Here is a 60,948-nt window from a genome sequence, read left to right as displayed (position 1 = left end):
TAGCGGTAGGTGCAAGAACTGAGCCCATTTCTCAGAGGGCAACACTGAGGTCAAGAGGAACTCAAGGAACGTGAGTGAAATCAGGGAATGAGTGGACGAGTGAACGAACGAACGAATGAGTGAATGAAACCGGAAACCTGCGGCCAAGGTGAGGGGCTCTGGAGGCCCCAAATGAGAAGCAGTCACTTGCAGGTGGTGGCGTCCCCCTCACGAGTCTGCTCCACTCTCTGAAATCCCACCCCCATTTCTCTTTCCTTCTTCCTTTGCTTGGAAACAGACCAGGACCCTCCTGCCTCTTTCGCTCAAAGCTCCTCGCCGCCCGGAGGAGCCCTGAGAAATGATCTCGCGCTACATTCTCGGTGGTTAATTTTTAGAGTGTTTTTAAAAATAACCTTTTCACTCAGATGAACAAAGAACTATTCATTGTGGGAAAGTTGAAAAATGATAAAAGTATGAAGCAACAGGACTCCCCTCCCCCACCCCATAGCTCCACCCCCCAGAATACATCGGGGCTGACAAGCGGGCGGATTCCCTCCCAGGCTTAGTGCCTCCTGCGTTTCTCTTCATCATACGGGATGGACAACACGCAACCACCTAGTTTAACATCGTGTCGACAAGAGGCCATGAGGACACAACACAGCAGAGGGCTATTCCCATGTGTGGGAACCTCGGATCCACTTGTCCCTGGGGTCTGAGGACCCCGCAGTTTTGTAGGGAAGGGTGGCCAAGGAGGGATGGGGCCTGTGGGGTCCCAGACCCCCACTCTGAGCCCAAACAGCTCTTGTCTAGCTCCTTAATATATATATATATTTTTTTTTTTGGGGGGGGGAGGGGGAGAGAAAGACACAGTTTTGATCAAAAAGAAGAATCTTTTGTTTCACCACCATCTAGAGAGGAAGTGAGATTTGTGCCCAAGCAAATCCGAGGCAGACCCGGGGCGGGACCCAGACCTCCTGCCTTGTGCGTTTATGGGAAGATCATTAGTGGGCGCCATCTGTATGCCAGGACGCCTGCGATTGGACTGCTGGGAGAGGTGGCTAGAGCAGAGGTGGGGAGGAGCAGAACAGCAGGGAGGGATGGTCTCTGGGAGGTGACCCCTGGGCTGGGGCGGTGAGAAGGCCCGAGGGTCCGGCAAGGGCAGAAGCCTGCAGCCCGGCTTAGAGTCAGCAGGGCAGGAGCGGGAGGAGACGGGTCAGAGCTGGCTCCTGGTGAGAGGTGAGCGGCGGTTTTCAGCAGGGGAGGGATGTGACCGGATTCACATTCTCAAAGGTCATTAACTGCCGTCACGCTGTGGCTGGAGGTCTGCCCAGGCCCTGCAGGTCCAGCCTCCCGGTCATGGCTCTGAAGGGATCCGCCCCCCGCCCCCCCCCCCCCACCCTTTGGCACCCCTCCTGGTGGAGCGCCCGGGGAGCGGGTCCATCAGGCCAACCGCACCCCACCCTGCACCTGTGGGGGTTGGGCATCGCTTGCCCCCACCGCAGGGAGCCGGGAACAGCAAATCCCTTCCCTGGCCTGGCCTGAGTCCTGCCTGTCCTACCAGGCCGTGGTGTCACCCCTTGTTCTGGGGCATCAGCCAGAGCCGGGCTGCCTTGCACTCCGCTTTGCCCAGCCTCCCAGTGCCCCTCTGACCTCACTGATGTGTCAGGATGGGGCCCGATGACCAGACCTCACTGGGCTCTCAGGTTGGGACGGAGCCTGAACCGTGTGCCTCCCCTCAGCCCGACCAGCTCACACTTGCCCCACGTGCTTGGAGTCTACAGTCACTCAGGGTCACACCGTCCATCGGGGGTGCATCTGGCCTGCAGGACAGGTCTCGGCAGAGCCCATGGGCCCCATCCCGGGCCCTGCTTCTCGGCCCCTGGGTGGAGGCCTGCCATGGGTCAGAGGAAGGGAGATGGGGAAGGCGGTTTCTCCGGTGGGAACAGCTCATGCAAAGTCCTAGATGGGACAGTGTGTACCTACACTGAGTGGCCAGATTATTATGATCTCTGAACGCATAATAATCTGGCCCAGGCGTCCTCAAACTACGGCCCGCGGGCCACAGGCGGGTGTTTTTGCCGTTTTGTTTTTTTACTTCAAAATAAGATATGTGCAGTGTGCATAGGAATTTGTTCATAGTTTTTTTTTTAAACTATAGTCCGGCCCTCCAAAGGTCTGAGGGACAGTGAACTGGCCCCCTGTTTAAAAAGTTTGAGGACCCCTGATCTGGCCACTCAGTATATATATACTGAATTCGTGCATGGGTGGGGTCCGGCCAGCCTGGCCAGGGGGAGGGGACATGGGCGGTTGGCCGGCCTGCCTGCTGGTCGAACTCCTGGTCGATGGGACAATTTGCATATTAGCCTTTTATTATATAGGATGTACACTGAGTGGCCAGGTGATTATGCGTTCAGAGATCATAATAATCTGGCCACTCAGTGTATGTGAGAGTTTTCTTGGGAACGTCTTTATTGAGATATAATTCACATACGATGCAATCTATTTGAAGTGTACAAGTCAATGCTTTGTAGTATAGCCAAGAATTCTGTAACCATCACCACAATGAATTTTAGAACAGTTTCATCACCTCCAAAAGAAACCCTGCACCCTTAACCCTCATATGCACCCTCTCCCGCCCCCCCAGCCCCCCCACACAATTCCTTCATCCTCTCAGCTTCTGGCAACCACTAATTACTTTCTGTCTCTATAGAATTGCCTATTCTGGATATTTCACGTAAATGAAACCATACACTATGTAATCTTCTGTGACTGGCTTGCTTCTTTCACTCAGCGTGGTTTCAAGGTTCATCCAAGTTACAGTGTGTGTTAGGACATCATCCTTTTTGGTGGCTGAATACTATTCCACTGTATGAATCCACCTCATTTTCTTTGCCATTCATTAGCTGATGGACATCTGGATCATTTCTACCTTTTGACTATTAGGAATAATGTTGCTATACATATTCATGTACATTATTGTATGTCCATGTGTTTTGATTTCACATGGGTATATTCCTAGGGGAGAAATTGCTGGGTCAGATGGCAACTCTAGGTTTACGTTCTGAGCAACTGCCAGATGGCTATGAAATATGTGTGGGTTTTTGTTGTTTTTTTTTTTAAATAAGGAATGTGTGTGCATGGACACTTGAATTTGCACATGCCTGTTAGGAACGTAAACGCATTTGTATACGCGGCTGAGTGTTAAACTGCCCTCTTAAATCAAAGCGATGGTGGTCGTTTTTGCCCTACTCATAGAGCGAGGTGGGTTGGGAGGTCCTGGCAGGGGGGGGCAGTGTGGGCAAAAGCTGGGTGGCAGGAGTGAGTGCTCTCTCTGGAAAGTACTGGAAAGTGGCTGGGTTCATTGCAGACCCCCACCTGTGAGCTCACGTCTTCCTTCCACCCTCCCAGCCTGGGCCACCCAACCCACAGCATCTCATGCAAATCGTATGCAAATCGACCCCCCCCTCCTCCCATCAGCCCTGCGGCACCCAGAGGAGTGGGAACTATTCTCGGTTGGGTCCTTCCCTTCATTAATTTCCGAGCCGTAGTACATTACTCATGGATAATTAAGAGTGAGCTATTAATACAACATTTAATATTCAAGTGCAGTGAAGAGGAGAGACGGTAAGTCGCAGAATCCCATTCGACACGTTGCAGTTTAGCAATGAGGTATTTTTTTTTTTCTTCCGCCTTCCAGATGCTCCAGGGCCGCTTGCGTGGAAACGTGGGCCCGAGAACTTCATTTATCCATAGAACATGAAGAAGGACCTTAAATCACCGGGAAATCCATGGGAAGGGTCCGGTGGAGACAGCCGGGCAGTAATCACACCCAGAATTGTAACGGTCTCCGGAGCGGGGCATGGCCCAGGCATCCCACAGGGGGCTGGCAGGGGGATTGATGGCCAGGAGGTTGGGCAAAGATGGAGACAAAGGACTGAATGTGCTGATGTGACTGCGCGTGTCCACACCTGGGTCAGGGGAGGGTGGAGTGTGGAACCGCTGGATTCTGACCACCCTCCCCCCCCACGGCCCTCCCCCGCTCCCATGCCGTGTTCCTTTCTGGCCAGAGGCTCAGGCAGTCTGGACTGGCCCAACGCCCTCCCCAGGTGACCTTGAAAATAAGGTCCGTCCTGTGTTGCAGCCTCACTGATCTCCAGGATTTGACACAGAAAAGGAGCCCCCCCTAAAACAGGGTGACAAGTGAGATGACTCTGAGCACCTCGAGGCCTCAGTCTCCAACGCCATGGAATGGGGGTGTCGGTGGGGGGCAATCTCTAAGACCCAGTTTTGACCATCCTCTGCCTGGAGGGGGTCGCTGAGTGTGGTATGTGAAGGGGGTTCGCTGAGTGTGGTATGTGGTATGAGACGTACATGCCAGCCGCTGTCAGTCACGTGTGGGTGGCAGACCTGGGTCCCTTCCTGGGCCTGCTGCTCCCTCGCTGGGAGTGGAGTGCTGTCGATCTCACTGGGTGGGGTTCCACCTGCTGGGAGGAGGTGGCTTTGTTATTTGGGCGGTGGCTTTGGCTGTGGGCTGACGGAGTGGCCCAGGGAGTGGGGGTTCGGGTGGCCCGTGGAGGAAGGTGGGCCTGCGGGCAGGGATGTGGAGATGGAAGGAATGCCACTCTTTGCCAGGTGTGAGCTGGGCACTTCCACTCACACCCAACCTTCCTCCACTTTCTGGGCGACGTCGAGGAGGCTCAGAGACGTTGAAGAACCGGCCCAGAGCCGCCCAGCAGAGCCCGGTCGGGGGACTCTGAGATCTCCGTCTCCAAGGCCTGTGCTGCTACATGCATGCGCTCGCCGGGGATCCAGGGGACTGCTTGGTGGGTGGCTGGGGAGGTGGTGCGAATAAGCTGGGGCCCAGAGTCAGACTAATTAAGGTTCAGTGAGGTCATAAGGGTGGGGCCCTGGTCCCAGAGGATTGGCGTCCTTATGAGAAGAGACACCAGAGAGCGCCTTTCTCTCTCCCGGAGACACAGAAGAAAGGCCCCGTGAAAACACCGTGGGAAGGCAGCCACCGCATGCCGGGAAGGAGGCCTCCCAGGAAACCGAACCAGCTGGAGGCTGGCTCTTCCACTTCCACATCCAGAACGGTGAGAAAATCAATGCCCGCCGTTCAGGCCAGGCAGGCAGCCTGTGCTACTTTGTCACGGCAGCCGCGCTGACTAGTCCACCTCGCGTTCCTCTCCCCCTTCCTTCTTGTCTTATTCCTTTCTTCCTTCCACCCACCCCTCCTTCCATCTCATCATCCATCCGTCCATCCTCCATCTATCCATTCCTCCTTTACTCCTTCCTTCTTCCCTTTCTCCTTTCCAACCTCTCGCCCTCCCTCCCTTCTTCTTTTCCTCCATTGTCTCCGTCCATTCACCCACTCGTCCTTCTGCCCCCACCTTCCTTGTCTCCACCCCTCACCCATGCCACCCTGACCTGCTGAGGAGAGTTTTTGCTGCTGTGACACCCCCACCCTGCACCCCGGCAGGCATTGCCTGGAGCACATCACAGCCTGTTCCCGGGACTCAGCCTGGGGCCAGGATGGGAACCTCTTATACTTCCCACCCATGGTCTCGTCTCGTCTCTCCTACTGAGTTGTCCCACAGGGGTATCTTGTTAAGTCAACTTAACTTACCCTCCAAATGTGATTAAATTAAAAAAAAAAAAAATCCAACCAGCCGTGAGTTGGCACCGTGAGGTACCAAATAGGAGATGAATTTTATTTACACAAATAGGGCTGATTAAGCCCCAACAGCTGCCCAGGTGTCTCAGGCTGCAGAGGCCAGAGCACGCAGGGCCGCCGTCCCTTCCCTCGGGGCGGCTGGCCTGCAGGAGCCCGGCACCTGGGGCCGGAGGACAATTCCCAGCAGCCTCTCCCACCTGCTCCACCTTGGCCCTTCCCAAGGCCTGCTCCATGCAAATCACCCAGGAGCCTCATTTGCATACACACCATCTCATTTCCATATCCCCCAGCTCCAGCGGCTCGGCTGCCACAGGGCTGGCTGACAGCAGCCCCTTTTGTCTTCAGGGGCCATCCAGGGAGTTGCTCCTTCATCGGATTCGGGGGCGGGGGCGGCGGGGGGGGGGGGGGGGGGGCGGGGGGGTGAAGAAAGCGAGGAAAAAGAAAAGGGAAGGGAGAAAACCCCTCAAGACAAAGAGACAGGCACCATCTGGGCAACAGGAAGAAAATGCCACTGTCTGGAGTTTGGACCCTGGGGGGGGGGGGGGGGGGGGGGGGGAGGCAGGCGAGGAGAGCCAGGCCCGGGGGCTGGCTGCCGCGGGTCTGAGACTTGCCAGACTTGGCTCCCGTCCCGGCCTCGTCACGTACTTGGCTCTGGCATCCCTGGGCAGGTTACCGGGAGGCTGTTGCCTCTGTTTCCCCATTTGGGAAACGGGGCCCTCACACCCGGGTGTGCTTGTCGCCTGGCAGGTGGCAGCCCCAGCTTCCGCTCCCGCGTCTGTTGCTGCTGCTGCTGCTGCTGCAGACCCTGGGCAGGGAGCGGGCGGTGGGGTCCCCGCAGACAGCGCTGCCGGCACCCCCCCTTCTGTGGGGCTGGGGGGTCCGGCTCCCCCTGCCCCGTCGTCTCTCTGCGCCTCAGTTTCACCCAGTTGGTGGGACCTCCAGGGGCTGGTTCCCTCGGGTTCTCCCCTCCTGGGATTGTTCAGAGAAAAGCAGCAGAATTCGTTGTGTGTGGTGATGACCGTAGATGGTGGTGATGAGTGGAAATCCAGTCCTGGTGTGTAAGTGGAAATCCAGTCCTGGCCAGACCCTGTGCCTGGATTTTCTGACGTCACCCTCAGGGCCACTCCTGGGCCCGGGTTTGCTGCCATCTTCACTGTACAGATGAGGGCACGGAGGCCCGCACTGAGCCTCGGCCTGCCTGGCCTGCAGGCTTCAGAGAGCCAGTGCCCTCACCTCCCAGGGGGATGGACCCACCCTCTACCCTCCACCGCCCCCCACCAGAGGGTGAGCCACATCCGAGCCCGAGGAGCAGACAGCAGACGCTCCTGTGGTTCACGTGTGGGAGGGGGTGCCACTCCGGCAGTGGGAGGGGGTGCTGGGGCCAGGCCCTGCCCTATTCTCAGTGGGTTGGGCCTGGGGCGTGGTAGGCAAGAAGATGGGGTTCCTTGGAATGGGGGGAAGGACACAAATGTCGGATCCTGTGCTTGGGCCCTGACCTTGTGACCACCCATCCCTGCCTCCACCTCGGGAGCTGTCTACCCCTACGTCTCATCAAACCCCAGCTGTGTGACTCCAAGCAGCCGCTCAATCTCTCTGAGCCTCAGCTGCCTCGTCTGTAAAATGGGGACGATAATGGTGCTTACTTTGATAAGTAATTGAGGTGAGAATTGAATGAGTAACGCGCGTGCAGCTGTGGAGAATGGTGTCTTGAGCTTGCTTTGAACATTTCGTATGAGTGTGCACTAACTTGATGAATACCTTAATTTGTGACAAGGGCTTGTAGGGAAATATAACTTGCTCCTTCTGCAGGAAGTACTAGTATTTGCTTCAAGGGCTGCTAAAGAGGGTCTCTCTCTCTCTCTCTCTCTCTCTCTCTCTCTCTCTTTTCTCCCTCCCTCTCCCTTACCCTCTCCATCCCCTTTCTCCTATGATCCTGAAATCAGGAGCAATGTCCCCCAAGGCAGGAACCAAAGCATGGCTCACATGACCAGGGCGGGGGGACAAGATCCTTTGGGGGGCTGGTAACTCTCCTGCTATCTGTGATCCTGCCTTCGGGAGCCTCTCTCTGGGCCCCCTGGGAACTCCCCCCCGCCCCCCCCCCCCCCCGCTGTACTCAGAGGGCCTGGGGAGGTGTCCTGAAGCTCTCCGTTTGGCCCCCGTCCTCCCCACCAGAGTCTTCACCCTGTCCCCAGGTTCCCGTCGCACGTTTAAATTTAGCAACGTGCAAAGCCTTGTGTAACCCTGGCTGGTTTGTCTTTTCAATCCTGGCTCCCGTGTGGGACCGAGGGATCGCTCAGAGCCTTTTGGAAGAGATAGGACTGACGTGATCAGGAGTTTGGCCAGAGACCCCCCGCCCCCCGAGTCCCCCTCGGGCTCCCCATGAACACATCCCGCTTCTTCCTCATTCCTCTTTTCCCCAGAGCATCCGGGCCACCGGAGTCCTTGCCTCTCCGTCGGTCGGAGGGAGCCGGTCAGGACAGGGGCGCGTTGCAGGGGTCGGAAGACGCGGGTTTGAGACCTGGCTGACTTCCGAGTCTCCGTGCCACCGGTTCGAGACCCTTCGGCTCTGTGGGCCTCCATTTCCCCACCTACCCAGTAGGGTGTCACCTCCTCTCCTGGCTGTCCTTGAAGGGTGGCATGAAGAGGACACGGATGGGAGGCATCTGTGGTCTCTGATGAACCATGTCTTCTCTTGAGTTTCCCAGAAGCCCTAGCGCTAGCCCTCTTTGTTGATTCATTGGTCGTTGGGAGAGGGGAGGATGGGGTGGCGGCAGGGGTCCCCGAGGGGTACAGAGGAGGCGCCATGCGAGTGGTGGTCCAGCGGATGGCACCTTCCAAGGGTGACCATTTCTGGAAGGTGGCCCGTCCAAGGTCACTCAGTGTCCAGGACCAGCTGGTCACTGTTTTCTCCGCTGTGAGCGGCATGGTCCCCGGGAGTGACACGGGCCGGCCGCCCTGTGCAAGCCCCGTGTGCGCCTGCCCGGGAGGAGGAGGCCGAGGCCGAGGCCGAGGGATTAGCACCCAGGGGCACAGGGCCACTTGAGGAGGCCGCCTGCTCCCTGGGAGCCAGCTGGTCTCCGGGGGGAGGAGGCCGGAGAACATGACACCCCGGGACACTTGGTCCTGTCACTCCCGGGGGATTTGGTGAGCTTCTGGGGAACCTGGTTGGGTACATGCTGTGCCGGGTGGCTGGGGGGGTGGGGGAGCTGGGACATTCTTTGTGAGCCCAGCACCGTGCCAGGCACATAGTCGCTACTCCATACGTGTTTTTATGTGAATTTAATAAATAGAAGAATTCTTGACCTCCCCATCTGAAACTTCACCCCGTCTGTCTCTAGTATATATGTGTCCCTACCATGTCCCCAAATGCAAAAACCTGGGGGCCCCCCTTGCCTCCTCTCTCGGCTCACTCTCCACACGCCACCTGCCTCCAAGACGGTTCTACCCCCAAGTGTATGGAAACCCACCTCCTGCCCCTCTCCCCTCCCCTCCCTCTCTCCCCTGCTCCCTCTCTTGCTCCCATCACCCTCTCCTCCACCAGGAGCAGCGAGATCCCGGCAGTGTGAGCGGCCCTGTCCGTCCTCTGTTCAAAGCTCGGGCTTTGGAAATCAAACGAAGACCTCGCCTGCGATGCCCTCCCTCTCCTCGCTCACACGGCCTCAGGCCCCTGCTCTCCGGTCTGCGCCGTACACGTGCCGAGGGCAACGCGGTTCCCTCCTTGGGCCGTCGCTTAGACGGTTCCCTCATCTTGATGCTCTCAGGCCTGGTTGCTTCTTGTCTGGCCGGGGTCCCCCGGGTTTGAAGCCGAGTCCTTCCTAATGCCCGGAGGGTTCCTCCGGGTAGTCATTATCTCGCTGTGAAGTTACGGGGACACGTCTGAGAGAGGATTGGGGTGAAGAAGGTGGAGGATGGCTGAAAGGATTTGGAAGGAGGACAGAGGCGCCCTTTACTAGAATGGGCTGTTGGCCATGTAGTCATTCATTAAACTACCCTCTCTCTCTCTATCCGCCCAACCAGTCCGTCCGGTCCGTCCATCCATCCATCCATCCATCCACCCACCCATCCACCTGTCCATCCATCCATCCATCCATCCATCCATCACCCATCCACCTATCCATCCATCCATCTATCCATCCATCCATCCATCCATCCATCCATCCATCCATCCATCCATCCATCCACTCACCCATCCATCCACCTGTCCGTCCGTCCGTCCATCCATCCATCCATCCATCCATCCATCCATCCATCCATCCATCCATCCATCCATCCATCCATCCATCCACCTGTCCATCCATCCATCCACCTGTCCATCCATCCATCCATCCATCCATCCATCCATCCATCCATCCAATCTTTATTAAGCTCTTTTCACTGACCCAGCCACGCTAGAGAGTCTTGCTGTACCTCCATTCTCTTTTCTTAAGATGCCCTTCCTTCCTCTTCTCTGAGACCTCAGGACGTCTGCGCCCCCTTTGCTGGGAAGGGGGACGGACAGGTGTTGGAGCCGCCAAAGGCGGGTAGTTGTAAGGATATAAAGAGGGTGGCAAGGAAAATATATTATTTAAACGCCCCCTCCACGTACAACTGAAGTCCTCAGGCCTGGCCTCAGCCTGCCTTCCCGGGCCCCTGGTTAGCTGTGTGACCTTGGGCACGTCGTCGAACCTCTCTGAGCGTCAGTTTGCCCATCTAGGAATAGGGGCCTGATGAGCGCACTTCCCTCCTGGGGCTGCTGTAGGGATGGGTCAGGGCGGGTGATTAAGGTGGGCTGAGGCTTAGAAGGGTCTCAGTCCTTCCTCCCAACCTCCATGTTCCAGGCTGCACGGGGGAGGCCCCCAGGCCCAGCCCCTCCCAGGCCGCCCACCTCCCTGGCGCCTCCTCCTCCTCCTCCTCCTCCTCCTCCTCCTCCTGATCAGCCTGGCCCGGATGGGAGCCATTCAGGCAGCCTCCTCTGGGCTGAGCCCCGAGGGGCAGAGGCTCAGAGGCTCGGGGGCAATTTATGGGCCTGCAGTTCCCTCTTCCTGGTTCCTCCCAGCACTCACTCTCACCCACCCCCGCTGTATTTCATGCCCATTGAGACTGAGGGTCCTCCACGTTCCTGTAGGGAAATAGGGCCGAGGAGAATGTTAATGCAGTTTTTATCAGCTGCATCACGCTCGCTTGTCGGGGGGACGGGGGGGAATCACAGGTGGGGTTGGACAAGTGCTCCGAGCAGGCGATGAACTCCCTACGTCTTTATTCCCTGCCAGAGGAGCTGGGGGCCTTGCAGACCTCGGGGAGGCGGTGGGTTCAGATGGCTTTGAGTGTCTGTGTCTAGACCTTGCAAAGGATCCTGGGACTTATCCATAGGTAACAGATGTGATTCATTCATTCATTCATTCATTCATTCATTCATTCAACCTGTCTTTAATCAGTGCTTGCCCCGGGCCTGGTCAGCTGTGGGAAGAGGGTTTGGAGGGGTCAGAATGATCACAGGGAGATGAAAAATGTCCAGTGTCCAGGAGAAAAAGGGACTCGGGTTGGAGAGAGGTGGACACCCCTGAAAAGAGTTGGGGGTGGAATCCACAGCACCTGGGCATGGGCTCGGGGGATGTGGCCTGGCAGGTATAAGGAGAGGAGAGGACCTTGACCTCAGACCCTCAGGGGAGCGTGGGGCGCTGGAGAAACTATTTTGGGGAAGAACATACTCCCTCTGGGCCACGTCTCATTGAGTTTTTATTTCTTGGGCTACCCTGATATGGAAAATCTCTTTTATACCAGACAGGCAGGCACACCGTGGCCCGCTGGGTGCCACGGCTGCCCTTGAAACACGGGCCTCCCCCCAGCTCCGGGGAGGGTGTGGGAGTGGGGGGTGGGCGTCCTCGGGCCGCGGGAAGGGGTAGGAGTGGTCGGGGAGGTGGCCTTTCTCCATTCTCCCAGGCTGCCCTCTGATTTCGTCTGGGCTCAGTGGCCTTTTATTGTGTGTCTCTCAGCAACGCCAACTCAGTCCCTCTCGTGCATTTTTTTCTCTCCCCCCTCTCTTCCCCGCTCTCTTCCCTCCTTCCTTCCATTCAATGCGTGTTTATTGAGAGCCCATGATGTCCCAGGCACCGTCCTAGGCACTGGGGATGCAGGAGAGCGAGTCAGACCCAGGTCCCTGACCTCATGGAGCTCACATTCTAGCAGAAGCAAGACCAGCGAGAAACCACAGAGGTCAACACACATCACCTGCCCGACGGTGATGGGAAGGAAGCAGGGAAGGCCGCCGGGGAGCATCGATCCCCGGAGAGAACCGCTAGCCCGACCTGGGTCCCCCACGCCCCCGCCCCGTCTCCCCTCCCACCGCGGACGTGCGCATCTACAAAGCGCCCAGGCGTGGCGCGACACGTTCTGCACTCTCTGCAGACGCAGGCATCCCGTAGGCATGTTCCGTGTTGCTTTCTTGGCTCGCCGTCCTCGTTTGAGAATGATCCTTGTTGATCCGCGACGCTCCAGTGGCCACACTGTCACCGCGATAGACCGTCCCGCGGTATGAATATGTCACTACGCGTTGCGTCCTCCTCCTGCTGATGGGCGTTTAGGCCGTTTCCAATTTTTTTTTTTTTCCTCTTACCACCCAAGCTGGAGGACCTTTCTTGGACCAGCCATACCCCCTCCCTGGGCCCCCATGTCACACCTGGCAACAGAGAGCCAATAATATCTGCCAAACTGGTTAACACCCTGCATGGTGGTAAGGATGATAAAAAAAACACACAAAAAAAACAACAAAAAAAAACCCAAAAAAGCTCCTGGTCCCAAAGCTAACTTCATCCAGGGCGCTCCCAGCTCATCCAAACCCGATTTCACACTCTACGAGGGAGATCTCAGCACGGACCACAGGTCACAGAGACCAGAGAGGCTGAGCGATTCCCCCAAGGCCACACAGCCCAATACAGATGCAGAGCCCCTGAGCTTAACCACCGCCCTGCACTGCAGGGGTCCCTTTCCCTGAACCACTCTCCTCCATCCAGGGCGGCCTCCATCATATCCCCCAAACACCCCCAGCTTGGTCCTAACTCTGAGCATTCACGCCAGCTGTTCCCTCTGCCCAGAATGCCCTTCCAGCCTCATCTCCAACGCCGCCTCTCGGGACCCTTCCCGGACCCTTGACTCTTTTTCCTGTTCCTGTATTCCCTACACGTGTGATCACCTAGTCACTTGGGTGGTGGTGTAGCATCTGCGAATTCCATCGGGGCAGGCCCTCCGTCCTGTCCATCTCTCTCTCCTTCGTGCTTAGCATGGCAACGGCATACAGTCGGTGCTCCATAAGTGTGCTTGCTCCCTACAGATGTGATCCCGGTCCATCGTCACCTTTATCGCTTGAAGTCGGAAGATGGTCCTCCTTTTACAGGCCAAGGGGAGGGCGGGCGGCTCGGGGACATTCAGGAACGTGTCCCGGGGTCAGCCATCAAAGGCGAGCAGAGAGGGAACTTGAAACCAGGTCTGCCTGCCTGTGTCCCCGCCGCCTTCACATGTCTCCCCGGACACTTGAGCCTCGCAGAATGTACACCTCGGAGTTCGGCGGTGACGCCATCTCACCAAAGGGGCATCGCGGGCCCAGCGAGGAACACTTGCCCAGTGTCACACACAGGTTGGCAGCCGGCAAGGCCAAACTCCCATCATCCCCTGGGCTCCCGGCCCCGGGCCCCTCTGCCCCAGGCTCTCCCACCCGCTCACCGTGAGGATGACACGCATCACATCTCTCTCTACACATCGGGGGCCGGTGGTGGGGGTTGGGGGGGACAGGGCCCGGAAGGCAAAGCTTGGTGGCGGAGCACGAGAGGCACGGAGGAGAGCTGTGTCTGTCCCTGGGGCTGGATGTTCGAGGCGCCTCCATTATTCAGGTCATGAGGCTGGATCCGCCAGGCTGGGGGGAGGGAGGCCCGCTGCAGCCTGGACGGTCAGCTGGCCCGGCCGCGGGGGGCCGCAGGGCCCTGGGAGCTGTCACCGCTGACTGATGGATGGGGACAGCTTCCAGTCGCCGGCCATCCCCGCCACGAGCCCCGTGGCCATCGCTGTGGCCGCCCACGCTGGCCCCCCGCCCGGCGCCTTGCTTTGAACGTCGACAAGGCCTTTTGTTCCCGCAGCAGGGGCTGGGCGGGCGGCGTGGAGGGGCCCCTCTCAGAGGAAGAAGCTGCCTGCTGGGGCTTCCCCCTGCCCCCGACCCCTACTGCGTTCCTCTAATTACCTGTGGGCGGGAGGGGCCGGCCAAGGGGTCCAGCTGGGGGAGGGGACGGAGGGGTGGCGGCTGGAGGAGCCTCAAATTCCAGCCCCCAGATTACAGATGGGAAACGAGGCCCAGAGACTGCCACAGCCTTGCTCAGGGTCACACAGCAAGTCATAGGTAGGGCCTGGGCTGAACCCAGGGAGGGTTAGACTCCCCAGGGTAGGGGTTGGGGAAAAAACCTGGTTTTGAACACCAATTATGTGCCAGGCACTGGACACCCTTGAATTGGACAGACCTGTTCCAGGCGACCCTTGCTACCCAGCTGTGTGTCTTCAGGCAGGTTAACTTCCTTCTCTGAGCCCCGTTTCCTCGTCTAGGAAATATACTTATGTATTGAGCACCTCCTATGTTCAGGACCACACAGAGACATAAATTAGTCACCATCTCTAACCTCAAGGATCTCTCTATCAAGTAGGGCAGGCGTCCTCAAAATATGGCCCGCGGGCCACATGTGGGTGTTTTTGCCGTTTTGTTTTTTTTACTTCAGAATAAGATCTGTGCCGTGTGCATAGGAATTTGTTCATAGCTTTTTTTTAAACTACAGTCCGGCCCTCCAACGGTCTGAGGGACAGGGAACTGGCCCCCTGTTTAAAAAGTTTGAGGACCCCTGAAGTAGGGGGACGGATGGGTCAGTAAAAAGCCTGGCACATGAGGTAAGTGCATTGTGGGGAGCAGAGGTAGATAGTGGGAACTCAAGGGGGACCCCCATCCAGCCTGGACTCCAAGAGGACTCCACTGGGGGGGGGGGGGGCGGTGTCCAGGAGGATTTGATCCGGAGAGCATTAGGGAGCCATGCCTGGTTCTACGCGTTTGGAGATGACCTCTCCCGGCTGGAGGAGCTGGGACAGAGCCAGGGGGTGGCAAGGGGTCTCCCAGGAGGTGGCTCGGGTGAGAGGTGCCCAGCACGGGGCCCCAGTCCCTACAGCTTCACCCAGAATGGGCTCCGAGCCGGGGGACCGTGGGCTCGGGGTGCAGCCGAAGTTTGGTGCGTCCTTCGAAAGCTAAGCACAGAGCTCCCTCGCGCCTCAGCGATTCCACTCCCAGGGGTGTGCGTACCCAAGCAATGGTCATCGGGGACTCGGCCAGATCCTATACACCCGTGTGCATCACAGCACCACTCCCGGCGGCCGCACGGTGAACACCGCCAAGTACCCGCGTCAGACGCATGGACAGAGTAGAGGGGGTACATCCATACAAGGGACTGTGACTAAGCCACGCTGCCAGAGGGAAAGCAGCAGAAAAGACAGCTGGCCCCTGGCTTCGCGTTTCTGAAACACCTACAGCCGGCGAAGTCATCGACACGGAGAGTAGAAGGGAGGCCCACAGCGGCTGGGGAGAGCGGGGAGGGGGGAGGTCCTTGCTTGAGGTGCGGACTTTCTGTTTGGGGTGACAGGAAAGTTCTGGAAGCACATGGCGGCGAGGGGTGCATGACATCGTGAGGTTATGACTGCGCTCGATGCTACTTCATTGACCCCTTAGAACGTGTAAAGGGGCGAATTTTATAGGATATATAGATCTTATCCCGATTAAAAAGTTAATCATAGAATATATCGAACCCCCCCCCCCCCCGAATTTACACTTCAAATGGGCGAATTGTGTGGTATGTGAGTTATAGGGCGATAAAGCGGTTAGAAACGAAATGCGATGGGGAGCGTGCCGGGAAGGACAAGTCACCTTTGGGGAGACAAGGGGTGGCAGTGTGCCCAGTTTGGCAAATGATGGCCAGGTGCCTCTGACCCCGCCCCCTGTCCCCCCCCCCCCCCCCCACCCCCCGTGGATGTATAATTTTCCTGGAGCCTTTGAGACATCCAGCCCTGCTCCTATGCTGACATGCTGTGTGCCCTTTGGCAAGTGACATACCTCTCTGGGCCTCGGGTGCCTCATCTCTACATGAACTCCGTTTGCTGAGGACCTACTGTGTGCTGGGCACAGGGTCAGCGTTGTCCCTCTCAGTCCTCACCGCGTTCCAGAGTAGGACCTGGAGGCCCGGGGAGGGGGAGAGCCTGGCCCCGGGCTCCCAGGGCAGCCGTGGCCGAGCCGGCCTCCGCCCCGCTCCCATCGGCCCCGGTGCTCCCTGACCCGCTCCCCTGCCTCCCCTCTGTGTCTGTTTGGAGCCGGTCACGGATTTTGTTCCTCCTGCAAATGATCTCCATGTGTCAGGGATAGAGTTTCCCCGCGTCTGGCCCTGTCCCCCTGGGAACCCGAGGCCCCCCACGGTCCGATGCTGCCGGGCGGGGCCTCCCCAGCAGCTCGGTGGCTCCTGCTGACCGGGGATGGGGCCCAGGCGGGACGGGGCCTGGGCATCTGGTTTAGCCATCAGAGCAGGGGCTTGTTTCGGCTTCAGTGACCCATGGAGCCCCCGGGAGAGGGAGAGAGAACAGACTGGCAAAGGGGAGGGGTGGGGAGGCAGCAGGGGGGTGGGGAGGGCTGGAACTGAGCAAACAAATACCAGCGCATTAATGGGGGCTCTGTGGCCGAGAAAGCGTGCGTGCACACACACACACACACACACACACACGCACGCACACACGCATGATGAAAAGCCACCTTTCACACACCTCCTTGCAGACCTTCATGCAATGCACCCTTTGCTCGAGCCATGCAGATGGCTTGCTATTTTCCACGCATGCTCTGCGCTCTCCAACCTCTTGCCTAGGCTAATTCTCCCACCCGGAATGCCCTCTGGGCCCGTGGTCGGCAAACCGCGGCTCGCGAGCCACATGCGGCTCTTTGGCCCCTTGAGGGTGGCTCTTCCACAAACTACCACGGCCTGGGCGAGTCTGTGGTGAAGAAGTGGCGTTAGAAGAAGTTGACGTTTAAAAAACGTGGCTCTCCAGAGACATTTCAATCGTTGTCCTGTTGCTGTTTGGCTCTGTGGACGAAGGAGTTTGCCGACCACTGCCTGGGCCGTTCCTGCAAAGGCCAATTTGGCGATTTCCCACGCCCCGGCTTCTGGGGACCCTCCCGTTGTTACCCATGTCATCCACCAGCGGCACCCCCTCTTCTCAGACCCTTTAGTGGGCGGGGGCAGCAGGTTGCCTCTGCTCAGCCCGATCTCTGTGATTGTGAGCCAGTGCCTGGGCTTCCTTGCGTGTCCGGTGCCTCCCCTGTAAGAAGGCAGCTCCGACCTCCTGCCTCCCCACTACGCGCGTCTGGATTTTGAGGATGAGAAGAGAGGTTGCAGAAAGGTTTAGCCACTGGCCCAGGGTCACCCAGCTGGTTAGCAGGAGCCTGGATGAAACCCTAGCACCTGCTTCTGTTGCTCAGAACGGCCCGCCCAGGAGTCAGACAGGCCTGTGTCTCCTGCCCCCCCCTCCCCTGCCCCCCGCCCCCGGCTCTGCCAGCTGGCCCCTCATGGCTCCCGGCTCCCCCTTCATTGTCACCCTGACAGTGGCCTGTGATTTCCAAGGGCCCACGTAGTCCCTGCCTAGCCCCTCTGGGTCTGAGCCTCCACATCTGCAGGCAGGGGACTGGACTCCGGCTCTCTTGAGCCTCCATGCTGGGAGGGCACAGGCGGTCCCGCTTCTCAGAAGGGGAAACCGAGGCTCACAGGTGCCGCTGGACTTTCCAAGGAGCCGCAGCCCCGCCAGAGGAGGGCTGCGGGGGGGGGGGGGGGTTCAAAGTCAGGCTTCGGCTTTGCCTGTCAAGCCCAGACTGCCTGCCCCCACTCCGCAGGTGTGACCCGGGCCGCGAGGGGGCTGTGCTTCTTGCTAGCCCCTCACCGATCCCGGGGTGCAGCAGAGCAGGCATTAGGGCTGCGAGGTGGTCTGGGGCCATCAAGGTCCACAGGGGACTCGGGGATCCATGGCCTCTCCTGCCCACATCTCAAGTGGGGTGGCAGCTCCCTCCACTTCGTCTATCCAATGGGGGACCGTTAGGACCCGCGTTGCAGGTGCTCCTGGAGATGAGAATGATGCAGCGGCAAACGCACCCCGGCTTCCACGGGTCCTTGTTCTCCCCAGGGGTTCTCGCGCTCGGGAAGCGCGGGCTATTCCTAACGATGTCAGTCATCAGCTAGGCACGGCGTGGGGTAGGCACCGAGGCTGCCTTTCTAGCCAAAGTCTAGTCCATGGTCATGAGGACTTGGGGTTGAGGCGGGCTATGATCCTGGCCTTGGCCTCGCCAAGCCTCAGTGTCTGCATCTGTGAAATGGGATGATGCCCCCAGCCTCGCCATTCTCCTGTGATCACAGAGTCTTCAGCTCTTCTGAGCTGCCAGATGCCAGGTTTTATGAAGCCCACACAGGCCCCTTAGCCCCCAGCCCAAGGCGCAGTGGGACCAGCTTGTCCAGAGTGGGCGGTGGGCGGTGGGCGGGTTTAGGTTTCAGCACCTGAGTTTGCCAGCCTGTCCCTCCGTCTGTACTGAAAATACCCGTGCAAATTCCCGGGGCCTCCCGGGGACACACCAGAGGCTAAAATAAGACCTGAGGTCAGCCGGAGCCTGTCCCTGGCTGCCGCCGATTCAGCCGGCCCCTGGGGAGCGCAACTCGCCCGGCACAGCCAGACCCCGAAGGGTCAGTCAGCCAGTGGGTGCCGGGCTGAGCCGTCGCCAAGCTCCGGGGGGTTTTAGGATACCATTCCCTGCCCTGACCCCAACAGGCAGCCGGTGGTCTGAGGTAGGGCCTGGAAGTCAGCTTTCCACAAAAACTTCCAGAAGATTCTGTCGCCCTCGCACTGGCTGTCCACCTTCCACCGCCCTTGACACAGATCTGCACTTGTGTATGGGCGCCGCTGTCTCGCTTGCTGGGTCTGAGTCACCTCTGCCTGTCTGAGCAAGGGCTTGTGTGGAACAGACGGATGCACGAACGAATGAATGAGTGAATGACTGGATATCCCGCTCGCTGGAGAATTCCGGACTTGCCTCGCCCCGGACGGAGGGAAAAACCTTGGGACCAATATTTTCCTTGGCACCTAAGCTCAGTTGAGAGGCACGAGGAGGCGTTTTCTAGATTGCCGGGGTTCCCCTCCTCCAGGCAGTCTGCCCTGATGCCCATGGTTCCCCTCCTCCAGGCAGTCTGCCCTGATGCCCATGACCCCTAGGCTGCCCTCACCCATCTCCTGTGGTTCTTTTACGTCTGTCTCCCCAGCACCCACCTCAGGCCCGGCACAGAGTGGGTGATCAGTCACTGCCGATGAACCAGAGGAATGAATGAAGGGCCCACATGACCGAATCCTCCTCTGGCTTTGCCTTACGATGGTGGGACATGGTGGAAAAGGCCGCCCCCCCCCCCCGCTCTTGCTACGCTCCCCCTCTTTTTCTTGGCTCAAGTCCTGCTGCATTTCTTTGCGTTCTCGGCCCTTTGTGCAGCCCCCAAGCCTTGGCGTGTGCTGCTGCTTCTCCCCGGAACCCCCTCCCCTCTAGCGAATTGTGCCGGTCCCTGAGTGTGCTCAGAGCCCCGAGTTCTAATGGAAGCCACCATCGTCCCACTTGAGATCCATTCCTGGCTTCTACCCCACGGGCCTCAGTTGTCCCCATCTCTGCAGTGGGTCGGAATGGTGGGGCCCTGCCCCTGCTCTGGCCGTCCTGCGCCCCGGCCCGGCCTGGCCCCTCAGGCCTGCTGACATCTTCATCGCCAACCCGGCCCCAGCGTCTTCTCCCGGCTGGTGGCTGGGGGGGGGGGGGGGGGGGGGCCGTGATCTGGCCCGAAGCAGGTGGAGGGCCCTCGCGCTCCGGGCCCGCCGGCCGCCTGGTTTATATTTTTAACACCCGGCTCTCGGGCGGTGACAAGGTGTCTGCTAAGTGAGGTAATAGGCAATTGAGTGGGTTCCGCTTTGCCGAGGGCCCTCATAAATCACGTCTGTCAGGGGCCTGTGTCACGGTCCAGGGCAGCGGCCGCGCGTCGGCAATTAGCCAGCCCGCACCCGGTGCTGGACCGCAGCCCACTCGCTGGCACCGTGGCCTTGGCAGGGCCCAGGGGGCGTCGGCCCCACCCCACCTCCCTGTCCTCCCAGCTGGGCCTGGCCTGGGGCAGACAAGGAGGAGCGGACACGGTGCAGGGCCTGCTCTCAGGATGGAGGCAGCCGCTCTGCTCAGGAGGCCGTGGCACGACCCCCCCCCCCCCCCCGCAAGTGTCTTCTCTCCGGCCTCAGTTTCCTCATCTGTAAAGTGGGTGGATCATTCCTCTTTGAGGACGAATGGGCGGAAGTGACCAGGAGGCGGGTGCATCTGAACAGAAGGAAGGTGTTTTGTTCTCTGAGGGAGAATGCGACCTCGGCCATAGTAATGATGATGGTGATAATGAACACTCTGATGTCTCTTTCCAGCTCACCTTGCCTAGTTCCAAAATTTTTTTTTTTGGGGGGGAGAAGGGAGGCTCAGGAGGGGTGAACAGCAGCTCAAATCTTATGAACGACAGCGATGAAGGCAGAGCACTGCTCCTGTAATCACCAAGTCCTGAGCGGTAGCCACTCCCATTTTACAGATGGGAACACTGAGGCACTGCTAGGTCAGTAACACAGCTGGTATGATAAAAGGCAAGTCTTGAACCCGAGCAGTCTGGCTTCCTGGTTCCGGTTCCTCTCCTGTGTGGCCAATAGTTCTACCAGGCGCTTTGGGAGGGAGTGCGCCCCCATCTGGAGAGCAGTGTAAGCGGCAGCCCGGCAGATCTCTCCTTGGATATTGGGGGAGGGGGCGAGTCCTGTATCAGGAGGGGATAGACCCTCTCTGAGAGTTAAGCTGCTGGCAGAGGGTGCTGACAGGGAAACTGGGGCCAGAGAGGGTGAGGAACTTGCCCAAGGTCACACAGCCAGTGGGTGGCAGGTGTGAGACATAGAGCCTGCTAGAGTCTCCTGGGTTGGGTTCGAATTGACTCCACAAACATTGCAGCGGATGTGAAATTCAGCCCCAAAGGGTACCAGCGCCTCAGAGAGCCTACATTTCTTTCTGTCTGCAAGGCGGGGTTCTCCTCCAGGCCTGGCTTTAATCTGGTCCTGGCATCGCCACTCAGCGGCCCGACCCTGTTCCCTGGCCTCTCCTAGACTCACTCTGCTCATCTGTAAAATGGGCTCATGTCAGTAACGGCCCGTGAGGACCAGGAGGAACAAGGTGAGGGCTCAGGCTCAGGCTCAGGCAGAGTACTAGGTGGTGTCACTGTAGGTGATTTTTGTTTTATTCTTTTTATATCACACCCCCCCCCCCCCTGCAGGGGCAGGGAGGCTACTTCAGCAGGTGGTGGAGGCCCAGGGTGGGTGCTCCTGGGCCTGGCCTCCAGGGCAGGAGAGAGGTCCTGAGGTCCTTTCTGAGGAACGCAGGCTTGCCCAGAGGGAGAAAGGTGCCACACAGACGCACACGTGCACACAACCTCACACACACACACAACCACACACACTTGCATCCTCACCCTCACACGCCCTCACACACACAACCCCGTACATAGTCTCTCTCTCTCTCTCTCTCTCTCACACACACACACACACACACACACACACACACTCTCTCTCTCTCTCTCTCTCTCATACACACACTCTCTCACAGGCCCACTGCCACAGAAACACAGATCCTTCACAAGACCCACTCGGCACATAGTTCTTAGTCCTACTGTGTGCTCCACGCGGGGATTCAGAATAATCCAGTCCCAGAGGAACGCCTGCCCCCTGACAATGTGCCCGTGAACCCCACGCAGTTGCACACACAGCCTTACTCCCCAACCCCCACACATGCAGGAGGCTCCCCCCCCTGTCAGTCTCCACACCGCTCTCCCCTCCACACACACCCTCCCTGGTCCCAAAGCTTCCAGCCCCTTCCCGGGGGGGGGGGGGGGCTCAGAGAGCAAACAAGGCAGAGTGGAGGTCCTGCCCTCCCCCTGGGCTGCCCATGTCCCCTCCCTGCCCTCCTCCCCTGCTAGCAGCCCCTCCCGTCCCCCCCTGCTGGCCTGACCAACCTTTGTGATGGGCAGGGAGCCTGCGGAGGCCCCAGGAAAAAAACATTCTTCAAAGGGAGCTCCTGGCCCCTCCTCTGCGGCTGCACTCAGAGCCCCCGAGGACTGCCCTGGGGGCCGGCCTGGTCAGAATAGGGACAGAGGGGGCATCCGGGCGGTTTGGAGAGATGAAAGATGCCCTGGCTGGACCCCAGCAGGACAGATTTCCTGAATATTTCTGCCTCTTTTTGGAGACCAAACACACGGGCTCCGCCAGGTGCACGGGCCAGGCCGCCGTCCCTCCGGGACTCCATCGGCCCACTGGCGGGCGGCCCTGGGTGGGGGTGGGGACCCGGGCCCTGGAGACTGCCATCTGCATGGCCGTCTTGGCTGCCTCTCCTCTCTGGGGGTCACCGGGGGCCGGGATCGATGCCGGGGCCCAGCTGCCCAGCGGCGCCCCATTAAGAGCCCGGCCTGGCCTGGCTCTAATTGATTACACTGGGGCGGCTGCATGGGCCCAGGTGGCAGGGCCTGGGCAGCCTCTGGCTCCCTCACGGCACGGCCCGGCTGGGGACAGGGGAGTGGGGGAAGAAAGAAGGCACGGGGCGGGGGCGTCTGTGAGCCCCAATTAAGCCAGGAGCGGCGCAGCCTGGCCTGCTCCTAATTTGGTTTGGGATAATGAGCTGGGAAAATGAGCTCCTGTCTGCCTCGAGTTTAAACCCCATCTGGACTCGGCCCTGGGAATAGCCTCTTCAATCCCTGCCCTGTGGACTGGGGGGGGCAAAGAAGGAGGGGGGGCGGTGGCGAGGGCTGGAGGTGCAGCGGCTCCTCTGGTGGGCACAGGCGCTCGACAGCGTGCAAGCGCTTTCTCCTTTGTGCTGTGAAGGGCATCGACTTGGGGAGGGTGTGTGGGTGGGTTATCGTTGCAGCCCCATTTCACAGATGGGCAAACCGAGGCCCAGAGAGGAGACACGAAGTCCCGGTAGGCTCCTGGCTGGATCGAAGGCTTGGACCTAGACCTCTGCATGCCGGAGCTTCTTTTCCTTCCTGTGATATGCTTTTGGCTTTTAGGGTTGGCAGGTTTTGGCAGGTTTTGGCAAACAGGACCACCGGAGTGCCCAGTTCCATTTCAATGTCACACAAACAGTGAGCAGAACGGACTTAGGTGTAAAAAGTGATTTGTTCCGTATTTTATCTGGCAGCACCGTTCACCATGTGGAAGGGCCTCGGGGGGGGGGGGGGGGTGGGGGGTCTGGAGGGAGCGGGGACAAAGGTTGGAGCCAGCCAGACTGGTTCCAGTCGGTTCTGGCACTTTCTTCCCGTGTGGTGGGGGTGGGCAGAGTACGTCTCCCTGCACCCCCCCCCAAGGTGTCCTTGTCCTAATTCCTGGGGATTGTGACACGTTACCCTACACGGCCAAAGAGGCTTTAAGCTAGGCTCTAGACACAGGGAGCTTAGGCTGAATTATCTGGGTGGGTGGGGCGTGGGGAGCGGTATACATACACACGAGGGTCCTTGTGAGAGGAAGGCGGGAGGGTGAGTCAGAGAAGGAGCTGCGCCAGGAGGGAAGCAGAGGCCACGGTGATGTGCTTTGAAGACGGAGGATGGGGCCACAAGCCAAGGGACCCAGGAGGCCGCTAGAAGTGGGAAGGACCACGAGACATTCTCTCCTGGCGCTCCCAGAAGGAACGGGACCCTGCTGACATCCCGACTTTAGCCCCCTCATTGGAACTCCGACCTCCAGAACCGGAATACATTTGTGCTGTTTTCAGTCACCAGACAAGTGGTGATGGGTTACAGCGGCAACAGGGAACTGATAGGGTGGCCGTGGGTGAGTCGCTTACAATCTCTGGGCCTCTGTTTTCGTGTCTGTAGCCGTGTGTGTGTGGGGGGTGTCCTCCTTTTCCCCCGAGGTGGATGTGAGGTTTGCCCAGGGCAGAGCAGCCCGATGTCCCCCCGAGGCTGCGGTTCGTGTGAAACCTCATTGGGGTTCTGAGGGCCCGGCTGCGGCCTCCTTCCCCGGGTCCCTCCTTCGGCCCAGCCGGAGGCGTCGCCGGGATGTCTCTGTGCGACTGGGAAGGGCAGGTGGGATGCTGATGACGGCCCCTCCAGCCCTCCGGTGCAAAGGCCTCCGCCGTGCACGGGTTCAAAGTCTCGAATGTGAAGAGCTCGCGCCCCCCAGAACCCCGAGACCGCGGCTCCTGAGAACACGTGGTTGTGAGTCCCAGGAGCCCCAGGTCCCCCAGGTCCATGCCGCCGGGCCCTGGGTTTATGCTCTGACAGCCAGTTCAAAGCTCCATGACCGAGATGTCAAGTCTGGAATTTTAATCCATGACAAAGCGGGCCATTTTCTCACGTTTCACTGTGGAAATCGTGGACTCTCAGCGCCCCGGACACCCCCAGACACCCCGGTCTGGACGGAGCATCCAGGATCTAAGTGGATGGGGTGGCCTGGCCTGCGCGGCTTCCATATGCCACCCACTCCCGATTCCCCAAAGCCGTGGTCGGCAAACCGCGGCTCGCGAGCCACATGCGGCTCTTTGGCCCCTTGAGTGTGGCTCTTCCACAAAATACCACGGCCTGGGGGAGTGTATTTTGAAGAAGTGGCGTTAGAAGAACTTTTAAGTTTAAAAAAACTTGGCTCTCAAAAGAAATGTCCATCGTTGTACTGTTGATATTTGGCTCTGTTGACTAATGAGTTTGCCGACCACTGCCCCAAAGGATGGGGTACAGGCAAAGACCCCCGATGTCCTCATGTCCTTGAGGGGCCCAGGACCCCCCAGGAGAAGGCACTGGGGGGTGGGTTAAACCGGATAGTGGCTGAGAGAGATTTATAAACAAACAATATCGGTTAAAGAAATTGCAGACATCAGGCCATACAGGGGAGCCAAATTTTTTAAACTTAAACTTCTTCTGACGCCACTTCTTCAAAATAGACTCGCCCAGGCCGTGGTATTTCGTGGAAGAGCCACAGTCAAGGGGCCAAAGAGCCGCATGTGGCTCGCGAGCCGCAGTTTGCCGACCGCTGCTACGGGAAGACTCACTTTTTCAGACTTTGATGGAGACCACCTTCCTCCCCTTGAACAGAAGAGGCCTGGGAGGAGACCAGCCTCCTGGTCTGAGCCCCAGATCACACGCAGGAGAGCTGGAAAGGTGACCCCAAAGGTCATCCAGCTCATCTCTTTCGTGCCCATTTCGCAGATGAGGAAACTGAGGCCCCGAGCAACAACGTGGGTTGCCCAAAGTCACACTGCAACCCAGCGGCTGAGCAAGAACCGGCTTACGGGACGGGCTCTTGCCTCTTGTCCGGGAGCCCTCGGGGTCCGGGTGGCCCCAGACGCCTTCCCGCAGCAGCGAGCCGTGTGGTTCTTCTGTCACGTCACCTAATGGCGGGCAGGTACTAAGCCCTCCGTCTCCGCCGTCTGCGCACATAATAGGGAGGAAAACGAATTCAAATGTCATTCGCAACAATAAGGGAAAGTATTCTTAGCGCACGCGGCGTTCTGCGGGGCCGAGGCGAGGGCGCAGTGCGTTCCCGGTGAGTCACCTGGGAAGCAGGAGCCCGGGGATCTCAATTATTCCCTGACAGCGCCAGCCGGCGACGGGTGAGCTCCCAGGTTATTTTTATAAGCGAGGCGGATGAATACGCGTGTGCAAAGGTGCGTGGGGCAGGGGTGCACATGTGGGTTCCGGGACACATGCACGTGTGTGTGTGTGCATGTGTGCCCGGGAGAGGGTGAGAGTGGCCTAGTGCAGGTGTGCATGTGTATGTGCACAAACACGCAGGTGACACGCACAGACGCGGGCATACAGGGTGACGTGTGCATCGCCTGGACAGGCAGCCCATGAGGATGGGATCCTTGCCTCGCTGGTGTCCAGCCTGGTGTCTGGCACAGAGCAGAAGCTTCATGAATGTCTGCTAAGCACACAAACAAGCCACCGAGCCCTCCCAGGTGTGGCCGATTTTCTGCGCCCTGCTTCCCCCCCACCCCTCCACACTCAAACCGCTATCCTCCTGACCTCCTCCTCTCCTGCACTGCGTCCCCTTCAGTCCATGGTCCAAGCAGTGGCCTGGAGGGTCTTCTTAAAACTCAAGTTGGCCCGGCCGGTGAGGCTCAGTGGCTGAGCGTCAGCCTATGAACCAGGAGGTCCTGGTTCGATTCCTGGTCAGGGCACATGCCCGGGGTTGAGGGCTCGATCCCCATTGTGGGGCGTGCAGGAGGCAGCCGATCCATGATTCTATCTCATCATTGATGTTTCTCTCTCTCTCTCCCCCTCTCCTTTCCTCTCTGAAATCAATAAAAAATACATAAAACAAAGACAACCAAAAATAAACAAACAAACAAACAAGAAAATCCCTCAAATTGGAGCAAGTCACTCTCCTGATTAACAAAACTAAACTAAACAAAACAAAAACAGCCCTGACCGGTTTGGCTCAGTGGATAGAGCGTCGGCCTTCGGACTGAAGGGTCCCAGGTTCGATTCCGGTCAAGGGCATGTACCTTGGTTGTGGGCACATCCCCACTGGGGAGTGTGCAGGAGGCAGCTGATGGATGTTTCTCTCTTATCGATGTTTTTAACTCTCTATCCCTCTTCCTTCCCTCTCCCTTCCTCTCTGTAAAATAATCAATAAAATATATTTAAAACAAACAAATAAACAAAAACAACCCTGTGGCTGCACCACCGCGCCCAGAACAAAACCCCAAATCCTTTCTAAGGACCTTCGAGATCCTGAGTGGGGTGGGGCCTGCCTGCCTGCCTCATCTCCCACTGCCCCCCTCCTGCCCCCTCAATTCTTCTGCGGTGGGTAGGGGGGGTAGCCTTTTCCTGCCTCGCCGTCTCTGTTCAAATATGGCATCTCCCCGGGGAGGCCTTGCATCCACCCTCTCATCTGCATTCCTCCAACCCCTGCCCTGGATTTTCTCAGGTATCCGTTTCCCTGTTAGACTGTAAGCTCGGGAGCGACTCACACCTGCTCGATTGCAGAGTGGCACCAACTGGCAGCCCAGCCCTGGGCGCAGGGCAGGCACCTACTGAGCCTTGGCAGGTGGCTGGTGAGTGGGCAGGTGGGGCAGCCTCCCGGGCGAAGGTGAGGCCCGAAAGCTACCCGTCTGTTGAGCCGGGAGAAAACCCGCTTCCCACACCGCCATTCCTCCTCCGCATGCTGCCCTAACCCACACCTCTGCACGGTTTCTTACTTCAGACGTGCTTTAAGGGTTCCCGTTTCATGTCCATACGAGATCTGCTATCGCTGTTGGAATGGAAAACGTGCTGTCCATGAAAACTAACCATCGGATTAGAAATGCCAGGGTCTGGTGGCCGCGGGGACTTGCCCTGGCTCCCGAGCCCACGCCGGCTCCCTCTCTGTTAGAGGTGGAAGCGCCCGGGGAGGCTTCTGGTGCCGTAACCAGGAGCATCTGCGTCGCCCTGGCGTTCAAGGCCGTCTGTCTCGCTGTCTGTGAACAGCCCCTGCCCACTCTGTAGCCCCTGCTTTCCTGCCCGGAACGTTCTAGTCCAACCAGGAGCTGAACACTTGTCCACCCCGTCCCGGTCACCCCTGGTCACCCTTCGCATCCTTGCCTCCAACTCGGGGTCCAGAGGACCCGACGGGGGGCCGCTGGCCTCTGCTCTCGGGGTCTCGGCTTTCTCTTCTAGCAAACGGGGCTCCGATCCGGCACAACTGCCCGGCTCCGGAGCCACGTGAGGGGGAGCTGGACCCAGAGTGCGGCCCGCGCGCCCAGGGGACCAGTCTTGGCGGCAGAGTCTTTCCTGAGCCTCCCGCCGCCTCCCGGGACGGTTTGGAATTTTTATTTTTCGGCCTTTGTCTGCGAGAGAGAAGCGTGGGCCTCTTCACGTAATTTTCATTCCATGAGGCCGGAAAGGGAGTCAGCACAGGTGTTTTGGGGAGGGAGGAGGGGGAGCCGAGAGCCTGGGGCGGCTGTCTTTGGCGGGAGGCCAGCTGTGCCTGCTTTTCAGGACAGACGGGCCTTCTCTCTGCTCATGCGGGTACTAGCTGCCACGCACGCCCTACCTGACTGACTCCTTGAAGGGACCCACTGTTGCCACCCATTTTACAGATGCGAAAACTGAGGCCCAGAGAGGGAAGGCGCGTGCCCAAGGTCACACAGCTGGGACGTGGCAGAGCCAGTCTTTGAACCCAGGTCTGCGTGGTTCCAAATGTGTGACCTTCCCCAGGAGAGCTGTGCTTTTAGGGTTCTTTTCAAGAAACAGCAATGCTTAGAGGAACACAGGAGGCCCAGAGAGAGGAGGCGACTAATTGAGGATCACTCGGCTGCCCCCCTACCCGCCCCGCCCCCGTCCCCCGGTCCCACAGTGGTTGGTGTCACTACCCTGTTGCTTCTCTGTCTTTTCTAGAAGAATCTCACCATGGTCTGAAGAGGCCTGCACCCCAGGCCCAGTAGGACTGGTGTGTGTGTGTGTGTGTGTGTGTGTGTGTGTGTGATTCCTCAGCACCCGGGAACTGGGAAACGCTTGTTTCTGACCCCCTGCCCACCCCATGTGAGGGGCTAGAGGTGTTATTTTGCCCCCAGGAAGCTTCTGGCAGGGAAACCCTGGCTCTGATCCTGGGCTCCAGTTCCCTCTGCCTCTGAAGTGACTCAGCTCTAGGGAGGGAGGAGGCGGGAGAATTTATAATAAAATCCAGGGGGTTCCCTAAGGCCAGGGATTCCACCGGGCCTCGGGCCTCGCTGACCAGTGGCCACTCAGGCCTGCAGGGCCCTGCCAGCAGCCAGCCCTGGCTTCCCTGCGCCTCCCTCGCCTTGCTCCCAGCGGTCCCGGCTCCCTCCCTCCTTGGCCCTCGGCCCCCTTGGCCCTCCACGGGCTCCACCAATCTCTCCTCTCTTGGTCATTGTCTCCATCTGTCTCTCTCTCTCTCTCTCTGTCTCTCTGTCTCTGTTCCTTCTATTTCCCTGCCTCTCTGTCTGTTTTTGAAAAAATATATTTTTATTTATTTCAGGGAGGGAAGGGAGAGGGAGAGAGAGGTAGAAACATCAATGATGAGAGAGAATCATGGACTGGCTGCCTCCTGCACACCCCACACTGGGGATCGAGCCCCTAACCCGGGCATGTGCCCTTGACCGGAATGGAACCCAGGACCCTTCAGTCCGCAGGCTGACGCTCTATCCACTGAGCCACACTGGCTAGGGCTGTCTGTTGTGTGTGTGTGTGTTTTTGTTTCACTTCCATTGCACTTCAAATCCTGAGCGTTTTACCCCAAAGGGTGAAATAGGAAAACAGATGTAATGGACACAACCCTACCCACATAAATAACCCAGTGTCTTTTTTTTTGGGGGGGGGGGGACTCAAAGGGAAAAATATCTATAACACACAAAGTAAACCTTTTACGGATTGAGTATAAGATAAGAAAAAGTGAACCTCGTAAATGGAAAACTGAAATTCAGCTCCCTCTTTCCCCCCAAACCAGTTCTGACTCCGGAGGTCAGGGCTCCTCCGAGCCCCGTTCCTTGCCTGGGAAATTGGAGAAAGGCCGTTCCACCCTCCAGGGGCCACTGGGTGAGAAGCTCAGCAGTCAGTCCCATGTGGGGGGTGGGCCCCTTGCCTTGTCCCTACCCCGAGTGGGTGCTCATGGGATGGTTCCAGCTGTGTGACCTTGGACAGGGGGCTGGCCCTCTCTGAGCCTTGGTTTCCTCGTGGGCAAAATGAGGACAGGTCTGGGGTCCTGGCCGTGCCCCCCAGGAGTGTCTCCCTCCTGACTCGGGAACCTGGCAGAGGTGGGGGGAGGAAGAGGGGGCAGACGAAGTTCACAGAGGTGAGGCTGGGGGGGGGGGGGTTGGGGGAGCCAGGAGCAGGGAAGGCACCGCCGCCCAGCCATCCTGGCCCGGTGTGGGGCAGGGACGCCTGACAGCATCTCTGGGCGCCTTTCCCGATGCCCCAGTCCCGGGTTCAAGTCCTGACCCCACTACGGACTCCCGTACCTGGCTCCCTTCCCCTCATTGGCTCCACTCCGGTCACGTGGGCACCTCCTTCCTGCTCCTCTTCCAGACCTGCCCGCCTCCCTCCTGCCTCTCTGCTCCAGCTGCTCCCTCCTCCCGGAGCCTGGAACTTGCCGCCCACTCTTGCCGGATGCTCCCGCTGTCTCCAGGAGTCCTTCCCCACCTCCCCACCTAAGTCAGGGTACCCCCCCGCCCCCCATGCCTCGCTTCTGGGAGGAGCCTTTACCTGGGTCAGGTCTGCGGCCCGGCGGCGTCTGCTGTCGATGCAGCAGAAGGTGCTCAGGAAAGAGGCCTGCGGTTTGAATTTGGACCTCAACTCCTCCAGCCAGGTGTTAGGACACGTTTCCAGGTGAAGAAAGGGAGGTTCCAGGGGTGGCGGAGGGGAAGGAGGGGGGAGAGGGGAGGCCAAATCCCTGATCCAGGCCACACAGCCAGGTGGTGGCAAAGCAGGGACCGAACTCAGGCCCCTGGGATGAACCAGCTTTGGGGAGGTCATGCCACCTGCTGCCTTCCCAGGGTGGCAGGGGAGTCATCTGGTCCAGTCCAGGCCCCTGTGGGGGTGTTCCAGGTAATACTGAGGCTCAGAGAGGTTGAGCAGCTGGCCCCAGGCCGCACAGCAGGTGGCTAGGGGGCCTGGCTAGAGCCCAGCCGGCCCCACCCCGGGGGGCTGGGACTGAGATGCTGGGGTTCTTGCAGGCAGCACCCCTGCCCATTCTCTCCTCCCAGACCCAGAAGGGGCGCGGCGCCCCCCACTTGACATTGGCTGGGGCAACCAGGCCTGTATTCCAGCCGGCACTGCCGCAGGCCGCCAGGGGTGTGCGCAGTCAATTAGCCGGGCTCGTGAAGTTCATCAATAATAGATCCGGCGGTGGCTGCGGGTGGCCAGTGCGCGGAGGGCGGAGAGCACCCATAAATCAGCCGGATGGGGGCTGACCGGGCCGGCAGCGGCGCCCCCAAAGCGCCGCCCTCAGAAGTCAACTGGGTCCCAGGCCACGGTTCCCAGCCTGGCCCAGAGCGGGGCCCAGGCAGCTCTCCTGCCGGCCCTCCCAGGCTCCCTTAGTCTCTGGCTCCTCCCTCTCTCCCTGTCCCTCCCCACCCCCCTCCCTCTCCCCCTCCACAGGTCATCCGGTCCACTAGGTCCCCTAACACTGCACTTGCTCCCCTGAGCAATCTCATTGCTCCCCCCCACCCTGAGCCAGCCAGCCCCTCCATTTCCCTGATGGTTTACAGCCTCCCTCGGGTCAGGGTTCAGATTCTCCGGTGAGTTTCTGGTGCCTCCGTTTCTGCCTCTATGAAATGAGGGTCATACAAAGTATCCCTACGTCAAGTTCATGGGCATGCATAGGCCATTGCCGTGCCTGGGACCCACTACCCCCCAGAAATAGCTCTGCCCCTTCTTCCGGCCACATGTGGCCACACCCAGTACTTGCAACACGTGCATGTCCCCTCACAGGAGTCCCCTGGTTCTCCGGTCCATGAGATCATGCCTATGCTTTTCACATGCCCACATGTGTGCCAGGTACATGTTAGTCACAAACACACACTCCTTTACATAGGCATCATGCACACACACACACACACACACACACGTGCATCCTGGTTAAGTGAGCAAATCACAGGTCGGGAGAAGGTGCCCCTGGCAGAGGAAACAGCATGTGCAAAGGCCCTGCGGTGGGAAAGAACGGATGTGCTCAGGGACTGAAAGAGGCAACTGTGGTCACTGCAGCCCCATTCGCATTTCCCCCAAAGGGACCTTAGATAACAGGCGGTTTTATAACCTGATGCAGAGTGCGGCTCAGCCTCTTGCACACCCTCTGCCAAGCAAATGCTTCTCAGATCCAGGTCTTTCAGCTCCGCCATCCCCCTGGAGGTTTCCTTCTAGCTTCTCCTCATTCAGCCCCTCCTACCCTGCCCCACAGAGGGGCCCAGGTCTCCATGGTCAAGCCCAGGCACCCCAGCGTAGGCGAGAGTTGGGCCGAGGAAGGGAGGGAGAGGAGGGAAAAGGCCAGCCATAAATTCCCAGTGAGTTGCTGCTGGCAGCTCTCTGCCTGCTCTCAGAGGCCATAAAATTTTACTAGAGGGGCAGCCACACAGGATTAGAGCCAGCCAGGGTGTCGGCCCTCCATCACCTGCCAGGCTGCCCCGCCGAGGGCCATCCATTCTTCCTGCCTCCCCAGCCAACTCCGGAGTGGCCACCGCCTGCCCACCAGGGCACTTTACAGTTCAGGAAGCGATGCCCACCAGCCTCATGAGGCCTCTCGGGGAGCTGGCAGGGCAGAGTCATGATGCTCATTTGACAGACGAGTAAACAAGCCCCGGAGGGCGGCCCCACTAACCAGGGCCACGCGATGGATTAGGTGGAGGTGGCAAGCTTGAGCCTAGGACTCCCGAGTCCTGTAGCCAAAGAGTATTTTTTCACCCTTGGTTTCTCTCTGTGTATTCATCCATTCATCCACTCATTCTTGTTTCCAGCTATCCATCCATTCACTCTCCTACCCATCCATCCATCTACCCATTAGTCCATCCATTTATCCATCCATCCATCCATCCATCCATCCATCCATATCCATCCATCCATCCATCCATCCATCCATCCATCCATCCATCCATCCCCACATCCATCCATCCATCCATTCATGCATACACTCTCCTACCCATCCACCCATCCATCCATCTATCTATTAGTCCGTCCATCCATCCATCCATCCATCCATCCATCCACCCACTCTCCTACCCATCCACCCATCCATCCATCTATCTATTAGTCCATCCATCCATCCATCCATCCATCCATCCATCCATCCATCCATCCATGCACTCTCCTACCCATCCACCCATCTACCCATTAGTCCATCCATTTATCCATCCATCCATCCATCCATCCATCCAGCCATCCATCCATCCATCCATCAGTCCATCCATCAGTCCATCCATCTATCCATCCATCCATCCATCCATCCATCCATGCATACACTCTCCTACCCATCCACCCATCCATCCATCTATCTATTAGTCCGTCCATCCATCCATCCATCCATCCATCCATCCATCCATCCATCCATGCACTCTCCTACCCATCCACCCATCTACCCATTAGTCCATCCACTTATCCATCCATCCATCCACCCACCCACCCACTCTCCTACCCATCCACCCATCCATCCATCTATCTATTAGTCCATCCATCCATCCATCCATCCATCCATCCATCCATCCATCCATCCATCCATCCATCCATCCACTCATCCATCCACTCATCCATCCACCCATCCATATATCCATCCATTCATCCATCCATCCATCCATCCATCCATCCATCCATCCATCCATCCATCCACCCACCCATCTACCCATTAGTCCATCCACTTATCCATCCATCCACTCATCCACTCTCCTAGCCATCTATCCATCTACCCATCAATCCATCCATCCTTCCATCCATCCACTCTTCTACCCATCCACCCATCCATCCATCTATTAGTCCTTCCTTCCTTCCTTCCTTCCTTCCTTCCTTCCTTCCTTCCTTCCTTCCTTCCACTCACCGATCCAATAAACATTTGTGAAGCACAGATACATGCAAGGCAAGAGGTAAATAAAACACAACCCTGCCCTCAACGAAACAAACAGATGGTGACAAGGGAGAGGCCAGCACCCCCCCCCCCCCCCCGCCCCAAGGCACCCACTGTGTGTAGAACGGTGTGCTGAGTTCAAGGATGAGAGCATAAATGATGACCATGGCTCTAATCTTCCGTCTAGGGCTGGCTGTGTGCCGGAACGTGAGAACCATCCTGCGGTCACGCCCCAGATTTGCATCAGGGACCTACCACGTGCCGGGCCTTCCGAGGTGGGTCTAATTCATTGACTGTGTCAGGCTTGTGACATCTGGATGTGCTGATCTGTTTGGGTAGGAGGGAACTGAGCTGGCGGGATGTGGCCGTTGAGGGGAGCAGCGGGAGTCAGGTGGGGAGTGTGGGGCTCTGTCCCTGGGTGGCTGAGGAGCAGAGGCTTCTGGGAAGGGCTTGCGGTGGCACCGGGTAGGCTATGCCTGGCTGCACAGGAAACATCTTTGCCCGGCAAACAGGATGGTCGTTTGACATCTGGGCCTTGGGGTACACGGGTGTGAGGGGAGAGGGGCCCCGAGTAGTTCCTGCCCTCCCTATGCCCCCTGCCTCCTGCCAGGCCCCTGCAGCCCCAATCTCCCCTCCCCCGCCCCCTACGGTGCCCATAGCTGGGAACCTTCACCAGCAAGGCCGCTTCCTCTGAGCCTCCCCCAGTCCTGGGCTGGCCCTACGCGACCCTGCCAGTGTGTGGTGACCCCTGGACCGGATTCGAACCCGGGACTCTTTGGTCCACAGGCCGATGCTCTATCCGCTGAGCCAAACCGGCCAGGAGGGCTGCTATCTTGGTGGGGAGGCAAAGCATCCGTTGGGAACGGGGCCATCCTGGGAGCTCAGCGAGGAGCCTGAGGACTGAAGAGGCACCTGGGCCCCCTGGCCCAGCCTCAAAGGCCCATCTGGGCCTGAGCCTCGGAGCTCCCGGGCCACAGACGCCGAGAAGCTGGGCGTGAAATCCGGGCGCACGCGGCGCAGCGAAGCCAGGCTGGGCGGACGCAGACCGTCCTTTTGATGTGCTTTTGGGGTGTGTAATTAACTGTAACTGAAATATTATTTGATCTTTTATGTGGAAAATCAAATTGTGTTGTGTCAGACATGAATAAACACACACCCTCCGTTCCCGCAGAGGCGGCGGCTCCTCCCCGGCCCGCCCCCCACCTCAGACTCCCGCCCCACCCCCTTGGCCACGGTGGAAACATAATTCTCGCCTTTTAAACTTTTTCCTTTTGTCTGCTTGTGAAAGGCTCCATTGTCCTGGGGGGAGGGCCTGGAGGGGGCTGGGGCCGAGCTGAGGGGCTGGGGCGGGAGTGTCCGGCCCACAAGACAGGACTGGGGCTCAGGGGCTCAGCCTGGGGGCGCTGCACGTCTCAGCCCCTGGCACTGGGTGACCTTGGGCAAAGCGCTTCAGCTGCCTGGGCCTCAGTTTCCCCACCTGGGCTCTTTGGGGGAGGGGGGTGTCACATATTATAGGTGTCTGGCCATCCCGGCTGTGATGGTGGAGTTTGAGGTCCCTAGAGCCCCTTTTGCAGAGAGGTAGCAGCCTCCTTGCCGGCCCCGAGACCGCTCCCCCGTGGGTGGATGATCCGGGTCCTGACCCTTTCCTCCAGGGAAGCCAGTGAGAGAGATGGCAGGGTGCTCGGGACGGGAGGGGCGCCGTATGGCGGTGATGGGTGGAGTCTGGAACCCGCAGGCCTGGGTTCAAGTCCTGCCTCTGCTATCACCAGCTATGTGGCCTCTCTGAGCCTCCGTCCCCTCACCTGGAAAACGAGGATGACCTCCCTCATCGGGGCGAAAAGCACCTTAACCTTTGCACATTCTGTTCCACCTGCTTAGGCTGCCCTTCCCTGCCCTCGACTCCTAGTTGACACCCATCCATTTGTCAGGGCTCAGCTTAGACATCGCTTGTCTTTCCGGGGGGGGGGACCTTTGCTGATCCATCTGAACTTGCTTACTTAGGGGTTTCCTTGCCCCTTCCCTCTGCTTTTCCTGGCCACCTCCCATGACAACCGTGCCCCCCCCCCCCATCCCCCAAGCACTTATTTATTCTGCTTTACGCTCTGCACCGTGACTGCAGGAAGCTCCCCAAAGATGCCTCTTATGTTTGCGGCAGAGCGCCTGGAACAGCATCGGGCACAGAGTAGGCGCTTAGGAAGCTGCACTGAGGTTATGCCTCGCAAACTCCGGCTTCCTCAGGAGGCTTCCCTGGCCCTGACTGTGCCCAGGAAACCCCCCCGGAAGAAGTTCTACCAGTGTCTGCAGGGAACTCTGGTGCCCGGAGCGGGAATCAGAGGTGACCAAGTGAAAACACGGGAGCCCGGCCTGGGCCAGATCAAACATCCGGGAATTAACAAAAATAAACAAAAAGAGGGGGGGGCTATCATCATCCTCCGAACCTGTAATGTTTACCTGCCGGGGAGAGAGATGAGTTTGAAGAGTGGGCGGTCTTGCTGCTGCTGCAAGGCCCCTGGGGTGGGGGAGGGGGACGGGGACTTCTCCCCTCCCCAGGCAGACAGGCAGAGAGAGAGCCAGGGGAGGGTCCAGCCTCCAGCCCCCTCACTGTGCAGCTGGGGAAACTGAGGCCGGCGAGGGGCCCGCTTCCAGAGGCCACGGGAGAGGAGAGCGCCCAGAACAGTTTCCCCGTCCTGACTTCTGAATCAATGCTCTTGTGGCTCTAAGAACAGCACCGACAAGAAACAGCAATAAAAGCGTTTGCTGAGCACATTCGAGGCGCCAGGTCTCGGGCCAAAGGCTTTCCACGCAGGTACCGTCATCCTCCTCCTTTTTTTTTTTTTTTTTTGTTAATCCTCGGCCCAGGATATTTTTCCGTGGATTTTTAGAGAGGGCGGGAGAGAGAGGGAGAGACAGAGAGAAACATCGATGTGAGAGAAACACATCCATTGGTTGCTTCCTGCACGAGCCCCCATCCAAGGCCTGGGCTGGGGAGGAGCCTGCCACCGTGGTACGTGCCCTTGACCGGAATCGAACCTGGAACCCTTCAGTACGCAGACCGATGCTCTCTCCACTAAGCCAAACTGGCCAAGGCCATCACCCCCATTTTATAGGGGCCACAGTATGGCTTTGGTGGGCCCCTTCCTCCGTTAAGGATATTAAAAGTTAAATTTTATGACTCTGTTGGTATAAAGATGAAAATATTAATCCTATATGTTAAAACATTGTCTTCAAAAAGCTCTCCTCTGCCCTAACCGGTTTGGCTCAGTGGATAGAGCGTTGGCCCGCAAACTGAAAGGTCCCAGGTTCGATTCCGGCCAAGGACACATGCCCGGGTTGTGGGCTCGATCCCCAGTGGGGGACTTGCAGGAGGCAGCCGATCCATGATTCTCTCTCCTCATGGATGTTTCTATCTCTCTCTCCCTCTTCCTTCCTCTCTGAAATCAATAAAAATATATTAAAAAAAATTTTTTTTTTTAAAACAAGTTCTTCTCCCCCCCCCCCCCCCCCGATTTTGAAAGAAATGAAAATATTCTTAAAACCCATAAAACTCTGTGGGCCCTAAGCTCTGTGACTACCGTACCTGATGGGTATGTTGGTTCTGCGCAGAAGGGAAACTGAGGCACGGGGGGCGGGGTGGGGGGGAACAAAGGTCAAATTGGTGAGCACAGTAACCTTGTCTTACCCACTGCTGTATTCTCAGCTTCTGGAACATGCCTGGCAAATAGCAGGTGCTCAATAAATATTTGTTGCTTACGTACATAAAGAGATGCATGAAAAAAGAGGCAGAGATAGAAAAAGACATAAAAGTACAAAAGAGTGTTCATGCAAGAGAGGGGGGGGGAAGAGAGAGAGAGAGAGATGGAAGCATAAAAGGCAGAGATAGAGCAGGAGAGAGACACACAGGCTTGTGAGACATGGTCAGGGCCTGGCACGGGGCAGCTGACGTCCAGCTGGGCCTCCCACGGGGAGGTGGGAGTGGGGCAGATCCTGGGGTCTGTAGCCTGTGAGCTGTGGGGGGCACCCGCCCGGGAAGCGCTGATGGTCAAGGTGAAGGAGGGCTGCGTCCAGCACGAGCCACGGCCAGCGGGGGCCTGCGGCGGCCGCGGGGTGGGTGCGCGAAGCTCCCCTCCGCTGGCAATTTCCCTGAGGCCAGAGCTGCGGCAACCAAGAGTAATGAAACAGAGGAATGTCGGTGACATTTTTCTAAAGAGGAAAAATGTGGAGTTTGGAGTCAAACCGAAAGACTTATTGGGTTCGCAGCGAGGGTAGCGCTCACTTTGGAGAACAAACGGCTAGATAAGGGGCAGGCCCGAGTCCCTGGTAAAGCTCACTCGCGGCTGGCGTGACGCCGCCGGCCGACTCTGTTTTGACTACATGGTTCACATTGATTTTCCTCCAATTCCTCAGCCACGGAGACTCGCACATCCCTGGGGATCTCAATCGGGGAGGCTGAGCAGGTTCTTCCCAGAGCGGGGGCCCGGGACGCGGGGCCTGGGGACCGCTGGGCCGCAGCGCTGGCTGCGAGTGCACGCACCTGGCACCTGGCACAACTGAGAAAATTGATAACAATATTCAGCACGATTTACCCAGCATTTCCTATTATCCCACTGAGAAAATTCTCTCTCTCTCTCTCTGTCCTATTTCTGATCCTTTTGCAATCCCACGAGACTCAGAGACCTAAAAGGACTCGCCCAGCCCTCGTCGGTTTGGCTCAGTGGATAGAGCGTCGGCCTGTGGACTGAAGGGTCCCAGGTTCGATTCTGGTCAAGGGCACATGCCTGGGTTTGCAGGCTCGATCCCCAGTAGGGGGTGTGCAGGAGGCAGCCGACCGATGATTCTCTCTATCGCTCTCTCCCTCTCCCTTCCTTTCTGAAACCAATAAAAATAATATTAAAAATAAAATCAAAGGGCTCGTCCAAGGTTAAACCATCAACCAGTGGCCTTGGCCCAACACAGGCCCGAGTCTCCTGGTTCTCAGGCCACTGTGCCAGGATGCGGCCTTCCGGTTAGCAGAGGTCTCTGGTTAATGGAGGGGCCCTGGCCAGTCTTCTGGATTTAGCCCCCAGCTTTCAGAATCTGCATTCATTCACACCCGAGACGCCTTGTCTGCCGCGTATGTCCGCTCTGTGGGCCGTCATTGCTTAGTCATCTGCCCGACGTGGTGACAGCATCCGAGGTTTGGTTCTGGAGCAGCTGCTGTGCTGAACTGTGCGCCGTGATGTCTTCTTGGACTCAACGTATCTCACGCGGGGGCCACCTTTCCCTCTCTTTCCCTCCTCTCTCTCCTCCCTCTGGGGCCACTTGTCTGATGAGGAACAGGGTCACCTCCATTATTTTCTGAAGGACCCTCAACTCCTCTGCCCGCTCACCCCCAGACACAGCCACCCCCAAGTCCTGGAGAATTTACCTTCCAGGTCTCTCTTGAATCCATCTGCCTCTCCACATCCCCACGGCCGCCACCCCATGGAGGCCACCATCTTCAGCAGCCCAGGCCCCTCAGCAACTCACTCCCAGACTGAAATCCTCTTGCTAGTTTCTCAGGCAATATGGGGTCCTCACCACGCCCACACACTAACCCCGCCCCACGGATCCAGCCCTGCCCACCACAAACCCCACCCACATTGCTAGCCCCGCCCCATGGGATCCAGCCCTGCCCACCACAAACCCCGCCCACCACAAACTCCGCCCACATTGCTAGCCCCGCCCTATGGTTCCAGCCCCTCCCACCACAAACCACGCCCACTTCATTAGCCCCGCCCTCATCTGTCCAAGTCCCACCCTCACCACTCCATCACCTTCAGTTTCACCTTCAGAAGTATTCTCTCCTCTCTCCTACCTTAACCTGCACACATGCCCTTTCAGCCCAGAAAGCCACACCATATTGAGATGGTCTGATTTCCTGCTCTGTCCCAGGCTGTGAGCTGCTTGGAGACAGGACTGGGCTTTATGCTTTTCTCATCCCTGGCACCCAGCACACACCTCAGCACACCACAGGGGCTGGGAGCAGGATTCCAGTTGGTCAACCGAGTCCTCAGGAGAAGTGGTGGTCCAGGCACGAGGTGGGCCCCAGGGCTCTGGAGATCCAGCCCAGGGGTGTCATGGGGCCCACCTATGGGGAGACGGCTTTTGGGGCTGAGTTTAAAGTGGGGGCTCTCCACCTGGGAACTGGGAATGCACGAGCATTCAAGGAAGATTTCCAGGCAAAGGAGCCCTGAGTCCTGCTTGGGGGGCAGGGAAGGGGATTTCGGAGGGGAAAGGCGTCCTTCGGCAGGTGTAATGGCTTGTGCAGAGGCATAGAGTCTTGACAAGGAACTGGCACCCGCCTGGGAGGAGGGAGGTAGTTAGTCAGCACTGGGGGTGTCTGAAGCCAAGGCCAGGCGGTGTCAGAAAGTCACACTCGGCCGAAACGGGTTTGGCTCAGTGGATAGAGCGTCGGCCTGCGGACTCAAGGGTCCCAGGTTCGATTCCGGTCAAGGGCATGTACCTTGGTTGCGGGCACATCCCCAGTAGGGGGTGTGCAAGAGGCAGCTGATGGATGTTTCTCTCTCATCGATGTTTCTAACTCTCTATCCCTCTCTCTTCCTCTCTGTAAAAAATCAATAAAATATATTAAAAAAAAAAAAAAGAAAGTCACACTCAGAGAAAGAAGGCCCTATGGGAACATTGAAGCCAATCCTCATTTACAGGTGGGGAAACTGAGGCCAGGGAACCGGGAGTCAGGGGAGGGGGGGAAGGAGGGTCTTGCTCACCATCCTATCACAGCCAGAGTTGAAAGCCAGGACTCCCGGCTCTGGGTCCAGCTCCTTTCCTCCAAGAATGAGCTTGCAGTGCATTCTGGGGGAGGGAAGGAAGGTTCTTAGCCGACAAGGAAGCATTTGGGGCCACGGAGGGAAAGGCCAGTTGTCGGACCTGTCCAGGTCACCTCAATGTTCCTCGAAGGGTGGGCGTCACAGGCGCACGGACTGCAGTTTCCTCAGCGGAAACGAGCTGCCACCCGTGGGGAGAATGTCGGAGCCTGGACGGGTGGGAAAAGGGGAGCAGAGGAAGGTGAACCGGCACATGTCTAGGTCACGTCTTCTTCTACCAGCTGCTCAGCCCCCTGGGCCAGCCTTGCTCTCCATGGCCAGGGGTCAGGGGAGGTGACCAGGTTGGGAAAGTGTTTTCTTTCTGATCCCGTCCCAGCTCTATCCAGAAAGGCCGGGCGGGGCTGTGGTCTGGCCCCTTCCATCCGCGGAGGTCCAGAAAGAATAACAGTCACAGGACCCGATCAACGCCACCATTGGTAGGGCATTTCCTCCAAGCCTGGCATCGCGCGTGGCCAGTCTCCCTATGCTTTATCCTCCGGAGTTAGGAAGCCACGATTCTGCCCATTTCACAGATGAGAAAACTGAGGTTCCGCTGCTTTCTGGATTCAAACCCAGTTCTGCCGGCTTCAGCGCTCGGAGGGATTCCATGTCGAGGGTCACAGATAAGTCCCGTGGCCATGGCTCAGTGTTCAGCCTGCAGGTGCATTTTAAAAACTGGCCTCTATTGGCGCGTGCCTGGGCCTCTCAGTTCCATGGCCTAACAATGTGGACCAGGCACAGTATCTGCCTGCAGACGCGTGGTCTAGTGGGAAGGCAAGGCGGCCCTGTCATGTGCCTCAGAGAACTCCCCAAGGATGTGCTTCCAGAATCTCTCCAATGTAACCCCAGGTCAGGATGCTCAGTCCCTCCCTCACAGCACGGGTTCACGGTGGTTTGCAAGGCTTGATGTCCGTCCCTCTCATTAGATTAGAAACCCCTGAAGACGGAGACCTCAACCCTAGCACAATGCCTGGTCCTCATAGGTCCTCCATGGATGCTTAAAATACACCCCCGCCCCCTCACATACCCAATCCTGAGTCAGCCCGGTCCTGAAATGAGCCAGCATATGCAACGAGTGGATTACAAGCAGGAAAGTGCTTGGAAAGGGCTATTGTATACGTTGACATAAGCGAGCCGTGTTCTTTTCAGAAATAGCAAGAAAATTAAGACAAGGAAAAAAAAAATCACCCTGTCCAATAGCTGCTATTATTGTTTTGGTAAACAACCTTTTCTACGTTTTAAGCTCCATGCAGGGATGCCTCGTTGCCCAACTCCAGCGGGCACCCTTCATAATGGATGCTGGGTGACTACTGCCTGGGCACTGTATATGTAGTATATATAGTGCTTATTTACTGAAATGACACCAACGTACATATATTATTTGAAAAGTTGCGTTTTTCATTAAGAACAACACCTTGGTATTAACACCTAAGATGTCATGTGTTAATATCTAGTCTTAAAATGTTTTTTTTTTTTAAATAAAAATGTAAATTATTAGGTTATTTTAAAAATGTTATTCCATTTAAAACAATACCACCATGACTGTGCTTTTTTAGGCATGTGTCCTTTTACGTTCTGGGGATAATTTCTAGGAGTTCTGAGCACGAGGGCATTTGATGTTTAAGGCTTATGGTGCGAACACCAGACTGTCCTCTGGGAAAGTTCCACCGATGATGCAGGAGACCAAAGGGCTGGTAGGAGTTTGCTGAAATGGCGGGAAGAGGGAAAGTAGACGGGTGATAGGGCATCTGCTAGGGGTCTGGTAGGCTTTCCCTTTCTTTAGGAGGTCGAAAGAGGAGCCATCTGCCAGTGATGATGACTCCTGGCCGGCAGAAATAGAACCACAGCATCCCCAGCTTCCACCTTAGACTCTGTCCGGAATCTCAGTCTGATTTCGAGCAGGTCATTTCCCTCTCTGCAGCCTGGTTTCTTCCCCTGTAAACTAGAATTGGACTCCAACATGTGGAATGGCAAATAAGATCATCTTGTGATTGATTGGTAATGCCTGTCTCGGAGGGCTGTGTTGAGACGGCCAGGCTGGAAAGGGTGCTGTGATCTATTAATAATGTCTGCCATGGGTATGGGAAGTGAGGGGATGGCACCTTTGCCATGTATTTGCAATTCCAGGATTACACACTCTTAAAGGCTATCAAAGCTCTGAAAAGGCAGGAAGTTTTTCCTGATATCTTATTCCTTATAGGTTCCGAGGAACCATTTTTTGAGTTAGCCACGCGCTCTCACCCTGGCCTGTCTCATTCTGGGTGGACTGCGATGGAGCTAAGAGGCAGGTAACATCCCGTTTCTGTCTCTCGACCCTGATCTGCATCTCACGGCATCGTCTTCAGGCTGCAGAGGGAGGATCGGGGATTTCCTGCGATTTCAGTATTCCGTCCCGTTTTTATCATTTTAAGGTTCATGCATTTCTAATTGTTATGAATACCATGGCAAAATTAATAGTTCTATGGTTGGTTTATTACATTTAGTGAAATTATGTGCATGCTAGTGTTTGCCAAGAGAAGACGCGGCAGGCTCCTTAATCATGTAAAGATGATAATTTAGTTGTTACACTTGTTGAAATGATGGGATTAATTTTTTAAAAGTTTGCAAACTGGAGGAGAAATGTAAAACATTAATTTAGTCAGACAAGCAAGCCGACAACTGACAAATCCTTTCAGCCAGACCTGGTAATGAAGATGCTGCGGACCCAACGGGGAGGAGACGCGTTGAGGAAGCACGGCAACTTCCAAGGAATTGGGAGTGTGATGATCGAGGGGGGCTGTGTGACTTTTGGGGAGCCGTGTTCCCTCTCTGAGCCTTCATTTTTTCTTCTTCTATAAAATGTGACTAGATGCATGGTTTTCAAATCAGGGCCGGGGTTTCAGAAAACATCTTGGGGGCCAAAGAAAGGGGGCTAAAGATGGGATGAGGGTTCAGTGGAGTGGATATCAGTTTTGGGGGGCCTGCCCACATTCCTTTTCTGGATACTAGCACCCTGATTTCACCATGGGGAAGCTCTCTTCCCTTATTGTCATTAGTCCACGTGGTTCTGGAGGGTGGCCCTAGAGGGTGGCTCTGACTCAGGATTGGCCAGTGAGATCAGTGTATTGCCCTGGCTATGGTGATTGGTTTAGAGCAGTCACATGACTCAAATCTGGCCAATCAGAGTCAATAAACCTTTTTTTAAAATTTTTTTTTTTTTTTTAGCACCATTGCTGGAACTATGTAGACTGAGTCTCCCTCTTTCCTTTGGTGTGGCTGAGCCAGGGGGATGGGAGACTAGAGCTTTGGGGACGTCTTGGTTATGATTTGGAAAGACCCAGTCTGAGAATGAAGCCAATGCAAAGGAAAGGAGAACAAACATGCAAAACACATTTCCAACCTCACCTTTCCAGTTATACCCGATGTCTTGGACTCTTCAACTAAAAGAGCCTCTATGTTCCTTTCGTGGCTTCAGCAATCGTGAGCCGAGTTCCTGTAACTTCAGGTTCTGAGTCCCAACTAACCTGGTCTTATCTCAGCTCAACTGGAGCTGCCCTACAGGTGTCCATTTTCAACTTTGGGATTCCATTTTAAAATTCCGTTAGAACAACAAGACTCTGTCACTGAAAAGAACGAGGACTAGGCCTGGGGGATTCCCCAGGTCCCTTTTAGATGCGACATCCTGGCATCCGTGGGTGATGACACAGGTGTGTGTGTCCACAGGGTGGCGGGCGCTGGAGGAGGAAGGAGGCTGATTCCAGGTCGAGTTCACTGAGAGGGCACCATGGGAAGGGGGTGTTGAAGGATCAGTAGGAGTTTTCCAGAGGGAAGGCGGAAGCAAGCGGGGTCCCAGGCAGAGGAACAGCATATGCAGACGGCCTGGAGACTGGCCGGCATTTGGGGCCGTCTGCACCATCTGGGGTGGCTGAAATAGGGGGCCTGTGGGTGATACAGATGGAGGTGGAGGAAACAGGGTAGGAAAGCAGGTGGGGACCCGCTGCGAAGGGGCATGAATGTCATTGTGAGGAGCTGGACTGTGGCAGGCCGGCGGAGGGCAGCCATGGGGCGCTCTTGAGCAGGAGAGAAGCAGGGCCCCTCGAAGGCCGGTGGCTGGGAACAGGGCAGACCGGAGAAGGGAAACGGCCCCCCTGGGCTGCTTTGCCGAGACTCTGGTCACTTGTGGGAGGTGGGAGGTGAGGAGCACCAGACATTCGACTCCGGAGGGACCCCAGGTCCCCGCAGCCTGCATTCCAGAGCTGCCGGGCCTCGCCATTCCCAGGCCTGGAGTCTGAGCACTATTTTGAGGAGGGGGCCTGGGAGGCTGAGCGGTGGAGACTGGGGGGTTGGGGAAGGCATTCCTGACGCCGCTGCCTGCGTGTAACTGGGTGTGATTTACGGGGACGCTTCCCTGGTTCTCAGGGGAAACCAGCCGTTTCCCACCACCCTGGGGACGTGGGCTCTCAGGATATTATAAAAAAATTTTATAGGTTCTGAGGGCCTTGATGGTCCCTTCCCCCGACGTGGCTCTGTCACAGTATCCTTCAGGGGCTTTTACCCACGCGGTTCCATCTTCCTGGATCACCCTTCCCAGCTTTTTCCCGCCCGAGGGGTGACAGTGACAAGGATAACAACAGGAGACCCAGCAGCCTGGACAACAGCCAGGAGCGTGTATTGCAGGCCTACTAGCCGCCACGCTGAGTGCGTTACGTGCATTTTCTCACGAGATTCTCTAGCAATCGGATGAGGCAAGAAGGCTTTGCTCTAAGGAAGTCCGGGGAGGTGAAGGGATTTGCCTGAGGCCCATAGCCAAGAAGAGGAGGAGGTGGGATTTGAACCCAGGCCTCCCTGGGGTTAGGATTTGCCTTGGATGTGGGGAGGACCGCCTGGGAATCTGTGGCCAGGAATCAGGGAAATGGGAAGAGTGGGAGAAAGGGAGAGATGAACCCTGACCGTTTGGCTCTGTGGATAGAGCGTTGGCCTGTGGACTGAAAGGTCCAGGTTCGATTCCGGTCAAGGGGCATGTACCTTGGTTGCGGGCACATCCCCAATGGGAGGTGTGCAGGAGGCAGCTGATTGATGTTTCTCTCTCATCGATGTTTCTAACTCTCTATCCCTCTCCCTTCCTCTCTGTAAAAAAAAAATCAATAAAGTATATTTAAAAAAAAAAAAGAAAGGGAGAGATGAGACAGAGGGTGGGAGGAGAGTAAGAGGAGGAGAGAGAAACTGAGGCACGTCTTGGCAGCCTTGCGTGAGTTTGAAGAGAGAACGCAGAATTATTTGCAAAAGGCCCATCCGGCTCCAGGTACAAAGCCAAAGACAAAGATAGACAGACACGGGGGCTGTGTGTCAGGAGGAAGGTGAGCAGGTGACCCACGGCAGGCAGCGAGAGCTGGGGTGCAGGGAGCTGGAGCCCCAGGGGCCCCCGTCGGGGAGGAGGCAGAGGGCACGGTGCCTGGAACTCAGGGCTTCCTCCCAAGAAGGGGAGGGCCGGTCCTGGCTGCCTCGGCTTCCCGAGCCTTCTGATCTGCGTTAGGAAGCAGAAAGGGGCTGCGCGTTACAAGTTACCTTTGACACGCTCACCTCGACCAAGGTACAGTCTTCCGTGCAGAGAAGCTGCAAGGCGGGACGATTGGCTTGTAGACGAAAAACGACTGCACTTTAAAAAATAGTAATTAGCAGGGCACCCCGAGTGGTGTGGTCTGAGTACCAGGCAAAGCTGAAATGCTCTGCTTTCCACTCTGTGCTTTCCACTCTGTGCACGCGTCTCCATGCGTGAGCATCTGTGCTCATGGGGAGGCGCCGTCTAAATCCCCTAGTCCAGTGGTCGGCAAACTCCTGAGTCAACAGAGCCAAATATCAACAGGACAACGATTGAAATTTCTTTTGAGAGCCAAATTTTTTAAACTTAAACTTCCTCTAACGCCACTTCTTCAAAAGAGACTTGCCCAGGCCGTGGTATTTTGTGGAAGAGCCGCACTCAAGGGGCCAAAGAGCCACCTGTGGCTCGCGAGCCGCAGTTTGCCGACCACGGCCCTCGTCGGCACGTGAGGCCCTGTGGGCTTGGGAGGTGGTGGGGATTTGGGGGGGGGGTGTCAAATGGTCAACTGACCACGTGTATCCCTGTGGGCACTAACTGGCAGGGTGACTTGCAAACAGGGCCATGACCAAAGCCTGCAAAGCCCCATTTTACAGATGAGGAAAGTGAGGCTCAGAGAGGGTAGGCTGGAATCTGAACGTGGGTTGGCCTCCAGAGCTTGCCCTCACGCTTCCCCCGAGGCCTGAGAGCTCTAGCTCTCACCCGAACAGGCCCAGGCCGGAGCAGCTCCCTGTTCTGTGTCCCCACAGGCACCCCGCCCTCCGGCTCTCTGGAACGGTTTACGGTGCCCTGAGCCCAGCAGGCCTTTCAGACCTGCAGAGTCTTAACGATGCCCTTCCCACGGCTTGGAATGCCCTTTCCTCCATCCCCGGAAAACTCCTACACATTCTGCAAAACCCAGCGTGGGAGTCACCTCCTCAAGGAGGCCCTTCACGAGCATACCCACCCCTCTACGTCCTCCCACGGGCGCCTGTTCATTGCCCTGTCTCTTCCTTTCAGTCTTGGGCACCTGCTATGCAGCAATCACTCACCCAGTCACACCCTTTAGTGAGAGATTAGCAAATGAATTGGCTGAGGGAGCTCAGCAGGTTGGTGTGTTGAGCCTCCTATCCCCAGGACCGGGCTCTTGTCACAGCACTGAATTATAGGACGAATGATAGTAGTAGTGGCTGACGCCAGCTGCTTCGTGCTGGGCCCCCGAGCTAAACACAGTACCTTCACCATCTCATTAAATCTCCCCACCAACTCCCTGAGGAGGGGACTCTTACTGTCCCATTTTACAGACGAGCAGGGCAAGGCAGGAGAGGTGAAGTGGTGGGCCGGAGGTTGGCTGCCAGTGAGGAGCTGAGCCTGATACCTGCTGGTTTCCAGCTCCTGAGTCTTAGCTGAATCCCATGGGGGATGAGGAGATGATTGAGTGAATGAGTGACAGGCTGAATGAATGAATGAACGAATGAACGAACGAATGGATGAAGTGATAGGCAGATGAAAAAAAATCAGTGGCTGCTTTATCTCTGCAACCACATGTGACTTGCTCCACAACCAGCCCCCTCCACGCTACCAACTCTGGGGCAAATGCTGCAGCCCCGTCCCCAGCCAGGTGGCCCTAGGGGTGCTGGGCAGCCTCCATTTCCTGTCAGGCCCCATCTACCCCCCTACCCATGACTCCTTTCATTGGGTCTAGACTCCAGTGGATCCTGGGCCACGGCTGTGGGGCGTAGACACCGGGTCCTGAGCCCTGGCAGGCACGTTTGTCCAGGGCCCTTGGGCAGGCACCGGGCAGGCATCACCCCAGTGCCCAGCCCTCCTGCAGCTAATGGGCAGGGATCCTTGCCTAGTGAGTTAAAACCCCCTTGGCCACTGCCTGCAGCCTCCTGATCTGTGACGAGGGGGACGTAGGTCAGCGGGAGCCTCTCGCCCGCGACGTGGGCCCGTAACTCACGTGGCGGACGCGTCAGGGGTGTATTTGGGCTGCAGCGTCGTAAGCTCCAGGCCTCGGGTCTGTGAGTGCCATCCTGACAGTTAAATGGGTTGGAATTCAATTGCCTGTGACAAGAGGGCTGATTTCCCCGACCGCTTTCCTCCGGGGACTGCGTGGCTCCCCGGAGGGAGAGTGGGGAGGCCCGGGCTTGCAGGAGGCCGGCTTCTGGCCAGCTGCCCGCCACGGTGCCTTCCCCGGCGCCGGACACGCCGCTCGCCAGCAGCCAGCTCCAGGCCAGTGCAGGCCTTGCTGTGTGTGCACAAAAGAGGGGACAGAGGGCGGGCAAACGGGGCTGTGTTGAGACACTCTGATACTTGGTGGCTGTCTTGCTGTGTGACCTTGGACAGATCTTTTCCCCTCTCTGGGCCTCAGTCTCCCTTATTTTAAAATGTGAGGGTTCATTGTCTCTCTTCCTTCATTTCCTCCCTCCCTCCTTCCCTCCCTCCTTCCCTCCCTCCCGGCCTTTATGAAATTCCTATGTGTAGTTCTTAGTGTGCTGGATGCTAAGAGTTAATAAGACTTACACGGCTCCTACCCCTCAAGGCAAGTGGATTGCATTGCTGTGTGGCCTCAGGCAACACCCTCCCCCTCTCTGGGCCAGGACTCACCCACTGGGAGACCTCAGCAGAGTACGCTGCGGAGGCTCTGAACGATAAGGCCTTGTTGAGGCCACCTCTGCCCCCACGCTCTCAGGAAACTTCTGGTGTGAACAGCCAGGCAGGGCCCAACAGCGGCGGCAGCAGCAGCAGCATCTGATGAAAAGCTGGCAGGTCCGGCTCCTGCCTCCCCGCCAGGGTGACGTGGACACGGACGTGCTCTGCCAGACCCGGGTGATTTATGTACCTGTCCCACAGGGTGCACTTGCTCAGCCTGGGAGGCAGAGGGGCCAGGAGGGGCCGGGAAGAGGGTGTTTAATGAGGCAGGTAAATAGTAGGTGAGCGAGCGGTGGTGAGAGCCACAGGCCGGGGGGAGGGGGGGGAGGGGGGAGGGGAAGAGAAGGGGGAGGGGGGGTGGAGGCTCTCTCTGGCTGGGAAGCGTGAGGGGTCCTGATGATGTCTGGGGCCTGTGGTTGCTGGCATGTGTCTGAGATCAGAGAGGCTATCCCTCCGTTGGCTTTCCTGTCTTGTCCTCCATGGGGAGTTGGGAAGCTGGCCTAGGGCTCAGAGTCTTGGATTCAAATCCTGCCTCCCCAGCTCTGTGATGGAGGGGGGCCCTGGACCTGCCACTCTGACCCTCGGTTTCCTCCTCTGTGAGCTGGAATGCATCCAGCGCAGCTGAGAGCTCAGCGGGGAGCCAGCTGCTTTGAGGCGACTGTGTTCGGTGCAGCAGAGCCCGGAAGCACAAACCCAGGGATTGTGGGAGGGCGAGGCCTGGGAGTGGCTCCCCGAGCCCACCCCCACGCCTGGTAAACAGTAGGCGCTCATAGCATCAGCTCGTGCGGAGTCTGGAGGCTTGAGAAATGTCTCTCGGGGATCCTCCAAAAGAGGCTGCGGTGTGATTGATAGGACGGCGAGGAAGGGCATCCCGGGCAGCGGGAACAGCATGTGCAAAGGCCTGGAGGCGGGGCAGATCTGGGCCTTGTCAGGAAGCCAGGACATGTCCTGGGTGACAGGAGAGAAGGGGCAGCAGTGTAGACAGCGAGGCCGAAGGTCAAAGACAGGGGTGAGGAGGACTGGGGAGGGCTGGGGGGGGGGGGGCGGGGGCGTGGTCAGATTGGAGTCTGCTTTCTCTCCCGTTTTTTGTTCTGTTCAACTCCTCTACACACTACCCACGTATGCAGTTTTATACACCCGTGTCCACGTCATGTCACCCACGTGTTTCTTTAGCGCTGACAGTTTTATTTCTTTCCTTTTCTTTTTCCTCGGCTCCCTCCGGCCTCTGCTCCTGCCTCAGACGCGCCTCCCGAGCAGGTCACCCAAGTTAACAGGCCCCGTCTTAATTCTCCCACCCCTGTCACACCTGTCCCCAGGTTCCTATCCTCATCGTCAGACACACACACGTGCACGTGTGAACCTGCGTGATGGGGTTCCGGTCAGAGCTGCAGGCTCCCGCCGCACACCCCTTTCTCCTCCGCGTCCTTCCCGCTGGGAGCATCTCCCGGTGATCTCTCGAGCCGATCGAGCCGATCGGTGGAGCTCTGCTCCTGCTTGTCGCTGGTCGAGGCCCGGGTACCGTTGCCTGGCGTGACGCGCCCCCCCCCCCCCTGCATCCTCCCTCCCCCGACTCAGGGCATTGCTTTGGTTTTTGCCTTTCTGATTTCTCGCCGCTGCAAATGACGCTGCGGGGAACATTCGCGAGCACATGGCCTTAAGTGTTATGCGTTTGCTTCCGTGGGAGGGAATCCCAGGAGGGGGATTTGCTGGGCCCTAAGGTAGATTTTACATTTTCAGGGATGTAGCGCGATCGCTTTTCTCAGAGGCTGGAACACTTCCCGTCTCCGGCGGTGATGATCGAGAGGGCATTTTTCTCCCCAGCCTAGCGGGGGGCCAGGGATTTGGGTTTTCCGAGGATCTCTCTGGCCGCAGAGGGGGGCCCGGGGGAGGGGGATGGATGAGAAGGCAAGATGCCCTGACTTGATTCATTATTTAATTAATAACTGCCGGACCGCGAACCCCAATCGATTCATTGATTGATTCATTCAATCATTTGATAAACAGCTACGGAGGGTCTCCTCGGTGGCAGGCACTGTGGGTAGGAACTAGGGAGATAGTGATAAAAGTACTCAGATAATTCTCACGGAATTTAGATTGTTCAACAAAGGCATAAAAAAATAAATAAAAAAATGTTATCAATGGGACGTGGGCAGGTTTCAGCCTTGTTCAGTCGGGTCCAAGGGGTGTGTGGAGGTGCTGATTAGGTTCAGTATTAAGCAGACGTGTCAGCACCTGAAATGGGGAGTGAGCCCCCTGTCACTGGAGGCAGGCAAGCAGATCCTAGTCAACTTATTGCCATGGCTCCTGGCATCAGCGAGGGGGTTGGGTCAGGGGACTTGCAGGCCCCTCCCAGCTTCGGGTGACCGATCACGCGCTAGACCTTGGCCAGGATCCCCCTCCCACGGGATTGCCCCCCGGCCTGATGGCTCGGAGCCCATTTGCGCTCAGGCTTCCTGGCTCCCGGCATCACACTGGCTCCTGGCTCCTCAAACCTGCCGGGGACTGCCAGGCACCCCACCAGCCGCAGGCTCGCAGGGGCCCTCCCCGCCCGCCCGCCTCCTCCTGGGCCTGTCCTGTGTCTGAGGCTGCTGTCCTGGGTTGCCGGGGCAACCCTGGATCTGTGCCGCACTCCGAGCCCCCCCCCCCCCGACTTTTCCGCCTTTTCCACGCTCTGGACACGGCAGCTGCTCCTGCCTCCTGTCTGGGAGGGGGCCCCTGGGGTGGAAACCCATTGATGTGGGTGATGGCAAGCGCCCTGAGCCCATGGCAGGCCAGGTCCCCCCTCTAGCTCCGGCGGGAGGGACCTTCTCCTGGCTGTGCAGCATGGAGTAAGAACCCAGGCCTGGGTTCGAATCCTGCTCCTTCATCTCCATCATCTCTCCGTGCAGATGCTCTGCCCCGAAGTGCCTGGATCCGCTCGGCCTCCAGAGAAGAGCCCGCTGGCCTGGCCCAGCATCCCCCCCTGCCCTCCCCCCCCCAGTGGCTTCCTCTCTGATTCCTGGCAGAGGGCTGGGGTTCTCGGTGACTAACGGGCCCACTTATTCCCGGAGACTCCCCCAGCCTGTCACCTGACCCTGCGCCTGAAGCCTGGGGCTGGTGTCAAGGAGCCTTGTCCTCCCAAAGCCCCTCTCCCTCGGGGACCCTGTGGGGGGACCCGGCAGCCCCTGGCCCCACCCTCAGCAGCACAGAGACTTCCAGGGGGCGGGAGGCGGCGAACCCGAGCACCACCCACGTGACTGAAAATTCACCCTGTAGCTTCAGGTGGGTCCCGTCCCATCCACGCTTTGGGTCGGGTCAAACCAGTGACCTCGGAGGGTCCGTTCTCGTTTCCTCCTTTTGCGGGGCAGCAGCGTTCTTCCTCTGAACGACATCGTGCGCGGAACACGATGAGCAAGACCGGGGCCGAGAAGGACGCGGGTGGGGAGCTGGAGAATTCTGCCGTGGAGACCAGCAGAGGTAGGGCCTGGGGAGGGAGAAAAGAGGGGGATCAGGCGAGAGTTAGATCAGAGCGCGCCCCTCTGCCCGGCCCCTCCCTCAGGTCCCTGTCCTCTGTTTAGAGAGTTGGTCCCACCAAGTTGAATGGCTTCGCATTTGAACAAAAGCTTCCAGAGACTTGACCTGAGCCCGCCCCCACTCAGAAGGGCTCCCCGTGAGCTCTCTGGGGGGCTGGGGGGGGGGCAGGTGGACCTCGGCGGAGTCTGAGCAGCACGTTCTGTTTACAGCGGGAGGGGCCCTGACTTCTCAGGGAGAGTATTTTGGGAGAGACTGTCTCCCCGGCATCTGGATTGGGGTGGGGACCAGCTGCTGCCGCCGCCTCTGCCTCCACGCGGCTGTCACGGGCGGGGACGGGCCGCCAAGTGCTGGCAGGGGGCTGAGCAGGAGGAATTCTGTCCCTCCCGCCGCTGTCTGTCTGTCTGTCTGTCCTCTGGTCTCCCTGGAAGATCCCAGGTTTGGATCCCGACTCCCGCTGGTTCACTGCGGGGCCCTGGGTGAGAAGGGTCCCCTGGCGAGCCCGGGGTTCTCGTCTCTAAGATGGGGTGCCGCGCGGGACCGCCTTGCACGGAGCAGGGGAGGCGACAGGAGACCACGCGCCCGGACGTTCGGGTCGACGATGCGGACGCGTTACTCCCCGCACCCGGGTCTGCACGTGTAGGGACCAGGGACCCTCGCGGGGAGGCCCCTGCCTCCCGTGAAACACACACTCACTCTCTGAGACACACGTGACATGGACACATCCACGGTGAGACGGACTCAGACAGAGGCATTCACACACGCTGGCTCGTGAGCACATACATCTGTGCACGCACACATGCACACATGTGCGCACACACGCACTCCACTTCAGCCCAGGGAGTGTCTTTCTTGCCAGGCAGCCCTTTCCAACCCGGAGAAAGGCAGACGGGGCCATGTCCTCCCGGAATGGCTGGTCTCTCCGGGGAGGCAAACTCTTCACTGAACCCCAAACACAGGACACGGAGCAAAGGCGTTCAGACCCGGGGAAGGGCCCTCGGCACCATCACAGGCCACCCGACGCCGAGGGTGTGACGCTGGGGTAGAGTGTGGTTCAGAAAGCAGCCTGGCAGGAGGCAGTCAAGGAGGGCTTCTCGGAGGAGGAGCGGTGGAGCCGTGTTGCTTAGCCCGTTCCTGCCGGAACGGAACCCTGGGCTGAACCGCCCTTCTGATAGTCTGCGTCACCTTCAGGGCACCGACCCATCTTCGTGGCTGCTGCCTGGTGTTGCTCATACGTGCGCGGTCGGACTCACATACACACGGAACTCTGCCAACTTGATAAGATGATCCCCGTTTTTACGGATGAGGAAATCGAGGCTCAGGTCTCATGGCCAAAGTCAAAGAGCCAGGAAGCTGGAGCTGAGTTCGGAATGCCAAGTCCAGTGCCAGGTTTTCAGGAGCCCTCCCGGGGTCCCCGTCTCCAGCAGCCGCCTCTCTTCCCTTCCCCATGCCAAGCCCCACCTCGCTCAACCCAACCCCGGGTCTCTCTCTAAGTGGCAGGTGAGCTCCCTTTGAGTGACAGGACCTGACGTCATTGTGGACAGACTTAGTGTCCAGGACCCTTCGGAAGGAGTTGGAGCCCTGTGTCTCGGCCAAGTTCGGCCCCAGTGAGTCCTCCCATCTCATGGAGGCGCCCCTCGCAGGGGCAGGGGGTGAGCCGTAACCCCATCTGTCTGTCTGCAGGTGAGGGCAGTTGGGGCTCTCTCAGCCTCCTGGACAGCTGTAACCTCCTGTGGGGACCGTGGCGGGAGCCTTGAGGACGATGGCATGACAGGAGCCTGGGTGCCGGCCTAGACTGGGGTTCCCACCCTGGCCCCGCCTCGTCTCGGAGCCCTTTGCCTGGAACATGGGAGATGGAACAGCACCGGCCTGCTGTGCGGTGGGGCTTTGCCCCGCTCTCACGCTCGGGCGCTGCCTGGGTCTGGAATCTAGTAAGTGCTCAATAAACATTGGTCCCAAGTATGCGCCATTGAGCTGTGGTGAGGGTTCAATAAGATGAAACCTTTAAAGGGCCCGGGACACAGCAGGCATTTAATGAGCGATCGCCGCCGTGTTCACGTAAAATGCTGGGAACGCTGTCTGGGAAGTGATACTGCGATGGAGAGTCGTGGGAAATATTACTATTGGTTATTTGACGATGATGGGAGGTGTGCAATAAAAACCATGACACCGGGCGTCAATTACATGCCAGGCGTCATGCCAGGCACTTGATACGTCTCGCTCTCCTTCGATGTTCCCGGGACGGAGAGGGACATGGTATCACCCCCATTCTACCGAGGAGCACACGGAAGCTCAGACAGGGCCCCGCTTGCCCCTAATGTTGAAGCTGAGAAAGAGAGGAGCCAGGATTTGACCCGAGCGCCTCTACGGAACACCCAGGGACGGTCTCCCCAGCCTTGGTCCTTCCTGGGACCGCTTGCCCATGTTCGCCCCATGATTGAGCCAAGGTCATCGTTCAAATCAACTTGACATGAACTCACTTCAAAAAAGACCTCAACCTGAGCCTTAGCAACAATATCCGTGACTCCCCAGGTTGGACGTGGGGATATGTTTAGTACGCACTAAAATAAATATGTAAGAACTAGAGGCCCGATGCACGAAATTCACGCAAGAGTAGGCCTTCCTTCCCCCGGCTGCCGGCACCGGCTTCCCGCTGGCACCGGGGACCCGGGCTTCCCTCACAGCCCCGGCTTCGTCCGAAAGGTTGTCCGGAAGGATGTCTGGTCTAATTAGCATATTACACTTTTATTATTATAGACTAGAGGCCCGGTGCACAAAAATTCGTGCACTTGGGGGCCCCTCAGCCAGGCCTGTGCCCTCTCGCAGACCAGGAGCCCTCAGGGGATGTCTGACTGATGGCTTAGGCCCGCTCCCCGCCGGCCCTGCCCCCCGCCAACCTGTCATTCTGCCGTTTGGTCGATTTGCATATTAGGCTTTTATTATTATAGATTATCCCCTCAAAATATTTTTTTGCCTGCGTGTCACCTGCCACCATCCCTTGGCCATAGGGGTGTTTAAAACTCATGTTGGGATTCACCTAGCTCCACGGTCTTATTTCATGGGACAAGGCCCAGAGAAATTCAGTCGTTTGCCCAAAGCCACACAGCAAGCCCGACTCAGACCTCCTGCCTTCCAGGCCTGGGGGCATCGCCTGCCCCTCAAACAACTGTGTGTGTCAGGGGAGGCAGCTGCCTGGCTCTGGAATGGGAGCAGGGGGAGCTTCCTTCACCATCCCTTCAGGGCTGCGTTCTTGTTCCCATTTTAACCTTTTGCACTCGGATGTCGAGTGTGACTCCACACGGTTAGCATTAGAATAAAGGAATCGAGAAAAAAGCAAGCGAGTGCAAAGGGTTAAAGTGGAGGGAACTGAGGCTCAGAGAGGTCAAGCAGCTCTTCAGAGGACGCACAGCAAGTCAGGGGTGGAGCTGGGATTCGAATCCCGGATCCAGGTGTTGTGCTGTAGAGAAGGTGGCTGAGGACACATGGGCCCAGGAAGAGGGATGCTGCTGCCTGGGGTGACGATGCGGTGGACACTGGCCAGCTGGGGGGCTTTCCACCTTGGGGTCCACCTACCTCTGCTTCCCAGCCTGACACGCAGGTGCGCCGCACCCCCTGCCTCCTGGGATAGATGTAGGCCGCAGGGGCCGGGGCCGAAGCCGGCGGGCCGCATATTTTTAATTGGGAGGAGAATGTCCCAGCCCCGGAGCCTCCGCCAGCCCTGCCTCCTCGCGCCCAGGAATGCGCTCGCTTCCTGTCTTCGGTAGCCTCTCGTTTTCTCCCCAGCCCCGGCAGCCCCGTCTTCTCAAGTCGAGACGGCAAAAGGTCTTGGGAATTTTCGTGAAACTCTTAAACCTGGCCGCGAGCCAGAGGGAAACAGCTCTGCGCGGGGCTGAGGCTGTCTGGGAGACGATAGAAATACGGCGTTCCTGAGTGTGCGGGGGCCGGCGGCCAGATCTCCGCCGCACCAGGCCCCGCGGGCAGGAGGAGGAGGAGGACTGTGGCCAGGGAAGCAGCGTTTGCTGTGGGCCAGCCTTCAGCGGCCTCAGGCCTTATCCCAGCAAAGCCTCCGGGGCTGGATGCGGCAGGTGCCGTCAGCGGCCCGTCATCTCGGAGGAAGAGACTGAGGCCCAGAGAGATGCAGGGACTGGCCCAAGGTCACACAGCAGGGAGCGGTGAGCTGGGATTGGAGCCCAGTCTTTACCATCGTATCACCTTTATGCACACCCGGACCTACGTGCACACCCGTGTGTACCCATACCAACTCACACGGACACGGTCCATGCATACACACAGTCACATGTACACACACTTACACACACACATGCGTAGACATACAGCATTCACACACAACACACACATGCCGATGTTTACACACACATGGGCACAATACATGCACACACAAGCACAACGGTCACAACAGAGGTGACACAAACCAATACACACACATGCATACATACATTCACACATGTGTACACCCCCCCTCACTCGTACACGCGTTCCGAGACGCGACGCCAAGGTGCTCACCTGGCTGTCTGGAGCCGGGCCAGGCCTCCGTCCCTGGGATCCTGGGAGCGGCAGCTTCCTTCCGCCCCTCTCTCCCGGCCTCCCTCCCTGCCTCCCTCCCTCCCTCCCTCCCTCTTCCCCCAGATGTTTGCCGTGTCTCCCGCCAGCCGGCCAGATGTGCTCGACGCCTCGGGATGTCTCAGAAATCCAGAGGCCGGGGGGGGGGGGCGGTTCCAGATTGCCCCCAGATGTCTCCGCAGCAGCACAGTGACACCAGGCTGAGCGGGGCCAGACCCTGGAAAGGGACCCGTCACCCTGCAAGGTCACTGGGTGGCATCCCGTGGGGACGGCAGGCCAGGGGGGCCGAGGTTCGTGCTCCAAGTGGGACCCTTGAGCCTGAGTTCCCCTTGAAGCCACGGTGAGGCTCGGGACTGACTCTCTGCTTCCTCTGAGCCTCAGTTTCCACATCGGGGCGTAAGGGCCAGCGCGGCCAGCGCGGCTTCACGGGGGTGTCGGGGGATTGGCGACACTAAGAATGGAAAGGAATCTCACAGACCTCTCAGCTCTCCAGTGGCAGATGCGGTAACGGAGGCCCGTGACCAGGCTGCGAGCCAGGGGCAAAACGGGGCTCAGAGACCGGGTCCCGCAAATCTCGGACGGATCACGTTCTAGGTTACACCTAAGCAGCCCCTTCAGCGGCAACACACACGCAATGGAACGCGGGGACGAAAAGACGGTTCTTTCTGCCAGCAGGCCGCTTCTGACATTTTCCCCAGGGATTACCGACCAGCACGATGGAATGTCTCCGCGAAGCTGGCCCCCAGGCCAACGCCCTGTCTATAACACCCGCCTCTCCCCGGACTTGGGGTTTTGCTGTCTCCTCCCAGGCTCTCCAGTCCAGTTCTGCGATGTCAGAGGCTTGGGAGCAGGGCAAACCCAGCCCAACAGCCCTGGGTACTGACCCGGCTGTGTGGCCCTTTCTTCCCCAGGGAGGCGAGGAGATCACAGTGGCAGGAAGACGGGCTCCCAGAGAGGCACATGTGAGCTCAGTTCCTGGTCAAGCCTCTCACCCGCTGAGTGAGCATAATTGCGTGAATTCCCGGAGCCTCAGTTTTCTCATCTGTAAAATGGGAAGACCACACGTCGCGAGGCTTAAGAGAAAGAACAGATGTGTGTGTGGCGCGTAGTGGGGCTGGCCCAGGAAGCTCTTGGTCGGTGGCCCAGGACATGAAGCCTGTTTTCCAGTGAGATGAAGGGACGCGCCCGAGGTAGCCCGGATCAGGGGGAGCGGCCAGGGCGGGCTGACCCACAGCTTGGCTTGGGCTGCAGGCCAGCCGGCTGGGGGATGTGATGCCGTTTTTCCAGGCCTTCCCCCTAGAACAGACCCCAGGTTCTCTGCAGATACTGTGCTTCTTGCCTCCCCGGACGTCTCAGACAAAAATCCCGGAAACGCATCGCGATGCCGCTCGCTCAGGCCCAGGCCTATAAAAAGCTGACCGGGGCTGTTATTTTAAGGGCTGTCACGGCGATTCCCTCCGAAGGTTCTTGCTGGAATTGGCCTCGGTTCCCTGGCTGGTGGCAGAGCTCCGGGCTGGCTTTCAAGGGCAAGATACAGACAGGGGGAGGCAGCTGCTGCCAGGGGAGGCTGAGGGCTAAATGCACACTCTCCGAGGGGCCGCCCTGCCTCTCCTCCCGCCCTCCTCCTCCAGCAGCCTGAGCATCTCCTGTGTACCCCCTGGGTGACCCTTTTACAGAGAAGGAAGCCATGGCTCAGAGAGGGACAGTGCTATGCCCAGGGCCACACAGCACAGGTCTCCCAGACTCCCAGCTCCGAACCCCCTTTCCGGCTGCCCGGCCTCGGCAGCCTCTCTCCTTTGTCGGCTGCTCTTCTCCCCCAAACGCTTCCTTATCTCCCCTTCCCGCATCTCTCCTTTTCCCTGTCTCCTCCCTTCCCCTCGCCTCTTCTCTTCCGGTTCTTCTGCGGGAAATCCCAGGCCCGCCCCGCGTTCCCCGTGTCGTGATCATCATCGTGGTAAAGACAGAGAACCCGCCAGGAGAGACGGTGTAAGTGTGCGCAGCATCCTGAGCTTTTCCTGCGGCCCAGGCTGGGAGGGAAGTCTGTCCGGTGGGTAACACCGTCCAGTAACCCCGGGAGGCGGGCGCGTACTGCGCCACCTTCTAGGCAAAGATGGGGAGCTCTGGGAGTGAGCTGCCGGCCAAGGCCCCCCAGATGTGCGGCGGCGGGGAGGGGGGAGTTCTGTCTAGCTGACACTGGAGACCCCACACTCTATGTTGCATTAGATACACACACACACACACACACACACACACACACACACAGGCTCATTTTCAACATTAAGATTTAACTTACTGTCAAGGGCACAACGTTAAAGTGAGGTCCTCAGCGTACTTACACGCCGATCACAAAACCCAGCAGGTTCCCTGTGGCCCCTCCCAGGTGACACCCAAAGTCCCCAGTCTTAACCCCAAACGGTGGCCCCGGCCAGGCCTGGGCTGGAATCCCTATTGTGTCACCTCCAGCAAGTTGCTTCACCTCTTTGAGCCTCAGTTTCTCAGTCTGTGAAATGGAGCTACCACCCGCTCCGTTATAGGGCAGGGGCAGAGGAACCCTGTCCGGGGTCACACGCACCCACAGAACACGGGGGCTCATGGCCAGTATTATTAATACGCCAGAGCCTCGTCTGCCCCCCACTCCGCGCAGTCTTGGAGGCTGATGTCACCCATCGGTCCCCAACCCCTCTCTGAGTCCCCAGCCCCAGCCTGAGGCGACCCCCAGAGCCGGGCCTGCTTCTCGGGTGGCGGGGGCGGGGGGGGGGGAGGGCGGAAATGAGGCGCGCAGCCCCTGACCCCAGCCGTTGGCCTGACCCTCAGACCACAGCCTGCAAGAGGCTAACCCCCTCCCCACGGCCCCGGGGCCCCCCTCGGTTGAAGAGGCTGCGCCTGCCCGCACCCATTCATGTATTTTGTATTATAAAATGACTCCCGTCGCCATGGCAACATAAAAGGAGCCGATCTCATTACTGAGGCCCGGACACATTATTTTCTCCAAGGAATTTCTTCTCTTCTTTTCATTATTTCCCTCCAAAGGTCAGTTATCCTCTCAGGCGGGGCGGGGGGCGGTGGGGGGGCCCCCGCGAAAGGTGAGCCGGATTCATGGCAGAATTCCCCTGGCGGAATTTACAATCATTTTGCCTTTTTCCCCGCTCTAACACCATTGGAGAGGTTTTCTTGCAGCGAGAGGCTCTCTTTAACCCCTGCAGCCCTGGCAGGCAGGCGGTGCGGCCGATGGGGCGGGCGCTGCCCTGGGAGTTCCCACCCCTGACTGTGCCTCCTGCACATGGTCCCCTGAGGCCAGTTGACTCCGCGTCCTGAAGGGCCCGGGAATCTGGGGTTGGCCCCATTCGCCATGGAGAATTGGCAAATAACTCACCGTTCTTCGTCCTCCCGCCGAGGAAAACACCCCTTCACAAGTCAGTGCCAGCGATCGTAGTAATTCACGTGAAGATCTGGGACGCGGCGTGGTGTAGTGGTTAGGAGTTTGGCTCTAGAGCCAGGCAGGCCTGGATTCCCATCCTGGCCTTGCCCCTGTCAGGCTGTGCGACCTTGGGCAAGTTGCTCCACCTCTCTGAGCCTCGGTTATAAAACAAGGCTCGTACTAGTGGCTGCCTTACAGGTGTGTGTGTGGGGGGTGAGGATGGAGTGAGACATGTATGTAAAGCTTGAAGCAGAGTACCTGGCACACAAGAAACAATACATATTGGGGATGGTTTGTCTTTAGGTCCACATATGTGCCAGTTACCGTGTGTATCAGTTACCTATTGCTGTGTAACAAATCGGCCCCTAGATGTAGTAGCTTAAAACAACATAATCACTTACTATCTTTCATCGTGTCTGGGGACCGGGAATTTGGGTAGTTGGGTTGGGTGGTTCTGGCTCAAGATGACTCTTGCTGTTGTGGTCAGATGTCTGGGGCTGTAGTCTTCTGAAATCTTGACCAGGATTGGAAGATCTCATCCCATGAGGGCTCACTCCTGGCTAGCTGCTGGACAGGGGCCTCGGTTCCTCTGGGTCTCCCCATGGGTCTAGCCCAGTGGTCGGCAAACCACGGCTCGCGAGCCACATGCGGCTCTTTGGCCCCTGGAGTGTGGCTCTTCCACAAAATACCACGTGCGGGCGCGCACGTACAGTGCGATTGAAACTTCGTGGCCCATGCGCAGAAGTCGGTTTTCGGCCCGGGCGAGTCTATTTTGAAGAAGTGGCGTTAGAACACTCAAGGGGCCAAAGAGCCGTATGTGGCTCGCGAGCCGCGGTTTGCTGACCACTGGTCTAGCCTCAAGGCTGCTTGAGCATCCTCACAAGGTGGCATCTGGCTTCCCCCGGAATGAGCGATCGAGAGAACAGGTGAACGCTACCATGGCCTTTATGACCTCGCCTCAGACGCCATGCGCCATCATGTCCTCCAGCTTCTATGGGTCGCGCCGGCTTGCTCTGATTCACTATCAGAGGGTACCACACAAAGGCGTGGATAGCAGACCCCAAGGATTATTGGGGACGATCTTGGAGCCTGG

General features: G+C 58.0%; 1 long non-coding RNA gene across 3 annotated transcripts; it reads left to right on the top strand.

Moving 5' to 3' along the window:
- Positions 1–23,248: 23,248 nt before the first annotated feature.
- On the top strand, positions 23,249–43,671 carry LOC129148126 (uncharacterized). Of its 3 annotated transcripts, none has more exons than XR_008555301.1 (5): positions 23,249–23,584; positions 24,955–25,150; positions 29,198–29,286; positions 33,483–33,570; positions 43,342–43,671. It is a non-coding gene; the product is annotated as an uncharacterized LOC129148126 (long non-coding RNA). The 3 variants fall into 3 exon arrangements; XR_008555302.1 differs by lacking the exon at positions 43,342–43,671 and adding an exon at positions 34,082–34,162; XR_008555303.1 differs by lacking the exon at positions 24,955–25,150.
- Positions 43,672–60,948: the final 17,277 nt, after the last annotated feature.

This window comes from Eptesicus fuscus, chromosome 23, assembly GCF_027574615.1.
Source record: "Eptesicus fuscus isolate TK198812 chromosome 23, DD_ASM_mEF_20220401, whole genome shotgun sequence".
Lineage (NCBI taxonomy): Eukaryota > Metazoa > Chordata > Mammalia > Chiroptera > Vespertilionidae > Eptesicus > Eptesicus fuscus.
The sequence above is the reverse complement of the archived record's forward strand: the minus strand, read 5'-3'. Positions and strand labels throughout refer to the sequence as shown.